Genomic DNA, 61760 nt, shown 5'->3' on the forward strand with positions numbered 1-61760 from the left:
CTGCATTGGAAGGCAGACTCTTAACCACTGAACCACCAGGGAAGTCCCCTTAGTTTTCTTGAACTCACTCCCCTTTCTCCATCTATTGTCCATGGATAACTACTGCTATGGAAAGATCTCTGCCGGCTCCCTGGTGTTGTGTAGACTCAGACCCACACCACCCTCCTCTGCAGTTGCCCCGTATATCACTGTACATGATGCTGGATCAAAGGGCTGCTCAGGACCTAAAAATGTCCTCCATTTCAACTCAACACACACATACACTCTCCTGGACATTGGTTCTTAGCTGTGTCAGCCCCAGAACAGATGGCCACCTCCCCTACATGTTGTTATTTGCAGGAGGAAACTGCTACACCAGCCAAGATACCTGAGCTTCCAACTTTAGATATGATTTCTTTGGGCTTAAAGACGTTTTACAAAATAGACCTCTCTATGTAAGAGGTAAATCTTATGTCTCACTAGGCAGGTGGTTGAACTTCAGGTCAGCTTCTGGGGAGGAAGTAGAAGAAGAATCAGTGTCTCTAAGACATTCATCTCATACATATCTAGTGAGCATCCACTGTGTGCTAGGCACAGGGGCATGGCCATGGACAAGGTGCAGTCACTGCCCTCAAGGCTCATGGTCTAAGGAGGGACACAGGCTGGGAAACAGGTAATTACAAATCCCATCTGATAGACGCTAATACAGGAAGGAAGTAGAGGCAGATGGAGGCACATAAGAGGGACAGAATCCAGACTCAGAGAATCAGTAAAGATTTCCTGGAAGAAGTGAAATCTAGTCTGAAACTAAAAGGATGAAAAGGAAATAGCCAAGTGAAAAAGGTGGGGAACATTCCAGGTAGAGAAAGCAGGAGCACAAAGGATAAGATCCAGTGATGGAAAAGCAGAGTGGGAATTGTGTGTGTGCTCAGTCATGTCTGACTCCTTGGCGACCCCATGGACTATAGCCCGCCAAGCTCCTCTGTCCATGGGATTTCCAAGGCAAAGAAGAATGGAGTGGATTGCTATTTTCTTATCCAAGGGATCTTCCTGACCCAGGGATTGAATCTGTGCCTCTTGCGTCTCCTGCACTGGCAGGCAGATTGATTCTTTACCACTGAGCTACCTGGGAAGCTCCACAGTGAGAATTAGTTGCCTCCAATTGTGCAAAGAGTTGTGCTTGTTTATGACCTGTTATTGACTCTTTTTGAGAAATCCTGGACTCCCACCACACGAAGAGTCTTTGCTGATGTGGGGTGTGTGTGTGTAAGGAAATCTACATACCGTGACAGTAGGAGCCCCATGTTGACGTTCCCTATCTTGCCACACCTGGATACCACCTTCTGAAGACACTCATGATCCCAGGCTGGCATCCTACCTTGATGGCAAGCCTGGTTTGAATCTTGATTCTCATGTGTCCTAGCTATGGACATGCTCTGGATTCTGGCAGCCCTGATGAGAAGTTTCAGCCCTAGCCAGGGCTTGTATTTATTCACCCTTCAGCTTCCAGAGGCAATGGGTCAGAAGTGAGGGGACTAAGCTAAGTGGCACTGAACCCATTCTGAGCTTGAGAGGCCTGGAGAGATCTCACTGCTCTATCAGAAGCGTAAACAGTGGGAAAGGTGGCAAAGGTGATATTTACAAAGGTGGCTGAGGGCTGGACACCAGCTTTCCGACCACAGCTGAGGAGAGGGTTTGGCTTATTCTCTTTAAACCTTTGGAGTTTCCAGGTTGTTCAAGACAGAAGGTTGGGGTGGGTGTTGTCAGCACAGCCAACCTCAACATGCTTGCTGTCTCACTTCCACGTGGCCACTTCTGGGCATGATGTCCCAGCCTAGTCATGATGCCCACCTCCTACCCTGGGACTCCCAGTACCCAAAACACACATCCCCACTTTGGTAAAGTACCATCTTATATATATATATATATATATATATATATATGCAACACCAGTCATGATATATAATATCCCCAAGGAGACAGTGCTTCTGAGAAGCCACTCAAGGCATCCCTGACTGCTCAGCTCTTGACCTGTTTGTAACCAGGGCATGACCTCTGCCTTTCTCAGCTTTTGGAAAGACTCAGTCACTCTGAATCTCCCTGCCTAATCCAACTTTGGTGACCTCATGAGTGCAGGCAGAGGCTTAGGGAGACCTTTCACCTCCTTCCTGCCTTCGCAGTCCCCTGCTGCAGCCAGATCCCTGCAGAGTGCAGACAGACAGCTGCCGCAGGCAGCCTGACTCCTCTGATGTGTGTGTGTGTGTTGGGGGGGGGGGGCTGGGAGGGATGGGGGCGGAGGGAGGGTGCTATGCTGGACACAGGACAGAAGTCTGCCACCCTAAGGGAGGTTTATGATTCTGGCCCGCCCAGGTTTGGGGCGCTTCCCATGACATAGCTTGCTCTGTGGTCATCCTCAGGAAGGTGGAGCAGCTGCCTTATGGAGTTCTGGGACCACTGCCTGCTGGAGGCCCCACCACATGAGGGAAAGTCTGAGACAGGACCCCAAGGCCCTCACAGACAAACCCCTCTACTAAGACCTGGAAGAGGGTAGCCTCTGAGGTTCCCTGGAGTCCCTGCAGACCTGGTGCCCCCAAATCACCTCCAAACTCCCTCACCAAGCCCCGCCCAGTGAGCAGGAATACTGGTTCCTGTGGTCGGTTGGTTGGCTTGGCCGTGGGCCTCTCCTTCGTCCAGGGTAAAGGTGAAGGTGTCCCAGAGCAGTTTCCAGCTGAGTCAGCTTTGCAGGGAGAGCGGCTCCAGCCCCTCAAGACTTGGCTCGGCTGGCCAGCAGGTACTTGCCCACTCCCTTCCTCTGGCATTGGACAGCCCTTAGTGGTGCGCCCCTTGGCCCCTGGTCGGTGGACAGGCAGATGGACAGACAGCCTTGGGAAAGCTCCAGCACCAGCCTGCTGGAGGGGAGCCAGGAGCAGGCCTGGCGAGCGTGCGGTCCTGGGCCCCTCGGATTGTCAGAAGCTGGCACTGTCCGGCCAGAGAAGGGACTCTTTGACCCCAGCAAATCGGAGACTCTACTTAGATTTCCCTTCTCTCCTGGGACAAAGTTGGTATCCTTCACGCATACCATGTGCTGAAAAGTGCTATTTCCCTCATCAGGACTTTGCTAGTAAAGTCATTGCTGCCCCTGAGGGCCCCTTTCACTCTCAAGAAGCAGTAGGAAAGGCTATCTACACAAGAAGTGTAAGTAATAGTTAAGAGTATGGATTCTAGGAACTTCCTTGGAGGTCCAGTGGTAAGGTTATATGCTTGCAAAGCAGGGAGCCTGGGTTTCATCCCTGGTCTGGGAACTGATCTCAGGGGGAACTAGATCACACATGCCACATCTAAAAAGATTCTGCATAACGCAAATGAGTATGGGTTCTAGCATCCTGACCCAGATTTGAGTCCTGACTTTGCCATTTTTTTGAGCCCACCAAGGTGAATGTCTGTTATTTCTCAGAGGCCAGTTGTTTTCATCTGCAAAATGTGTAATAATTCTCATTCTTGTGATTGCTATAAGGATTAAATGAGACAAACGTGGAAACACACTTAACATGGTGCCTGGCACATTGTACCAACTCAAGGGTTGTGTTGTTTAGTTGCTAAGTCGTGTCTGATTCTTGCAAAACTCCATGGACTATAGCCCGCCAGGCTCCTCTGTCCATGGGATTTCTCAGGTAAGGATACTGGAGTGGGTTGCCATTCTCTTCTCCAGGGGATCTTCCTGACCCAGGGATTGAGCCCACACCTCCTGCATTGCAGACGAACTCTTTACCATCTGAACCACCAGGGAAGCCCCAAAGTGTAGAGGTTTCACACAAAAGAAAGACATATTTGGGCAGGCAGGTTTTGTATGGCCGCCACATCCCGTTAAGTCGACTACAGCATGCTTCCCACCAGCCACTTCAGTTTCTTTCTCAGATGAAATGTAACTGAGCAGGGCCCTATGGGGCCTTCCTAGAGCAGGAACTGCCCCCCTTAATCCCACCATGCCCCCCACCATGTCTTGCACCTACCTTTCATCTGTAGAAAAACTTTAATCCAAGAATAAGTTTAATCAGAGAAGCAAGAAAATGCAGAAAGGAAAACAGTCAAGCACAACAAAGTCAAGGTCCTTTAAGTTCCTTCTCAAGGACAATAGATAACATTCTGAGCTGTTTTGCAGACACGGAAACCTCCACCAGGGAGAAGTTCTCCATATGCCCCTCGCAAGCACATAGACCCCAGACCGGTTGGAATCAGAAGGCCGATATATTGACTCCTGATTACCTCACCACCAACCAATCAGAAGAATGTTCATGAGCTGATCACATATCCCACAATCCATCTCCCTCATGCTGTCTTTAAAAACCTTTCCCTGAAGCCTTGGGGGAGTCTGTTAAGCACTGGCTGCCCTGAATTCTTTGCTTAGTGCCCTGTGATAAATGCTGCACTTTCCTGTACCACAACTGGTGTCAGTAGGTTAGCTTTACTGCAGACAGACAAGGGAGCCTAAGTTATGAAAAGAGCCCTTCCTAAAACTCTTAAAACAACCAATCTTCCCATCTGCCACCCCCACCCCCCACCCTACCCCCCACACACACACACAAGTTCTCAGCCCAGTCTCCCAGATCTACAGGCCAAGAGGCAACATAGATGTCTCCATGTTGGCGGCATAATAATCAGCCTATAATCAGGTAATAATAATCAGTCAATTTTGATATTTTTAGAAAACTTCTTGGCCATGTTGCACTGCATGTGGGGTCTTCCCCGACCAGGTATCGAACCTGTGCCCCCTGCAATGGAAGCTTGGAATCTTAACCACTGGACCACCAAGGAAGTCCCAGTATTTGGCTTTTTAATCATAGACTATAGATTCTTTCCCTCCCATTTGTCCTTGTTACCATTGTCTAATCTTGAGTCAGTTTCTGGAGGCACCAAAAATCTAAGCTGAGTCTGGAGAGATGAATGAGTTCACCAGATAAAGAGAGAATAGGTCATTCCAAGCATTTACACGAGCACAGGCAGGGTTCTGAGGCTTCCCAGGACATGTTTTGTGGAATAATATGCTCTCTCTGTGATAGAATGTAGGTTCCCACTGAAGCGCTATGGCATAAGAGTTTAGCACAGGAATTTATGGGCTATGCTGTGGGGTTTAAATTCCAGCTCTCTTACTTATTATGAGTTACTTAAGTTCTTTGCGCTTCAGCCCTCATCTATAAAATAGAATTATGGTAATACCCAGCTCTTAGTGTTGTTGGGATGATTACATAAATTCATATGTTGGGAGGACTTAGAATAGTGATGGTACATAGTAGATGTTTCATAATTATCAGATTTACCATTCATAATTCATAGGTAAGCTTTGGAGCAGCTCACCTTTTTCTTTCACCGTTCAACCCAAGTACACCCTGTACAAGAAACTCTCTTTGACTAATCTGAAATGACAATCTGTTGCCTACCGCCCCAGTGTACTTCATTTCTGGATATCAACATTCTAACAGATTCATTCTCTAACGCTAGCCTGGATAATTTGTCACCTCAATAGACAGGGAAGTTTACTGATGAAGATCGAGGCGCTGTCTTGTGACACAGTGACTCAGCTATACATTCAGCGTTCCGTCAGCAAGTGTTTATTGAGCACGTGTATGACAGACATCATGTTTCACACATCTTCCCCTAAAGCCCCATGTCAGAGAATTAGGTAGAGGGTGATTGATTTAAGGGTCTCAGAAAAGCTTTTGTCTCCAGCCTCTCTCCTCCTGACTGCTCCAAAGATTCAGCACTGATTCCATGTCTTCAACCCCTTCTTAAGGGTGATGCATTCTAGTGGGTCAAAGCTCTAGGTTACCCAGAAAGGTCAATTCGATATCTATTAGCAGTAAGGAATCCATTATCTGATTAACTAATCTTCTGGAGCAAATAGATCCATAAAAGGCTTTGGTGTGCTGGAAATCACATGGTTTGTCAATTTGTGCACTTTTCTCCCTTGAAGTTCTATGTCAGGCATGGTAACAGCTAGATAATGGGACAATCTTCCCAAAACAAGACACCTAAAACATAGCAAGCATTCTTTTACATGCATAGCACAGCTTGAAGAAAAAGAAAAAATAAAGAAAGGGAAATCTACAGGGGCAAAAGACAAACAAACATACAAAGCAAAGAACAAAGAGAAGCCAGAAAACCAGTGTTGTTGTTTAAGTGTTTGTCCCTACAGCCACGGCTGTCCTGAGGGTGCTGACCCGTCTTGATAATCAAAACCTGGCATAGAGCAGGACCCTCGAGGCTATGCTCTCGGGGAAGGCAGGCCTCGAGAAATCAGCAAAGGGAGGGGTCAGTGATATATGTTTGTCTCTACCTGCTTTCTCGACTTGAGCAGTTTCCAGTGAGAATTTATGATTCTGTGAATTTGAGAGTGGAATGTATACTATGTGTGATCTGGGAAAATGCAAGAGGGAACATTAACAAAAATTAGGAACGGATTGTTGGTTCTTTGAAGGAGCTTTTTACAAAGCTTCTCTGGAGGAGTTCCCCCTCACCCCAGGCTATATAGGATTCCCACACAGAAAGTTTGAACAAGTAAGGCTCAAATTAAAAAAAAAAAAATCTAGGGAATTCCCTGGTAGTCCAGTGGCTAGGACTCTGAGCTCTCACTGCTGAGGGCCCAGGCTCCATCCCTGATCAGAGAACTAAGATCCCACATTAAGTGCAGCACAACCAGTAAATAAAAGAACTCGTATTCAACTTATGAGTTGAATATATTCAATAGGTAAAGGAGTTCCATGGACATTTTTCAGAAGATATACAAATAGCCAATATACATATGAAAAGACGCTCAACATCATTAGTCACTGCTGCTGCTGCTGCTGCTGCTGCTGGGGAAGTCAAAACCATGATGTGATACCACTTCAGACCGTAGGACAACAGAAATAAGAAAGACAAAAAATAGTTTCGCCAAAAATGCGGAGAAACTAGAGTCTTTATACATTGCTAGTGGGGCTGTAAAATGATGCAGTCACTTTGGAAAACATTTTGGCCGTTCCAACTGACTATTAAACAGAGTTACCGCTCTTAGTTATACACTGAAGAGAACTGAAAGCACATGTCCATATAAAAACTTGTACACAAATATTCATATCGGCATCATTCACAACAGCCAAAGAATAGAAACAACCCAAATGTCCATCAACTGACGAATGAATGAGCAAAACGTGCTATATCTGTACAATGGAAATTGTTTGGACATAAAAAGAAATGAAATCCCAATCTTTTAAAATTGTGAATAACTATATTGTACATCTGTAACATATAATATTATATGTATATCAATTATATTTCAGTTAAAAAACATGAAATTCTGTTACATGCTATAGCATGGATGAACCTTGAAGACATTATGCTAAATAAAAGGCAAACACAGAAGATCACCTATTGCATGATTCATTTATATATGAAATATCCAGAATAATATTCCCTTATATAGAATCTTTAAATTATACCCCTGCAAATCTGTGTATCTGTACATCTATAGATATCTAGGTCTTTGGGGAAGAATGCATAAGAGGCTGTTGAAAGTGGTTTCCTTTGGAGATGGTAGATGCATGGATAGAGCCCAGAGACGGGCTGGAAACCTTTTTTGTTGTTGTTATTATTGAGGTACAACTACATACAATTAAACTCACCTCTTTAAGTGTACTAATGCTGGATCATATAGTAGCTCTGTTTTGTCTTGTTTTTATTACAGTATAGTTAACAATACTGTATTAGTTTCAGGTATACAGCAACTACATTTAGTTTCTTGAGGAACAGGCAAATTTTTTCCAGAGAAGCAACATCATTTACATTCCCACCAGCAGTTTATGAAGGTTCCTATTTATCCAAATCCTTGTCAACAATTGTTATCCTCCTTTTTTGTTTTAGTTTTATTACCTGGGGATCTGAAGGTCTATGAGAAATGGCACCAATCTTGCTTTTATTTTTTTGTATTATAGGGTCTGTGATCTCTGTGTAGGGGTCACAAGGTTAGGGGGGAATATTGCTCTCTCTTCACCTTTTGGAATTAAGAGATCAGCTTTATCCACACTAAAAAGGGCCCCAGGGATATTTTTAATATTTTAAAACTTCTGATATAACCCATACCCTCCCTCTTATTAGGGATCCTATGCTAACTGTAATGTCAAGTGATTTAATTTTGACTAGAGTTATTTAAGTTTAGGCTGCTTAAGAATAGAGAATGCATTTCACCTAGTAGCGCAAACCTGGCATACAGTAAATGTTGAAGTGAATGAATAAATAATTATCAGTTCTCGCTTGTTAATCAGAATCTCTGATTGGCAAATTTTCAGGGGGGCACAAAATCAAAATGTGAATTCGTAGATGAAAGACAGTTGCAGGAATCCTTGGTGTGAGAAAGCTGGGAAACTGCCTTTGGGGAATCCAGAAGTGCGACCTGTTCCCAGTTACTCCTTGGGTAATAATGATGGGAAACTTCGCTCAGCTCAGCTCTGGTCTCACCTCAGATATCCTCAACCCCTACAAGCCTTGCATCCCACAGCACCATCCACCTCCCTTCACCCCCATTGTCTTCTTCCCATCCCCTTCCCCAGGATCCAGCATAGCTTTCTGGTGTCCTAAAATGAGTTAATCTGCCAAATTACTGCAGCTTTGTAAATGATGTCAATTCTTGTTAGAATCCTTTTCATTCCCTGTATACACACCACTCCACCCTGGGATGCTTAGCAAAGCACCGCAAACTGGATGACTCAAAACAACAGAAATTTAATCTCTCACATTTCTGGAGGCCAGAAGTCTGTAAATGTCAGCAGGGCCAGGCTGACTCTGAAGACTCTGAGACCTCTGTGCCTGTTCCAGCTCTGGTAGCCCCATGCTTCCCTTGACTTGTAGTAGCATCACTCTAATCTCTGCCTCCATCTTCATATGATCATCTTCCCTCAGTCTGTCTGCATACAAATTTTCCTTGGGTTATAAAGGACACAGTCATGTTGGAGTAGGGCCTACCCTACTTCAGTACAACCTCATCTTAATTTGGTTACATCTTCAAAGAGCCTATTTCCAAATAAGGTTACAGTCATATGTCCCAGTGGTTATGACTTCAACATATATTTTATTTTATTTTTTTCAGCACATATTTTGGAGTGACACAGTTTAACCCACAATACCAAACTAATTTACTTTCTAGAGTTACTAGAATTAACATTGCCCAGTATCTCTGGAGGAATGACAATGACTTCCTAGAGGTGTTTTTTGTGTTTTTTTTTCTTGGCCACACCACATGGCTCATGGTATCTTAGTTCCCAACCAGGGACTGAACTCAGGTCCTGGCAATGAAAGTGCCAAGCCCTAACCACAACCCTTCATACAGGTTCTGACTCACTGGCTCAGTTTCTGCCCTGGGTGTTTCCCCGTCACACACACATATGATCACCAGCAAAGGTCATGCACCCAGGAAACGGCAGAAGATTGTACAACTCAGCTTCACCCCTGACCCACTGAGGATCATGTTCTTTAATCTGAGTCACCTCAGTCCTCTGTTGAGATACCAGCCCTACCTGTCTCAGAAGGGATTCTGGTTCCCCACTCTCATTTCCTCATTTGCAAATGGATATAATACCATTTGGATTGTGTGTGCATGGAATATTAGAACACAGACACTTTCATGAAGTGTGGATGGGAGGGCTGTTGAACAGTATGTAACAAGAACCTGAAAGAGGTATGATCTCTTGTTTTCGCTCTTAGGATTTACTCTCAAGGAAATAATTGGGCAAGTGTACAAAGTCATAAAGATATTCACTGCAACTTTGTTTATCATATTAAAAAGTATAAATGTCCTGTGAAAGTGAAAGTGTTAGTCACTCGGTTGTGTTGGATTCCTCAGCCCCATAGAATATAGCTCACCAGGCTCCTTTGTCCATGGAATTCTCCACGAGAACGTTGAAGTGGGCTGCCGTTTCCTTCTCCAGGGGATCTTCCCAATCCGGGGATCGAACCTGCATCTCCTGCACTGCAGGTGGATTCTTTACCACCTGAGCCACCAGGGAAGCCAGTGCTGGACACATGGAGGCTCTTCAGTTCAGTTCAGATCAGTCACTCAGTCATGTCCAGCTCTTTGCGACCTCATGGGCTGCAGCATGTCAGGCTTCCCTGTCCATCACCAACTCCCAGAGCCTATTCAAACTCATGTCTATCGCATCAGTGATGCCATCCAACCATCTCATCCTCTGTCTTCCCCTTCTCCTCTTGCCCTCAATCTTTCCCAGCATCAGGGTTGCTTGTAATGAGTCGGTTCATCGCATCAGGTAGCCAAAGTATTGGAGTTTCAGCTTCAGCATGAGTCCTTCCAATGAATGTTCAGGACTGATTTCCTTCAGGATTGACTGGTTGGGTCTCCTTGCAGTCCAAGGGACTCTCAAGAGTCTTCTCCAACACCACAGTTCAAAAGCATTACTTCTTTGGTGCTCAGCTTTCTTTATAGTCCAACTCTCACATTCATACATGACTACTGGAAAAACCATAGCTTTAACTAGACAGACCTTTATTGACTACTGGAAAAACCATAGCTTTGACTAGACAGACCTTTGTTGACTAGACGGACTTTTGTGTATGATCGAAATTTTCCATAACAAAAAGTTAAACAAAGAGATTTCTAATTGAACTCTGGTTTATAGGCTTTTCTAGGCACTGCGACTTCTAAGATTATTTTGTTGAAATAATTTGAAATTATTCTACCATGAAATTGTTCCCATCCCTTACCCCATGACCCAATATACCTTGAAATTTTTTCTAATGTCATCTGTTTCTCTAACTCACCCAGTTATTGTCCAGAATGAAATAAGCATGAGAGTGCTTTCACAACTAACAGTCCTCTGCATATGTAGGGGATGATTACAATTCATTTTTTCCAAACATGTATTGTTGTGCTGTTTAGTGGAATAAGTAGGTTAAATTTTTGCCCTCAAAGAATGTATAATCCAAGATTTTACTTGATTTAAAGTTACTTTTCTCAACAAGGCAGTGCAGGAAGGGATGAAGGCCATGTGTATAACTGAGGTTGAATTTGGTGCTGGAAAACTCAAGTCTCACTTGATCAAGTGTGGCAGTGGGAATTGAAAATCAGGGTATTAGGTCCCTGGGAGTGGTGAGGGGCAGGGATCTTGTAGGTTTTTAAAATTTTTTTTATTTTTATTTTTTTTGGCTGCACTGAGTGGCATCTTAGTTTCCTGACCAGAGATCAAACCTGTGCCCTTGCAATGGAAGTGCAGAGTCTTAACCCCTGGATTGTGGAGGTGAGGGGGTGGGGGTGGGGAGGTGTCCCAGGGACCCTGTCTTGTTCATTTCTGCGTCCCCAGCACACAATACCACCTTAGGCACACAACATAAGGACAAAATAACAAAACATAAAAATGTCAGTTGAGCCAAACACTGTAGAAAATGCTTTGCCTACATAATTACATTTAATCTGTCAACAGTCCTATGGTGGTAGGTATCATTATTCCCATTGAGAAAACTGAGCCTTAGAAAGATTAACGAGCTTGTCCACGGTCATCCAGTCCCTCAGTCATGAAGCTGAGCTGACATCAAGTCCAGTTGTCTTGGAGGCCACTGGTCTTAACCCTGAAACATCCACATGAGAAATCTGCTCCTGCTGTGTATCTTCATGGAGGGACAGTGAGGATAACAGACTGACAGAGCTTGGAGACGGTCATCCCCAAGATGCGCCCCCAGATCTCCCAGCTCTGATTCTACTGTCCTGAGCTACCAGCTGTCATGATTTTAGTCCCTAAGTGGACTTTTGTAGAGAGGAAAGAAAGCACTCCTCGCTGTGATTTTTTAAATGGAAGTCAATTAATATGCATTTATATGTCAATTTCACATGAGTTTTTCTAATATTGGGTACATAATACATATTTATATTTTAAGTTAATTTGAAATTTTTATTACTAATATATTTTATTATATTACTAATATATTAATATATTAGTAATTACTATATTACTAATATATTTTATTACTAATTAACTCTATATTACTATAGAGCTAAAATTTTTGTTACTGATATAAGTGAGCTATTTATATTACTGATATAGTGAGCTATATATATATATATAGCTAATATATATAAGTGAGTTTATATAGAGAGCTATATATAAGTGAGCTATATGTATATAGGTTTAAGTGATAAACCTTAAAGAAAATCAGAATCTTATCAACTAAAAGTATAGCTATTCTATCAAACTTCTAGATCTGTGATTTGACTAGTTGGGAGTAGGAAGGAGGAAAAGTCCTAAGTTGTCTCCCAAATGCTTCACCTGATGCTAATTTCTAGTGACATTTAATAAACAGTTCTGAATAAATGGGTATAAAAAGGAGAAAAATAATCATAAAAAAATTAAAAGTGAGCAGATAGGGAAATAGTTCATAAATTCAATAAGAAAGGGCTCAATAGATCAAGGAGGGCTCAGTATATTCTTAATATGTCAATAATTTGGAAAACTGATACCAAAAATATGAAATCTTTAATAGAAAAATGACAACACTGAATGAATGAATAGTTGGCTTGGAGCTACCGGAACGATGCCTCTCCTGGAACTTAGCACCTTTAATTTTATAAAAGACCGCTGGGGGCCATATAAGGACAGTGACCCTCAGGAAGGTGAGGAGAGGGAATTGATCAGAAAATGCAAAACGTTTAGCAGAGGGGCTGAGTGAGACCTCTTTCAGACAAGCGAGAGGGCAGGAGAGGAAGTGCTCTGAGGCCTGACAGGGTGATCGGATGTCCCAAGTTGGTGAAGGAAGCTAGAAAAATCAGAAGTATTTGGAAGCAGGAATGTGGCTTTCTACTGGAAAGGAGTTGGAGGGTGAGCTTACCCTCTGGGGAGGAAATTCAACTCTAGCAGGTGGACAGCAGTCCTGGGGAGAGTGCTCGAGGGGAGCAGGGCCAGATCTGTTCTGCCCCGACAGGTCACAGGACACCAGCTTTGGGAGCTATTGAGACTTGGGCTCTGATGATAGCAGTAACATGTCTGGCATGTGAAAATGCCTTTTCCTTGTGAGAAACCAGGTGAGGTTATATGACTCCGGGGCTTAGCAGCTACAGGGTTGGTTACTGAGCTTGCTTCCAGGCCCAGATCCTGGAATGACTTTCATTTTATGCCCTTCCCATTAGGGATCGCATAACTGAGAACTCAACCTCAGGAGATAAGGATGATTTTCACAGTACATCCCCTTTGTAGGAAGGGGCTGTTCAGGTGTGCTGACCCCTGGAGCTTGGGGGGATTTCCCTCCTTTCCTGGCTTGGAAGAAGTAATGGAGCTTCAGGCTGTGTCCACTATTATTAGGTGATCCACTAATCCAGCTAAAGAACCTCAACTTCCTGCAGTGATGAGCCCAGCACACAGTTTCAGGTGGATAGAAACACCAACAGTCACATGCTCCTTGATTAAGTGACCAGCACAAGGACGCTGTGAAAGCTAGCCCAAGCACTCTGGGCACCAGAAGTCACACCAACAGTAATATCCATAGGCTTGTAACCCCTGACAGTGCAAAGGTTCCTAGTGTGCACACGCTTGCCCTGATATACACACACCCATTTGGTGTGCACACTCAGAGCACCCTGGACTCTACATCCTGCCACCCACCAAGTTTATTCTTTTGCGTAGCCCCCATTTTGAGCAAGTCCCAAAGCTGCTTGGTTCCTTTACTGTGAAAGGAGTTTGTCCACATCCCTCTCCTCTTCTTTCTCCTTGACTTCTTCTGTTTAGCAGAGAGAGAGGAGGCAGGGGACAGCTATGAATTCATTCCAGAAGCCTGGGAACAGGAGGTGCCAGGACCTCTTAAAAACACTCCATTACAGAATGCAATCAGCTGAAAGGAACATTACAGAGCTCAGTCCATTTGTTTTATTGGTGAAGACCCTGAGGCTGGAAGAAGAAAGGGATTGCTCTGGCTGAGCGGGGCTGAGCCTGAGTTTGGTGATGTGGGTGGGATGGGCAGAGAGAGTACAGGTTCAGTTTAGCTAAAGGGTTTGGTGAGCTCAGGAGACTTACTGACCTTTAGTGCTTCCACATGATAGGAGATCGATCAACAGATAACCCCTGAGTATCTGGTTTATACAAGGCACAGACAAAGGAGATGATATATCCTCTTTAAGTCTTAAAGTAACTCTTTCCCTCAAAGTGGTTACAACCTAACAGCAGAAATAAATGAATAAGAAAAATATTTGTGATAATTTTTAGGAACAGTACAAGAAATTTTTAGACAGAACATGCTTATGCTTATCAATTAAGAAGCATAAACACTGGATGCTATGACATCAGTAAGCAATACTTGAATATGCAAAAAAAAACCAAAAACAAAACAGGTGTCGGGGTCTGGTGAGCTTTCCAGAGCCAAAGAGAGAGCTGGGAGCCTGAGACAGTGAGTAGTTTTAGTTGCTTTTCAGGATCCATCAGGCCGGGGGTCAGTGGGGGGCAGGCTCAGGAGGGACTGGGCCGTAATGTTGAGGGGAAGAGATGGGCGCGGATTCTGGCTGAACACTATTCTCCAGCTTAGCTGGGATAAGAGGCAGCAGGGCAGCTCCCACCCTCTTCAATAGCCGACTTGGAGCAGAGCCGAGGAATTAGTCGGCTGGCAGCCGAAATAGCTGTGTCTAGGGGAAAGGTGCCAGCCAACCAGGAAGGGGAGAATATGCCCACATGTGCACATATATGTCAATATGGGGCATGTGCGTATAGGTCACCCAGAAGAGGGGGAAGTGGTATTGCAACTATGAATGAAAACAGTACAGAAACCAGGAGAACCCCACTGCCTCCCAAGCTCTCTGTACCAACTGCCACCTCCGTGGTAAGATGGCAGGATACCTGCCCCCTCCTGTGGCTCCCGCAGCCACTTGTCAGGTGGCAGGAAGCTCACTCCATGTCTGGCTCGGTCACAGCTGGCCTGGGCTTCCCTGCTCTCAAGGAGCCCACTCTGCTCATGAACCAAGAGGACAGAAGGGGAAAAGACTTCATCCAAGTTTTCACATTTAATCATTTTAGGATTCTATGAAGGAAGGAAAGAGCCGAGTCAATACTCAGATTTATCCCAGACTCTTGGATGGACATAATTTGGTAGAGAGCCCAGAAAGAGCAAATGTTCTTAAATACATGTTTTGAATGTTTCCCCTTTGATTCTTATTACCTACAGAAAAAAGGACTAGGCCATCCACAAGCTTTTATTGAGATGAGGAAACACAGGTTCTTCATCCTAAACTTTTTCATTAACATGCTTTTTCAAAACATTCACTGAATTATTATTATTATTACAATATATGCTTATAGTAGAAAATTGGAAACTGTAGGGGATTATGAAATGAATCCATCATCTATCTTCCACTCACAGATCTTCCACAGACTCTCAACATGCCTTCCACACAATGCTCCCATCACTTAAAATGCACCCATAGCCCACATCAACAGTTATCAAGTTGAGATGAAATTGTCTAGCTGAGATAATATTATATTTCGGAGACTTTTGATTAAATGTTTAGTCATCTTAATCTTGCCTTTAAAATTTTTTGAAGCCAATATATTGTGTTTTCCATATCTGAGTGTTTTTTTTCAATAGAGCTCTTAGATGTGTTGGGAAGATAGCTCCTCACCACTTCCCTAAACTTATCTGAAGATTTATTTTCAAGGTTATAAACTCGAGAAGGACGCTGTTTTCAAGAAGCATATAAGTTTTGCTCTTCAATGGCCAGCCACTAAAAGCCTAACAGTAAAACGCTTGCATTGCTAAGGTCATTTCAGTTGTGCCCGACTCTTTGTGACTCCGTGGACTGTAACCCATCAGGCTCTTCCGTCCATGGAGTCTCCAGGCAAGAAGACTGGAGTGAATAGCCATTCCCTTCTCCAGGGGATCTTCCTAATCCAGAGATCAAACCCTGGTCTCCTGCATTGCAAGCAGATTGCTTACTGTCTGAGCCACCAGGGAAGAAGGGAATGGCTACCCACTCCAGTACTCTCGCCTGGAGAATTTTACGGGCAGAGGAGCCTGGTGGGCTATAGTCCATGGTGTAGCAAAGAGTCGGACACAACTGAGTGACTAACACTTTTAAAATACCTGGGCCGGAAATAAATTGTCAATACACTTCTGTACGATGTTATAATCTCCTGGAGATCCACAGAACACTTCCTGAGGAGATGCTTAACCGTAACAGACTCCATAGCAAGTTTTAGTGAGTTTCAGGTCGCATTAAGGGGATAACATCCTCACAGAAAGAGGTTTAAACTATTCTCTCATAGGCTGAAAGGGTGAGAGCTTTCATTAAAGAGTGTGAGCACATTTCTTTCCTTTTTGTTCAGTGTGAGTCCAGTCCAAGGACACCTACCTCCCAGGCTGGCTTTGTTTTTTCCACAGAGCTGAAACCCACAGCTGGTCACAGGTCAAGCACAGCCAGCAAACCACCCATCTGAAATATTTTGAGTTTTTATATAGTCTATAGGTCCCAGGCACTGTGCCTGTTGTGACTAATGGATAAAAGGGTCTGCCTAGTGAAAAATAATGTTACTGTTAGCATTTAAGAGTATATCCTACCAAGACCTCAATATATATAAATTTTTCACAGTTAACTTACATCGCCCATATATGTTTTGTGTATTTTTTTTTTCTCCCGGCAGTGCAGCATGTCTGACCAGGGATCAAACCTGTGCCTCTTACAGTGGAAACTTGGATTCTTAACCACTGGACAGCCAGGGAGGTCTCTGGCCCATACAGTTTTAAATACTGTTTTTACTCTGCATGATTCATCCAGCATTTCCCAAGTGGAGACTGGAGACAGAGGACTATTGTGACTTTAAGACTCTCTCTCTCATACACACAGACACACGCAGACACACACACACACACACACTGTCTAGGCTGTAGCCTCTAAGTGCAGGTTCTGGAACTACAAACCTCTGAGGTAGCAAAGCATAGAGATGGTTCATGTCTATCAGCCCTGCATTTCACAAAATGGGAAACTGAGGCCTGGAGAAGTGCCTTGCCCCAGATCAGTGGGTAGTTAGTACCAGAAGCAGACTCAGAGTAAGATCCCAGGCCCAGACAGGGATGAAGAAGCTCTGCCTTGGCATGGCCTTCCCACCCCCGACAGTTGCCAGGGCTCTTTACCCGATTTCCCCATCCAAACTCACTTGGCTGTTTTCCCCATATTGTGTCATTGTCACAATGTTGCACAAGCAATTAATTTATAAATTAATAAAGCTCATAACCATATCACGCAGAAATGATTGTTGTTAAAATGCTGCTGCACAATAAATACAAATATATAGAACCAATAGCTGAGCAGCTGTTCTTTAAAAAAAAAAATGAAACAGCTCAGGCACAAAAATTATTATTCATTCATTCAATAAATTCATTTGTTGAGCACCTACTATATGCCGGGCGCTGTTCTGGGTTTAGGGATAAAGTTATTGACAAAGTAGTCCAAGGTCTTGTCCTCAAGGAGTTACCTTCCAGTAAAGGAAGATAGATGATTCATTTTATAAATATAAATATAAAATAGGTTTGATGGTGTTGATTACTATGAAAATGAAATGAAGCAGAGTAAGGGAAATGGAGAGGGTGGGAGGGATGTTGTTTTGTGTAGGGGAATTAGAAGGCCTCCCTGAAAAATGACATTCATTCATGCATCCATACACTCAACGGTTACTCAACATCGAGGAAACAGTAGAAAATGAGACATTCCAGGCTGGGCCACTTCACTGCAGACACCCGCTCTGTTCTATCCAAGGGCTTGAAGACTGAATTATTCAGGAAAAGGAGGTTGAGGAAGAGTCACATTACTAACATTTTGATAAAGACTTCAAAGGTCTAAAATTAAACAATATCTACCTTCCTCCCTCTCTGCTCACTGTTCCTGTCTTAAACCTTCACCATTTTTTAAAAAATTCATCTTGTTTTCTTAACTTTGCCAAGGCAATCATTATTATTAAAAATGGTTTCAAGTAGTCAATGTATTTAGATCTATTCATACGTTTTCTAAATGTTTACTCACTTTTTCTTGCATCTTACTATTTCCTTCTAAGTTCAGTTTTCTTCTTAGGTTCATGCTTCCTTAATAAGGGTCTATAGGGAATTGCCTGGTGATCAAATGGTTAGGACTCCACACTTTCACTGCCAAGGGCTCTGGTGAAGCCAAAATAAATAAATAAGTTTAAAAAAAATTTAAAGGCTCTATAATGGTTAGTTCTGTTTTTGTTTGTCATCTGAAGATGAAAATGTCTTTTTTATATTAAAAAAATTTATATTTAAATTATAACTTTTAAAAATATTTAAAAGTTACTTTCTACCTTCATTTATTACAAAATATTGGCTGTATTCCCCATGCTGTACACGACATACTTGAGCTTGTCTTACACCCAATAGTTTGTGCCTCCCACTTCCCACCCCTTATATTGCTCCCTTCACTGGTAACTATTAGTTTGTTCTCTATATCTGAGTCTATGGAGGTATCTTTGTTCTTTTTAAAGAATAAAATCTACTATTCAGATATAACTCACATACCCAAATTCACCACTTAAAGTGTGTAATTCTGTGGTTTACAGAGTTGTGCAACAACACCACTGTCTAATTTTAGAACATTTTCATCATCCCCCAAAAGCTGTCACTCCTCTTTCCCTTCTCCCTCCAGTCCCCGGCAACCACCAACCTACTTTCTGTCTCTACGGATTTGTCTACCCTGGACATTGCTTGTAAGTGGAATCATACAATATGTGTTCTTTTGCGTCTGACTTCTTCACATGGCATAACATTTTCAAGGTTCATCCATCTTGTAGCCCATATTAATGCTTCATTTTATGATGAAATAATATTCCATTGTACCACATTTTGTTTACCTGTTCATCAGCTGATGTACATTTGGATTGGTCCCATTGTTTAGCTATTACAAATAATGCTGCCTGTGTACAAGTTTTTGTGTGAACCCATGTCTTCAATTCTCCTGGGTAGTGGAATTAATGGGCCACATGATAACTCTATGTTTAACTTTTGGGGGAACTCTCAAACTTTTTAACAGCAGCTACACCATTTTACATTCCTAAGAGCAATATATAAGTGTTCCACTTTCTTCACATCCTCGTCAACACTTTTAATTTTATTTTCCTTAATACATTTAAATATATGTGTGTGTGTGTGTGTGTGTGTTTCATTGAATTTTCATTGGAAGGACTGATCCTGAAGCTGAAGCTCCAATACTTTGGCCATCTGATGCAAAGAACTGACTCACTGGAAAAGATCCTGATGCTGGGAAAGATTGAAGGCAGGAGGAGAAGGGGATGACAGAGGATGAGATGGTTGGAGGGCATCACTGACTCGATGGACATGAGTTTGAGCAAGCTCTGGGAGTTGGTGATGGACAGGGAAGCCTGGCATGCTGGAGTCCATGGGGATGCAAAGAGTCGGACACGACTGAGCTACTGAACTGAACTGAACTGATATGCATGTGTGTGTGTGTATGGCTATCCTAGTGGGTAGAAGGTAGTATCTCTTTTTGTACATCCTATCTTGTGAGTTTAACACAAATTGTAGCATACTATACACACACTACACATTTGCTTTTCCCATTTAATTTTGTGGAGATCATATCAGGATGTGCAAAACTTCTTATTCTTTTTTGCTGGCTTTATGGTATCCGATTGTATGGATGTGCAATCTTCCTAGTTGTCATCGACTTAGCCAGTCCCTTGCTGATAAGCTGCTGTTCTATTTTTACCCCCAATCTTTTGTGCAAACAGTGCTGAAATGGTTGCCTCTTATATTCTATTGTTCCCGTGCAGAAGTTTGTCTGTAATGATCATTCTGAGAAGTGGAATTCTAGATTAAAAGGCATGTGCATTCTTTTATTTTTATAGGTGTTGTCAAATTGGTTTCCACAGAAAGTGTACCAATTTATACTCACCAGCAGTGTGGTACCTGTTTTTTAAACGGACCCAGAATCATAAGATCAGATTTGTGAGGCTAATGTAGTCTTAGTGTGTACTCCTGTGTGGATCAAGTATGGAATCACTTCTTTTGAGGGCACTGGGGATAACGACCCACCTCATCAGGAGGTTTCCTTGGTTGGCAGTTATCAAGGAGAAGGTAGAACCTGAAATGGGTTCATTTTAGAACTCTGTCTACCCTTCCTTGGAATAGTGGGGACTAATTAAAGATGCTGGGTAAGCTAATTATTTGTTCATTTATTCCTTCAGTCAACAAATATTTATTGAAAGCCTACAATGTGGAGCTAGATGCTAGGGTGGAATGAAAAAAATCAGACAAGATAGACCTTTTGTTAATGTTTTCAGGCTCTTGAGGACTATAAGATTTTAATACAAGAGTAAGGTAACAACAAACAGTGAGGGCAATGTATGTCAAACTACCAGAGTCTGTAGCAAGTATCTGAGGGTCAGCAAAGGGTTCCCAGAGGAAACATGTTTGAATTGAGATATGAAATATGAGTAAAAGACTAGCTAAAGGGGGACTTCGCTGGCAGTCCAGTGACTAAGACTCCTAGCTTCTAATGCAGTGAGCTCAGGTTCGATGCTGCCTGGGGAACTAAGATCCCGCATGCTGTGCTGTGCACCAAAAATAAATAAGCTAATCAATTAAAATAGTTGCTAAGCCTTTGAAAAAAGACTGGCTAAAGGGAAGTCTCTTTTTCTTCTAGTGGAAAAAGCATAGTTAACACAAAAAGAAGAGAGGTAAAAATACCTCACTGAGTTCCAACAACACAAGAGAAGACTTTACACATGAACATCACCAGATGGTCAACACCAAAATCAGATTATATTCTTTGCAGCCAAAGATGGAGAAGCTCTATACAGTCAACAAACACAAGACCAGGAGCTGACTGTGGCTCAGATCATGAACTCCTTATTGCCAAATTCAGACTCAAATTGAAGAACGTAGGGAAAACTGCTAGACCATTCAGGTATGACCTAAATCAAATCCCTTATGATTATACAGTGGAAGTGAGAAATAGATTTAAGGGCCTAGATCTGATAGATAGAGTGCCTGATGAACTATGGAATGACGTTTGTGACATTGTACAGGAGACAGGGATCAAGACCATCCCCAGGGAAAAGAAATGCAAAAAAGCAAAATGGCTGTCTGGGGAGGCCTTACAAATAGCTGTGAAAAGAAGAGAGGTGAAAAGCAAAGGAGGAAAGGAAAGATATAAGCATCTGAATGCAGAGTTCCAAAGAATAGCAAGAAGAGATAAGAAAGCCTTCCTCAGTGATCAATGCAAAGAAATAGAGGAAAACAACAGAATGGGAAAGACTAGAGATCTCTTCAAGAAAATTAGAGATACCAAGGGAACATTTCATGCAAAGATGGGCTCGATAAAGGACAGAAATGGTATGGACCTAACAGAAGCAGACGATATTAAGAAGAGGTGGCAAGAATACACGGAAAAACTGTACAAAAAAGATCTTCATGACCCAGATAATCATGATGATGTGATCACTAATCTAGAGCCAGTCATCTTGGAATATGAAGTCAAGTGGGCCTTAGCATCACTACGAACAAAGCTAGTGGAGGTGATGGAATTCCAGTTGAGCTGTTTCAAATCCTGAAAGATGATGCTGTGAAAGTGCTGCACTCAATATACCAGCAACTTTGGAAAACTCAGCAGTGGCCACAGGACTGGAAAAGGTCAGTTTTCATTCCAATTCCAAAGAAAGGCAATGCCAAAGAATGCTCAAACTACTGCACAATTGCACTCATCTCACATGCTAGTAAAGTAATGCTCAAAATTCTCCAAGCCAGGCTTCAGCAATACGTGAACCGTGAACTCTCTGATGTTCAAGCTGGTTTTAGAAAAAGCAGAGGAACCAGAGATCAAATTGCCAACATCTGCTGGATCATGGATAAAGCAAGAGAGTTCCCGAAAAACATCTATTTCTGCTTTATTGACTATGCCAAAGCCTTTGACTGTGTGGATCACAATAAGCTGTGGAAAATTCTTCAAGAGATGGGAATACCAAACCACCTGACCCGCCTCTTGAGAAATCTGTATGCAGGTCAGGAAGCAACAGTTAGAACTGGACATGGAACAACAGACTGGTTCCAAATAGGAAAAGGAGTACGTCAAGTTTGTATATTGTCACCCTGCTTATTTAACTTCTAAGCAGAGTACATCATGAGAAACACTGTACTGGAAGAAACACAAGCTGGAATCAAGATTGCTGGGAGAAATATCAATAATCTCAGATATGCAGATAACACCACCCTTATGGAAGAAAGTGAAGAGGAGCTAAAAAGCCTCTTGATGAAAGTGAAAGAGGAGAGTGAAAAAGTTGGCCTAAAGCTCAACATTCAGAAAATGAAGATCATGGCAACCGGTCCCATCACTTCATGGGAAATAGATGGGGAAACAGTGGAAACAGTGTCAGACTTTATTTTTGGGGGGGCTCCAAAATCACTGCAGATGGTGACTGCAGCCATGAAATTAAAAGACGCTTACTTCTTGGAAGAAAAGTTATGACCAACCTAGACAGCATATTCAAAAGCAGAGACATTACTTTGCCGACTAAGGTCCGTCTAGTCAAGGCTATGGTTTTTCTTATGGTCATGTATGGATGTGAGAGTTGGACTGTGAAGAAAGCTGAGCGCTGAAGAATTGATGCTTTTGAACTGTGGTGTTGGAGAAGACTCTTGAGAGTCCCTTGGACTGCAAGGGGATCCAACCAGTCCATTCTAAAGGAGATCAGCCCTGGGATTTCTTTGGAAGGAATGATGCTAAAGCTGAAACTCCAGTACTTTGGCCACTTCATGTGAAGAGCTGACTCATTGGAAAAGACTCTGATGCTGGGAGGGATTCGGAGCAGGAGGAGAAGGGGACGACTGAGGATGAGATGGCTGGATGGCATCACTGACTCATTGGATGTGAGTCTGAGTGAACTCCGGGAGATGGTGATGGACAGGGAGGCCTGGCGTGCTGCGATTCATGGGGTCACAAAGAGTCAGACACGACTGAGCGACTGAACTGAACTGAACTGAGTTCTTATAAGAACTAATAAATAATTTCTGTGCTATATTTAACAAAATTCTTGGCAAGTCGGTTACTTGCAGAATGCTTATTTTGTTTCCACTGTTTCATTCAGTCATGGGGAATATTAAAATTCTAGATCCCGAAGCAAAACATTGCCACGCTAGTTATGGTCTTATTTCAACTTCTCTACCACCCAGTTCTCTCTCTTCCTCTATTTTTGGACTCCCACCCACTGCAGGACATCTATAATGTCCACCTTAGAAGCTAATTTCTGAGGCAGCTTTACAAATAGCTGAGAAAAGAAGAGAAGCAAAAGGCAAGGGAGAAAGGCAATGAATGCAGAATTTCAGGGAATAGCAAGGAGAGATAAGAAACCCTTATTAAGTGAACAATGCAAAGAAACAGAGGAAAACAATAGAATGAGAAAGACTAGAGATCTCTTGAAGAAAACGAGATATCAAGGGAACATTTCAAGCAACAATAAAGGACAGAAAAGGTAAGGACCTAACAGAAGCAGAAGAGATCAAGAAGAGGTGGCAAGAATACACAAAAGAACTGTACAAAAAAGGTCTTAATGACCCAGATAAGCACAATGGTGTGGTCTCACCTAGAGCCAGACAACCTGGAGTGTAAAGTCAAGTGGGCCTTAGGAAGCATTACTATGAACAAAGCTAGTGGAGGTGATGGAATTCCAGCTGAGCTATTTCAAATCCTAAAAGACGATGCTGTTAAAAGTGCTGCACTCAATATGTCAGCAAATTTGGAAAACTCAGTAATGGTCACAATTTTCAATTCCAATCCCAAAGAATGGCAATGGCAAAGAGTGTTCAAACTACTGTACAACTGCTCTCATTTCACATTCTAATAAGGTAATGATTAAAATCCTTCAAGCTAGGCCTTAGCAGTATGTGAACCATGAACATCCAGATGTACAAGCTGGGTTTAGAAAAGGTAGAGGAATCAGAGATCAAATTGCCAACATTCGGTGGATCATAGAGAAAGCTAGGAAATTCCAAAAAAAACCATCTACTTTTGCTTCATTGACTGCACTAGAGCCTTTGACTGTGTGGATCACAATAAACTGGAAAAGTTTTAGAGATGGGAATACTATCTTAACCTGCCTCCTGAGAAGTCTGTATGCAGGTCAAGAAGCAACAATCAGAACCAGACATGGAACAAATGACTGGTTCCAAATTGGGAAAGGAGTACGTCAAGCCTGTATATTGTCACCCTGCTTATTTAACTTCTACTCAGAGTACATCATGTGAAATGCCAGGCTGGATGAATCACAAACTGGAATCAAGATTGCTAGGAAATATTAACATCCTTAGATATGCAGATGAAACCACTCTAATGGTTGGAAATGAAGAAGAACAAAAGAGCCTCCTGAGGAAGGTGAAAGAGGAGAGTGAAAAAGCTGGCTTAAAACTCAACATTCAGAAAACTAAGATAATGGCATCTGGTCCCATCACTTTGTGGCAAATAGAAGGAGAAAAAGTGGAAACAGCGGCAGAGTTTATTTTCTTAGGCTCCAAAATCACTGCAGATGGTGACTGCAGCCGTGAAAATAAAAGACACTTGATGGAGAAGGAAATGGCAACCCTCTCCAGTATTCTTGCCTGGAAAATCCCATGGACAGAGGAACCTGGCGGGCTACAGTCCATGGGGTCTTCCGACACAACTCAGTGACTGAGCATGCACACATATAACGGAATCACTCTTCTGTATACCAGAACCTAACACAACATGGTAGAGTAGCTACACTGTAATAAATATAACAAGCAAATTTTAAAAAATGAATAAGGATGCTTGCTCCTTGGAAGGAAAGCTATGACAAACCTAGAGAGCATAGCAGAAAGCAGAGACATCACTTTGCTGATAAAGGTTGATATAGTCAAATCTATGGTTTTTCTAGTAGTCATGCTTGGATATGAGAGTTGGACCATGAAGAAAGCTCAGAGCCAAAGAACTGATGCTTCTGAACTGTGGTGCTGGAGAAGACTCTTGAGAGTTCCTTGGACTGCAAGATCAAACCAGTCAATCTTAAAAGAAATCAACCCTGAATATTCATTGGAAGGACTGATGATGAAGCTGAAACTCTAATACTTTGGCCACCTGATGTGAAGAGCCAACTCGTTGGAAAAGACCCTGACGTTGGAAGATTGAAGGCAGGAGGAGAAGGGGGCAACAGAGGATGAGATGGTTGGACTGCACCACTGGCTCAATGGACATGAGTTTGAGCAAACTCTGGGTGATGGTGAAGGACAGGGAAGCCTGGCGTGCTGCAGTCATGGGTCGTAAAGAGTTGGACATGATTTATTGAACAAAAACAACAACAGAAGCTAATTAGATTAATAAATACCATACATTTTGCCCTAATCTATACCACAGGACTGGAAAAGATCAGTTTTCATTCCAATTCCAAAGAAAGGCAATGCCAAAGAATGCTCAAACTACCGCACCCATTGCGCTCATCTCACATGCTAGTAAAGTAATGCTCAAAATTCTCCAAGCCAGGCTTCAGCAATACGTGAACCGTGAACTCTCTGATGTTCATGCTGGTTTTAGAAAAGGCAGAGGAACCAGAGATCAAATTGCCAACATCTGCTGGATCATGGATAAAGCAAGAGAGTTCCCGAAAAACATCTATTTCTGCTTTATTGACTATGCCAAAGCCTTTGACTGTGTGGATCACAATAAGCTGTGGAAAATTCTTCAAGAGATGGGAATACCAAACCACCTGACCCGCCTCTTGAGAAATCTGTATGCAGGTCAGGAAGCAACAGTTAGAACTGGACATGGAACAACAGACTGGTTCCAAATAGGAAAAGGAGTACGTCAAGTTTGTATATTGTCACCCTGCTTATTTAACTTCTATGCAGAGTACATCATGAGAAACGCTGGACTGGAAGAAACACAAGCTGGAATCAAGACTGCCGGGAGAAATATCAATAATCTCAGATATGCAGATAACACCACCCTTATGGCAGAAAGTGAAGAGGAACTAAAAAGCCTCTTGATGAAAGTGAAAGAGGAGAGTGAAAAAGTTGGCCTAAAGCTCAACATTCAGAAAACGAAGATCATGGCAACCAGTCCCACCACATCATGGGAAATAGATGGGGAAACAGTGGAAACAGTGTCAGACTTTATTTTTGGGGGGGCTCCAAAATCACTGCAGATGGTGACTGCAGCCATGAAATTAAAAGACGCTTACTCCTTGGAAGAAAAGTTATGACTAACCTAGATAGCATATTCAAAAGCAGAGACATTACTTTGCCGACCAAGGTCCGTCTAGTCAAGGCTATGGTTTTTCCTGTGGTCATGTTTGGATGTGAGAGTTGGACTGTGAAGAAGGCTGAGCACTGAAGAATTGATGCTTTTGAAGTGTGGTGTTGGAGAAGACTCTTGAGAGTCCCTTGGACTGCAAGGGGATCCAACCATTCCATTCTAAAGGAGATCAGCCCTGGGATTTCTTTGGAAGGAATGATGCTAAAGCTGAAACTTTTTGGCCACTTCATGCGAAGAGTTGACTCATTGGAAAAGACTCTGATGCTGGGAGGGATTCGGGGCAGGAGGAGAAGGGGATGACCGAGGATGAGATGGCTGGATGGCATCACGGACTCTATGGATGTGAGTCTGAGTGAACTCCAGGAGATGGTGATGGACAGGGAGGCCTGGCGTGCTGCGATTCATGAGGTCACAAAGAGTCAGACACGATTGAGTGACTGAACTGAACTGAACTGAGTTCTTATAAGAACTAATAAATAATTTCTGTGCTATATTTAACAAAATTCTTGGCAAGTCGGTTACTTGCAGAATGCTTATTTTGTTTCCACTGTTTCATTCAGTCATGGGGAATATTAAAATTCTAGATCCCGAAGCAAAGCATTGCCACGCTAGTTATGGTCTTATTTCAACTTCTCTACCACCCAGTTCTCTCTCTTCCTCTATTTTTGGACTCCCACCCACTGCAGGACATCTATAATGTCCACCTTAGAAGCTAATTTCTGAGGCAGCTTTACAAATAGCTGAGAAAAGAAGAGAAGCAAAAGGCAAGGGAGAAAGGCAATGAATGCAGAATTTCAGGGAATAGCAAGGAGAGATAAGAAACCCTTATTAAGTGAACAATGCAAAGAAACAGAGGAAAACAATAGAATGAGAAAGACTAGAGATCTCTTGAAGAAAACGAGATATCAAGGGAACATTTCAAGCAACAATAAAGGACAGAAAAGGTAAGGACCTAACAGAAGCAGAAGAGATCAAGAAGAGGTGGCAAGAATACACAAAAGAACTGTACAAAAAAGGTCTTAATGACCCAGATAAGCACAATGGTGTGGTCTCACCTAGAGCCAGACAACCTGGAGTGTAAAGTCAAGTGGGCCTTAGGAAGCATTACTATGAACAAAGCTAGTGGAGGTGATGGAATTCCAGCTGAGCTATTTCAAATCCTAAAAGACGATGCTGTTAAAAGTGCTGCACTCAATATGTCAGCAAATTTGGAAAACTCAGTAATGGTCACAATTTTCAATTCCAATCCCAAAGAATGGCAATGGCAAAGAGTGTTCAAACTACTGTACAACTGCTCTCATTTCACATTCTAATAAGGTAATGATTAAAATCCTTCAAGCTAGGCCTTAGCAGTATGTGAACCATGAACATCCAGATGTACAAGCTGGGTTTAGAAAAGGTAGAGGAATCAGAGATCAAATTGCCAACATTCGGTGGATCATAGAGAAAGCTAGGAAATTCCAAAAAAAACCATCTACTTTTGCTTCATTGACTGCACTAGAGCCTTTGACTGTGTGGATCACAATAAACTGGAAAAGTTTTAGAGATGGGAATACTATCTTAACCTGCCTCCTGAGAAGTCTGTATGCAGGTCAAGAAGCAACAATCAGAACCAGACATGGAACAAATGACTGGTTCCAAATTGGGAAAGGAGTACGTCAAGCCTGTATATTGTCACCCTGCTTATTTAACTTCTACTCAGAGTACATCATGTGAAATGCCAGGCTGGATGAATCACAAACTGGAATCAAGATTGCTAGGAAATATTAACATCCTTAGATATGCAGATGAAACCACTCTAATGGTTGGAAATGAAGAAGAACAAAAGAGCCTCCTGAGGAAGGTGAAAGAGGAGAGTGAAAAAGCTGGCTTAAAACTCAACATTCAGAAAACTAAGATAATGGCATCTGGTCCCATCACTTTGTGGCAAATAGAAGGAGAAAAAGTGGAAACAGCGGCAGAGTTTATTTTCTTAGGCTCCAAAATCACTGCAGATGGTGACTGCAGCCGTGAAAATAAAAGACACTTGATGGAGAAGGAAATGGCAACCCTCTCCAGTATTCTTGCCTGGAAAATCCCATGGACAGAGGAACCTGGTGGGCTACAGTCCATGGGGTCTTCCGACACAACTCAGTGACTGAGCATGCACACATATAACGGAATCACTCTTCTGTATACCAGAACCTAACACAACATGGTAGAGTAGCTACACTGTAATAAATATAACAAGCAAATTTTAAAAAATGAATAAGGATGCTTGCTCCTTGGAAGGAAAGCTATGACAAACCTAGAGAGCATAGCAGAAAGCAGAGACATCACTTTGCTGATAAAGGTTGATATAGTCAAATCTATGGTTTTTCTAGTAGTCATGCTTGGATATGAGAGTTGGACCATGAAGAAAGCTCAGAGCCAAAGAACTGATGCTTCTGAACTGTGGTGCTGGAGAAGACTCTTGAGAGTTCCTTGGACTGCAAGATCAAACCAGTCAATCTTAAAAGAAATCAACCCTGAATATTCATTGGAAGGACTGATGATGAAGCTGAAACTCTAATACTTTGGCCACCTGATGTGAAGAGCCAACTCGTTGGAAAAGACCCTGACGTTGGAAGATTGAAGGCAGGAGGAGAAGGGGGCAACAGAGGATGAGATGGTTGGACTGCACCACTGGCTCAATGGACATGAGTTTGAGCAAACTCTGGGTGATGGTGAAGGACAGGGAAGCCTGGCGTGCTGCAGTCATGGGTCGTAAAGAGTTGGACATGATTTATTGAACAAAAACAACAACAGAAGCTAATTAGATTAATAAATACCATACATTTTGCCCTAATCTATACCACAGGACTGGAAAAGATCAGTTTTCATTCCAATTCCAAAGAAAGGCAATGCCAAAGAATGCTCAAACTACCGCACCCATTGCGCTCATCTCACATGCTAGTAAAGTAATGCTCAAAATTCTCCAAGCCAGGCTTCAGCAATACGTGAACCGTGAACTCTCTGATGTTCATGCTGGTTTTAGAAAAGGCAGAGGAACCAGAGATCAAATTGCCAACATCTGCTGGATCATGGATAAAGCAAGAGAGTTCCCGAAAAACATCTATTTCTGCTTTATTGACTATGCCAAAGCCTTTGACTGTGTGGATCACAATAAGCTGTGGAAAATTCTTCAAGAGATGGGAATACCAAACCACCTGACCCGCCTCTTGAGAAATCTGTATGCAGGTCAGGAAGCAACAGTTAGAACTGGACATGGAACAACAGACTGGTTCCAAATAGGAAAAGGAGTACGTCAAGTTTGTATATTGTCACCCTGCTTATTTAACTTCTATGCAGAGTACATCATGAGAAACGCTGGACTGGAAGAAACACAAGCTGGAATCAAGACTGCCGGGAGAAATATCAATAATCTCAGATATGCAGATAACACCACCCTTATGGCAGAAAGTGAAGAGGAACTAAAAAGCCTCTTGATGAAAGTGAAAGAGGAGAGTGAAAAAGTTGGCCTAAAGCTCAACATTCAGAAAACGAAGATCATGGCAACCAGTCCCACCACATCATGGGAAATAGATGGGGAAACAGTGGAAACAGTGTCAGACTTTATTTTTGGGGGGGCTCCAAAATCACTGCAGATGGTGACTGCAGCCATGAAATTAAAAGACGCTTACTCCTTGGAAGAAAAGTTATGACTAACCTAGATAGCATATTCAAAAGCAGAGACATTACTTTGCCGACCAAGGTCCGTCTAGTCAAGGCTATGGTTTTTCCTGTGGTCATGTTTGGATGTGAGAGTTGGACTGTGAAGAAGGCTGAGCACTGAAGAATTGATGCTTTTGAAGTGTGGTGTTGGAGAAGACTCTTGAGAGTCCCTTGGACTGCAAGGGGATCCAACCATTCCATTCTAAAGGAGATCAGCCCTGGGATTTCTTTGGAAGGAATGATGCTAAAGCTGAAACTTTTTGGCCACTTCATGCGAAGAGTTGACTCATTGGAAAAGACTCTGATGCTGGGAGGGATTCGGGGCAGGAGGAGAAGGGGATGACCGAGGATGAGATGGCTGGATGGCATCACGGACTCTATGGATGTGAGTCTGAGTGAACTCCAGGAGATGGTGATGGACAGGGAGGCCTGGCGTGCTGCGATTCATGAGGTCACAAAGAGTCAGACACGATTGAGTGACTGAACTGAACTGAACTGAGTTCTTATAAGAACTAATAAATAATTTCTGTGCTATATTTAACAAAATTCTTGGCAAGTCGGTTACTTGCAGAATGCTTATTTTGTTTCCACTGTTTCATTCAGTCATGGGGAATATTAAAATTCTAGATCCCGAAGCAAAACATTGCCACGCTAGTTATGGTCTTATTTCAACTTCTCTACCACCCAGTTCTCTCTCTTCCTCTATTTTTGGACTCCCACCCACTGCAGGACATCTATAATGTCCACCTTAGAAGCTAATTTCTGAGGCAGCTTTACAAATAGCTGAGAAAAGAAGAGAAGCAAAAGGCAAGGGAGAAAGGCAATGAATGCAGAATTTCAGGGAATAGCAAGGAGAGATAAGAAACCCTTATTAAGTGAACAATGCAAAGAAACAGAGGAAAACAATAGAATGAGAAAGACTAGAGATCTCTTGAAGAAAACGAGATATCAAGGGAACATTTCAAGCAACAATAAAGGACAGAAAAGGTAAGGACCTAACAGAAGCAGAAGAGATCAAGAAGAGGTGGCAAGAATACACAAAAGAACTGTACAAAAAAGGTCTTAATGACCCAGATAAGCACAATGGTGTGGTCTCACCTAGAGCCAGACAACCTGGAGTGTAAAGTCAAGTGGGCCTTAGGAAGCATTACTATGAACAAAGCTAGTGGAGGTGATGGAATTCCAGCTGAGCTATTTCAAATCCTAAAAGACGATGCTGTTAAAAGTGCTGCACTCAATATGTCAGCAAATTTGGAAAACTCAGTAATGGTCACAATTTTCAATTCCAATCCCAAAGAATGGCAATGGCAAAGAGTGTTCAAACTACTGTACAACTGCTCTCATTTCACATTCTAATAAGGTAATGATTAAAATCCTTCAAGCTAGGCCTTAGCAGTATGTGAACCATGAACATCCAGATGTACAAGCTGGGTTTAGAAAAGGTAGAGGAATCAGAGATCAAATTGCCAACATTCGGTGGATCATAGAGAAAGCTAGGAAATTCCAAAAAAAACCATCTACTTTTGCTTCATTGACTGCACTAGAGCCTTTGACTGTGTGGATCACAATAAACTGGAAAAGTTTTAGAGATGGGAATACTATCTTAACCTGCCTCCTGAGAAGTCTGTATGCAGGTCAAGAAGCAACAATCAGAACCAGACATGGAACAAATGACTGGTTCCAAATTGGGAAAGGAGTACGTCAAGCCTGTATATTGTCACCCTGCTTATTTAACTTCTACTCAGAGTACATCATGTGAAATGCCAGGCTGGATGAATCACAAACTGGAATCAAGATTGCTAGGAAATATTAACATCCTTAGATATGCAGATGAAACCACTCTAATGGTTGGAAATGAAGAAGAACAAAAGAGCCTCCTGAGGAAGGTGAAAGAGGAGAGTGAAAAAGCTGGCTTAAAACTCAACATTCAGAAAACTAAGATAATGGCATCTGGTCCCATCACTTTGTGGCAAATAGAAGGAGAAAAAGTGGAAACAGCGGCAGAGTTTATTTTCTTAGGCTCCAAAATCACTGCAGATGGTGACTGCAGCCGTGAAAATAAAAGACACTTGATGGAGAAGGAAATGGCAACCCTCTCCAGTATTCTTGCCTGGAAAATCCCATGGACAGAGGAACCTGGCGGGCTACAGTCCATGGGGTCTTCCGACACAACTCAGTGACTGAGCATGCACACATATAACGGAATCACTCTTCTGTATACCAGAACCTAACACAACATGGTAGAGTAGCTACACTGTAATAAATATAACAAGCAAATTTTAAAAAATGAATAAGGATGCTTGCTCCTTGGAAGGAAAGCTATGACAAACCTAGAGAGCATAGCAGAAAGCAGAGACATCACTTTGCTGATAAAGGTTGATATAGTCAAATCTATGGTTTTTCTAGTAGTCATGCTTGGATATGAGAGTTGGACCATGAAGAAAGCTCAGAGCCAAAGAACTGATGCTTCTGAACTGTGGTGCTGGAGAAGACTCTTGAGAGTTCCTTGGACTGCAAGATCAAACCAGTCAATCTTAAAAGAAATCAACCCTGAATATTCATTGGAAGGACTGATGATGAAGCTGAAACTCTAATACTTTGGCCACCTGATGTGAAGAGCCAACTCGTTGGAAAAGACCCTGACGTTGGAAGATTGAAGGCAGGAGGAGAAGAGGGCAACAGAGGATGAGATGGTTGGACTGCACCACTGGCTCAATGGACATGAGTTTGAGCAAACTCTGGGTGATGGTGAAGGACAGGGAAGCCTGGCGTGCTGCAGTCATGGGTCGCAAAGAGTTGGACATGATTTATTGAACAAAAACAACAACAGAAGCTAATTAGATTAATAAATACCATACATTTTGCCCTAATCTATACCACAGGACTGGAAAAGATCAGTTTTCATTCCAATTCCAAAGAAAGGCAATGCCAAAGAATGCTCAAACTACCACTCAATTGCACTCATCTCACATGCTAGTAAAGTAATGCTCAAAATTCTCCAAGCCAGGCTTCAGCAATACGTGAACCGTGAACTCTCTGATGTTCAAGCTGGTTTTAGAAAAAGCAGAGGAACCAGAGATCAAATTGCCAACATCCGCTGGATCATGGATAAAGCAAGAGAGTTCCCGAAAAACATCTATTTCTGCTTTATTGACTATGCCAAAGCCTTTGACTGTGTGGATCACAATAAGCTGTGGAAAATTCTTCAAGAGATGGGAATACTAGACCACCTGACCTGCCTCTTGAGAAATCTGTATGCAGGTCAGGAAGCAGCACTTAGAACTGGACATGGAACAACAGACTGGTTCCAAATAGGAAAAGGAGTACGTCAAGTTTGTATATTGTCACCCTGCTTATTTAACTTCTATGCAGAGTACATCATGAGAAACGCTGGACTGGAAGAAACACAAGCTGGAATCAAGATTGCCGGGAGAAATATCAATAACCTCAGATATGCAGATAACACCACCCTTATGGCAGAAAGTGAAGAGGAGCTAAAAAGCCTCTTGATGAAAGTGAAAGAGGAGAGTGAAAAGTTGGCCTAAAGCTCAACATTCAGAAAACGAAGATCACGGCATCCGGTCCTATCACTTTATGGGAAATAGACGGGGAAACAGTGGAAACAGTGTCAGACTTTTTGGGGGCTCCAAAATCACTGCAGATGGTGACTGCAGCCATGAAATTAAAAGACGCTTACTCCTTGGAAGAAAAGTTATGACCAAGCTAGATAGTATATTCAAAAGCAGAGACATTACTTTGCTGACTAAGGTCCGTCTAGTCAAGGCTATGGTTTTTCCTGTGGTCATGTATGGATGTGAGAATTGGACTGTGAAGAAGGCTGAGCACCGAAGAATTGATGCTTTTGAAGTGTGGTGTTGGAGAAGACTCTTGAAAGTCCCTTGGACTGCAAGGAGATCCAACCATTCCATTCTGAAGGAGATCAGCCTGGGATTTCTTTGGAAGGAATGATGCTAAAGCTGAAACTCCAGTACTCTGGCCACCTCATGCGAAGAGTTGACTCATTGGAAAAGACTCTGATGCTGGGAGGGATTGGGGGCAGGAGGAGAAGGGGACGACCGAGGATGAGATGGCTGGATGGCATCACAGACTCTATGGACGTGAGTCTGAGTGAACTCCGGGAGTTGGTGATGGACAGGGAGCCTGGCGTGCTGCGATTCATGGGGTTGCAAAGAGTTGGACACGACTGAGCGACTGAACTGAACTGAACTGATACCTAGTACTTTACGCCCATTATTTAATCTTCATAATAATCTTAGTCAGTACAAACTATTATTATTTCCATTGTACAAATGAAGAGACTGAAGTAAGCAAAGCCCAAGGACAATAGCTAGCAAATCACAGAGCAGTATTCAAATTCAAGTTGGACTGATTGCTAACCACAACCCTACCCAGGCTGTGGGTTGCTACTTATCTTAAGTCTTATTTACCCAACCAGGTGACAAGCTTATTTTAGGACAAGAACTTGCCTTTCTCGTCTTAATAAAAAGAGCTAAGATTTATTAATCATCTACTACATGACACATACTTTACATGTATTAGTTCAAATCCTCATAACTCTGTTTTGTATATTATTTCCCTCATGTTACAGATTAGGAGATTGGGGCTCAAAAGGATTAGCTAACTTGGCCTGCAGATACAACAGGCAAGAATCTTGATATAGGTAGGCCCAGTACCTACCCAGAGATGAGGAGATGATGTAGAAGAATATTTGTAATTGATAAATGGGAAAGCCCAGGACTATATTCACCCAAACTCTGGTTTTCTGCATCTAGCATGATGTTTGCACAGTGGCAGTAAATAGGGGAGAGGGAATTGTCAGAGAGCTGCCTATCTCTTCCTTCGAGCTCTATGAGAATAAACTTTTAGACTTGACAATAAGCAGAGCCCAACGGGTTATTGCGGAATTCCTATGTTGCCTCACTGAACACAGGCAACTGTGACCAAAGTCTCTCACTGGGAGTTTTGTGGTAGAGAATACAGATAATTTTAACACTTACAGCATGTTTTCCATGTACCAGGCAGCTTTCTCTGTGCTTCATGTGGTTTAACTCATTTAATTTCCAGGTAAGCACTGTTCACCTCCCATATCACAGGTGAGAAACTGAAGTGCCTAAAGGTTACAGGATTTGCCCGAAGCCCCTAACTAGCAAGGGTGGGGGACATTCTGTAGCATAGTTTCAGAGCTGGAAAGAGAAAGAGAAGTTGCTCAGTCGTGTCCGACACTTTGCGACCCAATGGACTGTAGCCTATCAAGCTACTCTGTCCGTGGGATTTTCCTTGCAAGAATACTGGAGTGGATTGCCATTTCCTTCTCTAGCAGATCTTCCCAACTCAGGGAGCGAACCGGAGACACCGCACTGCAGGCAGACGCTTTACCATCTGAGCTACCAGGGAACTCAGTTGATAAAGAATCCGCCTGCAATGCAGGAGACTCGGTTTCGATTCCTGGGTCAGGAAGATCTGCTGGAAAAGGGATAGGCTACCCAGTCCAGTATTCTTGGGCTTCCCTTGAGGCTCAGCTGGTAAAGAATCTGCCCGCAAAGCGGGAGACCAGGGTTCGATTCCTGGGTTGGGAAGATCCCTGGAGCAGGAAGAGGCTACCCACTCCAGTATTCTGGCCTGGAGAATTCCGTGGACTGTATAGTCCATGGAGTCCCCAAAGAGTTGGACATGACCAGAAACGGTATATATACCAAAATATCTGAGGGCTTCCCTCATAGCTTAGAGCTGGAGCCCCTCCTAAATAACAGTGCAAGAGAAGAGTCACTTGAGTCCAGCGAAAATAGAGACGAAATTCTAGTTTAATGAAGAACCAAAAATTCCTGCAAGCTAAGTAGAAAAGTTAATTTCACAGTGCTTGCCTGCCTGCCAGCACGTCTCCCATCTCCAACTTTTCCCCTTCTCGGCGGCCTTTCCCGCCCTTCCTCCTCTGACAGCAGATGGAACGGGAATAGTAGGTGAAAGGTCGCAGCCGGGGTTTGGCAACTCCCGGTTGGTTCTGCCTCTTTTCCGCAGAGCCCGCGGAGCCGAGGGAGCGCCTGGATTGTCGCTAGTCCAGTCCAGGCAAGCGAAGCCGAGAGTCCTAAAGCTCCGGGGACCTGCTAGAGTCACCAACTTGGAGCTTTGCCCCCCTCCCCTCCCCACGAGGAAGGCAGCGAAACCACTCACGGCCTTCCTTCCACGGCGTGGACATTCCCTCCCCAGGGGCCTCCCCACTCCCAGCATGTCCCCAGCAATTTATTTCCCGAGATCTGCCATTGGGTGCCCTCACGACACCCAGGGACTTGGGGGCGGGGGGCGGGTGGGCAGGGATGAGGTTCGGGAGCACCCCGGGAGGGTGGTGCTTAGTGAGGCTTCTCAGCCCCTAATCTGGGAGCTAGACGTGGGAGCTTCCTCAGTAGGTAAAGAATCTGCCTGCAATGCATAGGATCCAGGTTCGATTCCTGGGTCGGGAAGATGCCCTGGAGAAGGAAATGGCAACCCTCTCCAGTATTCTTGCCTGGTGAGTTCCATGGACAGAGGAGCCTGGCAGGCTACAGTCCATGGGGTCGCAAGAGTCAGACACTACTTAGGGACTAAACCACCACCTAGACTGTGACCTAGGACTTTCGTTCATCCTCAGATTTCGTTCCGTGGCCACACTGTACACGAGGAAACTGACATCCAGTGCCTGCCAAGGGACTCGGTCACATGCTCAGACACCAGAGCCAGGTGTGTATTCCACATTTTGGTACTGTGACAAACTCTCATGGAAGGCAGGGTTTATGATGTAAAATGATGCCATTCCAGAGATACCAATGGCAAAGAAAACTCGGAATAGGGACTGGGTCGGGGGTGGGGGGCGTTTGGAATCCTATTACTTCTAGGAAGTGAAGCAATGTCAACTTATCAGTTCCTGAATAAAGGAAACGGGCAGTAGGGTGGGGGATGGGTGGAGCGAAGGCCTGAGGCCTCTGACAATCTGTGCTTTGTTAAAATCTGCAGCGAAGAATTCATCCCCAGCCGCCCGCCGGACCTCATCCCACGCAGTCTGCGAGCCCTTGGATTGCACCATTTTAGATGTTTTCCATCTATTTGGTATGCGGGAATAATGACTTTCTAATTCCCTCAAACGTTTCCTGCAGCTAGAAAAGGCAGTTGTAGTTAATACACACGCCTGGTGCCATGTCCACCTCAGTGACTCAGAGTCGCACAGCGCGTATTTCAAGAAGCAGGCCTGACCGAAGCTGCTGAGAACTGCCTGAGACCCGAGCCCGCCCTCGCCTAGGGGCGGGGCCGTGGGCTTGCGTCAGGGCTCCAGTGCGCGCGCGCGGGCTCCCAGCCGCACCGCGGGTATAAATGGGCCGTGTGGCCCTAGCTCAGAGTTTCGCTGCAAGCTGCGCTTTTAGCTGTAGAGGGACGTCTGGGTTGACATCTCGTGGGTCGACTTTCCTTCCGACTCCGCGCGACCCGTTATTACAGCAAGTGGGCCGCTCCTGGCCCGTCCTCCTGGAGGTGAGCGGCTTTATAGGGTTCCCGGCTCCCCGCCCCCATCCCCTGGGCTGCGTGCCCCGCGGGCCTCCTGGCGTTACCCCGCCTGGGGCTGCGCTGTGGGGAGCGTCCCTTCTCGTCCCCACCTGGGGCCCCACTCAGCGACCCCGCCCAGCTTTCTCCAGGGGTGGCCCTAACTAGGATCCGTGTGCTCACCCCACGCCGTGCCCATCCAGAGCACACCTAGCATCTCCTTCCTGTTGTTTGTAGGAACTGCCCGTTTTCTTGCCTGTCCCCCCCTGGACTGGAAGGCGCATGAGGGCCGAGTTCGTGTCTGCAGGGCCTCGAGTGGCCTTAGTGCCATCCGGGGTGCCTAACACGTTGTGGGTGTTCAGGGCGTACTTGTTAAATAAGTGCACTTGATATATTTTACTCCGTTAGGATTATTTAGACTTCTAAAAAGTTTATGATTAATTCACACCTGACTGAGACGTGAAGGAGATTTCCAGGCAGGTTGCTTTTGCTTTCTCAAGGACATGTTCTTATATTCCCGCAATCGACGCCCCCCCCCCCCGCCCCCTGCACCCTTCCTCCCCACAAAAAGAACTGGGTTTTTTCATCCAGGAAGGTTTGTGGTCCCTGGACTGTGGAACAGGGATTCTCTATATCTGAAAGCAGAAGTAAAAGTTTTAAGGAATGCTCTTGGATTAGTCCAAGAAGCTGAGTCGTTCCACAGCTGGTGGGAGCCATGCATTTACAGTGTAAATTTACTTGGAGATTCTGCCCTGGCCCCTGCCTCCCTGACTGGCTGGCCACCTGCTTAGCTCCAGGGTCAAGGTCAGAGGCACGCATATCCCAGAAGGCTGGAGATTAACCTCTCCTCTCTCTTCTCAGGATTCAGAGGCCTTTCAGAAGCAGAAGGCAACTCTATTCTACAGAGGAGTGGAATCCTTGAAGCCATGAAGCATATGTTGAACCTCTATCTCTTAGGTTGGGTGCTGACCCTGCTCTCCATCTTCATTAGACTGATGGAGTCCCTGGAGGGCTTACTGGAGAGCCCGTCTCCTGGGAGCTCCTGGGCCACCAGAGGTCAGCTTGCCAACACAGAGCCCCCAAGGGCCTTCCAGACCATCCATCCAGAGGGGTGTGATAAGACCTCCCTCCACCGGTTATAACCTTGGAACAGTGTCCAAAATACCGCCAGTTCTACCAGTTCCTGGGCAGGCAAGCTCCACATCAGTGTTATCAGAGAACTAACTGTTACTAGGCCCTTGAAGGACCTCATCTGGATACTCCTTGTTCTGGAAACAGCCTGTTTAATCACAGATCTTAGTGGGTGGCCTGTGGCTGTCGAATGGAGTGATCTCACTCCCCTCCCGGCTCTGCTGTATGCTTGGCTGTCCTGAGCAGCCTGGCTTAGTCTTCTCTTAGATGAGGACTTGTGCTGCAACTTCAGCTGTTGGAAGATGGTCTTAGTTTCAACCCTACTTTCTAAGCATCTGCCAACAATTCTTTTGGACTTGGGTGTCTTATGGTCAGTTTACTTGGTATTCAGCTTTTTTCCCATGAGAGCTCTTCTGTGTGCAGATAACAGTTAAGAGTTGTGTGGGTTGGCTGTAGAAAGGGGGAAGGTGGAGTCTTCTGTGTCCTGTTCTCATTTTTACATTTTTTAAAGTTGTTCCTCCAACTTAGCGAGTATGTGTGTGTGTGTATTGGTCTGAAGTGGGCAGGGGAATGACAGCGCCTGCTTGGGACAAGGGTATTTGGCCACCATGTGGCCTAAATAAGTTTTTCTAATGAAATAAAGTTGAATGTATATTTCCACTCTGTGTCTTGTTGACTCCTGCGCTTGAAATTAGTGATGGGGAAGGGTTTTAATGCGTACATCTGAGGTTTCAGATCTTAAAGTATAGGAGCAGAAAAGTATGTAAAACGCTTTGTTTAAAACATAAGGGAAATAAACCTTTGAACGTGGAGGCAGGTACACTTGCGGCTGCCCTGTATCAACAAGTTGTCCCAGCCTAGGCCAAGGCTATTAGAGTTTTCTCTTGACTCCATCTCTAAAGAAAAAGAAAAGTGATCCTTTCTGACAGCCCTTCAGCTTCAGTCCCTGGAGAAGACTTGAGTCCAGTAGGTGTTTTTTCTCTGTGTTCTTATCTACTCAATTCTGATTGTTATCCGGGCTAGCTGGTGAAATGTCTGTGCTTCACTGATGATTGTTTCTGCTCTCCCAGACCTAACAGCTTGGACTTTCCAGAAAAAAGGAGATTTTTTTTTTCCTTGAATTCCCTCCTTCATCCCCACTCAGTATTGAAACATATTCATTCCTCTGCGTGTGGAAATTAACACACTCATCTTGGGGCACACATCCTTTTGTATATGGTGAATTTGATTTACTTTTGCTAAAGGGTAAGAATGGTGCATGGTGTCCTCTGCTGAACTAGCTCTACTTTCTGAGTGTTCTTTATTTTTGGCTGTGCTGGGTCTTTGCAGCTGTGTGGGCTCCCTGACGAGAGTGGGGGCGGCTCTCTAGTTGCAGTGCTTGGACACTTGCAGTGGCTTCTCTTTTTGGGGAGCACAGGTTTTAGGGCACATGGGCTTCAGTAGTTGCGGCTCCTGGGCTCTAGATCACACGCTCAATAGTTCTGTGGGCTTAGTTGCTCCTCAGCCTGTGGGGTCTTCCTGGATCAGATATCAAACCCATGTCTCCAGCATTGGTAGGCGGGCAGATTCTTTACCACTGAGCCACCAGGGAAGCCCTCTTCCTGAGTGTTCTTAAGTGCCACTACCCCAGACTTCCCTGGTGGCTCAGATGGTAAAGAATCTTGAGTTCAATCCCTGGGTTGGGATGATCCCCTGGAGAAGGGAATGGCAACCCACTCCAGTATGCTTGCCTAGAGAATAACGTGGACAGAGGAGCCTGGCTACAGTCCATGGAGTCACAAAGAGTTGAACACAACTGGGTGACTTAACACACAGCCCAGAAACCAGTGGTTTGGGCATCACTTTTATTTATTGTGCTGTGATAATTCTTAGTGCTGTTGGCAAGTATTTCCAGCTTCTCACCTTCTGGGCACGTGATAAAAGATTGCACTCTTTGGTCTTTTGTGATTGGCTGGACTTATGTGACTTGTCTTGGTAGCAGAGTACTCTCAGAAATATATAATGTCTTCCCAAGAAGCAGAAATATAGTTGGCTTTTTATCTCTGATTTCAGGCAGTTTCATGCCATAGCTGCCCTTTTCTAGACATTTTTCTCAGATTTGGTGCCTTTTATCATTTTTATGCCTCTTCAACTACTTTGGGGCATTTTGATCTTTTGGTTGGAGACCCGCACCTGAAGTTTCTTTCCCAAGCAGTTTCGCTTAATGGAAATAGTTTACTGAGTGCCGCAAATTAAACAAGGTCTTGGCTCTAAAACAATTTAAACTACTAACAGAGATGTGAAGAGTAGGGTAAACAACTGTCCCTGTGCCTGGCAGAGGGGTTTCCTTGGTTACTGGATTTTCAGTGTTAAGAACTGGAATGGTTGTGGTCAAACCAGGACTGTTGGTTACCATACCAACAAAGCTGAGTTTGAATTTTCTTTTCAGTGATTTTTGTCACTCCAAGCATCTCCATTTTATCTCTTACCAAAGGGATGCCCTGGAGGAGGAAATGGCAACTCACAATACCCAAGGTATTCTTGCCTGGGAAATCCCATGGACAGGAGCCTGGTAGGGCTGCAGTCCATAGTGTCGCAGTCAGACATGACTGGGCAACTGAGCATGCCCTTGGGGATAATAAGCAGTTGCCTCTGTGAACCCCTGTGACATCCATAGTCTCTCTTGATCCCTTGACCTTCTTGCAAGCTGGCCAGTTCTCTTCTGGACTCATCCTGGGGTGCTTTGTCAGTGACAGCCAACTGTATCCAATTTTAAAATTCTATTCTCTTGACTCTCCTAGCTTATTAGGTAGGTTATTAAATAACTAAGTTACTGCAGGCCACAATTTTACCAAATGCTTTGCTACTGTATAACATGGATTGCTGACCTTCCAGCCTCCAATAAGATCTTTGCTGCCCTCCACATTAGTTATTCATACATATTAAGTGTTTCTTTTTAAATAATATGTAATACCCCCCTCTAGATTCTGATTTATCAGTCAGGACAAATTAGGTTATACTGCAGCAACCACCCTGAAAACTTTGCAGCTTAAAACAGAGAACAGTGGCCGAAGAATGTCTTCCCAAGAAGCAGAATTGAGAGCTAATCAAGAACTATTCCCTTTGCTCCAGGTAAGGGGCTGTCATCACATCCACACAGTGGAACATCACAGGCACTAGGCTGTTGTGTCTTCCATTTGTCCCCACTCCCCTGACTGCATTTATCCTGTCCCTGTTCCACCAGAGTACATTAGATGTGCGGCACATGGCTTGTTTCAGTTTATCGTTCTCTAGCTCAGCCACGTCTGAAACTGTCAATAGCAACTATTGTGCATCATGCAGATTCTTGAATTTGAACTTGACGTGACTGAAGGGAATTCTTGGGTTGTTTCCTTTGTGGCGGAACATATAGTGGATGTGTTCTACCTGCAGGAGAAATAGCTGAAAGGTTATTGACTAGAAGGGTTATTAGTAGTCACTTGTTCAGTCACTAAGTCATGTACAATTCTTTGTGACCCCATGGACTGCAGCACGCCAGCCTTCCCTGTCCTTCGCCATCTCCTGGAGTTTGCTCAGACTCATGTCCGTCGAGTTGGTAATGCCATCCAACCATCTCATCCTCTGTTGCCCCCTTCTCCTCCTAGCCTCAGTCTTTTACAGCATCAGAGTCTTTTCCAATGAATTGGCTCTTCAAATCAGGTGGCCAAAGTACTGGAGCTTCAGCTTCAGCATCAGTCCGTCCAATGTGTATTAAGGTTGATTTCCTTTAGGATTGACTGGTTCGATGTCCTTGCTGTCCCAGGGACTCTCAAGAGTCTTCTCCAGCACTGCAGTTTGAAAGCATCAATTTTTGGGCGCTCAGCCTTCTTTATAGTCCAACTCACACATACGTACATGGCTACTGGAAATATCATCATTAACATTCCTCAAATATTTCTGCCCTTGCCTTCCAAGCACATGATAGAATCGCAGTTTCTGATATCCTTGCGTTGAATTGGGCCATATAATTAGTTCTGGCCAGTAACTTGTGAGTAGAAATGATTTGTGTCAATTCTAGGTTGGTGCATTTAAGCACAGGTCCAGAGACCTCCAAAGCATAGGCACAGAGCCCTCTTTGCTTCTGCCACAGTCACCAGCAAAGCTCTAGATGGATTTGTTCCATTAACGTAGGTCCTGGAGTACGGGTCATGGAGCAGAGCCTTCAGCTGATCCCTGATGAACATGTACCCAAGAAAAATACTTTGTCTTTTTTTTTTTTTTTAATACATTGTATTTTATTTATTTATTTGGCTGTGCCAGGTCTTAGCTGTGGTATGTAGGATCTTTAGTTGCAGCATGTGAACTCTTAGTTCTTGCATGTAGGATCTACTTACCGACTAGGGATTGGTCCGAGAGCTCAGAGTCTAAACCACTGAACCACCAGGGAAGTGCCCCTCTGTTGTCTTATGCTACTGCGATGTGGACTTCTTGCTAACTTGGCCTATCCTGATAACATTGCTTATAGTACCTACTGTGTGCCGGATGCTAGGCATCAACTAAAATCTCATCACTACCTATCTCAGATAACATGCAAGATAGAAGGGGGGATGCATGTAAACAATATTTCATGGATTTACTATAGAATAATATGGCTACATAAATAATAGGGACAGTGGCTACATAAAGTTATTTATGGACAGGAGATGGATGTTAAGGATCTGAGTTTTATTTTTAATTTCTTTATATTGGTTGTGACACGTGGCTTGTGGGATCTTAGTTTCCCAACCAGAGATTGAATCCAGGCCCTTGGCAGGGAAAGCTCAGAATCCTAACCACTGGACCACAGGGATGTCCCAGAGGATCTGAATTTTTTAAAAATGAATAGGCTATCTAGTTAGGAAAGAGTTTCCCAGTAGAGAAAATAATGTGAGTAAGGGCGTGGAGCTGAAACTAAGCACGTGTTTAGAGAACTGCAACTATTTTAAACTATGTTGTTAGCTTGAAGCTGTAACTCTAGTGCCATCTAGTGGAATGGAATGAAGAGAATGAACTGTTTTAAATGTATGCTTTCTGGATTTGAAGCGCTGCACTCCTGAAGCTTAGGATAAGTATCAGAATATTAAAGACTAGAAGATACGATTTAGTTCAGCACTGTCCAATAAAGGTATAATGCAAGCCATATATATGATTTAAAATTGTCTAGTGGTCACATGAAAAAGAAAAAAGAAACAGGAAAAGGTATTTTAAACAAATTTTAGCTAACCTAATACATTAAGAATATTTCAATATGTAATCAACTTAAGTTATTAATGAGATGTTTTACATTTTTTTTTGTTCTAAGTGTGTATTTGTGTTGGTGAGTCTTTTACATTTACAACACGCCTGCATTTGGATTAGCCACGTTTCAAGCGCTTAGTAATCACGTGTGGCTGGTGGCTAGTGTATTGGGTGATGTCTTATCATTTCACCACAGGGGAAAAAGAAGGAAACTAAGTAACTTAGATAATGTCATTGAATTAATTGGTGGTCTCTTCCAGTATGCAGCTCTTTTGTCTACATCACGGGTTTCTTTTTGTTTTTTGTTTTTCCTTTTTCAAGGACACTTCAAAATGCAGTAAAGAAAAATAAGTCAATAATGAGTTTTAGCACCCTCGAGGTAATTCTTATCTGGGCACATGTGAGATTTTTTTTCCTAAGCAAACTTATTGTAACAAAATTTAAAATTATAAGATGGCTATAACTTACAGTGCTTGTTTTATGTGCTGCTTTGCACACACAGTATTAATAATGCCAACAAACTTGATTTGCTTTATATGGCAAACCTATGCCGACTTGATGACTCAGCATTCATCACTTGAGGGAGTTCCCTGGTGGTCCAGTGTTTAAGAATCCACCTTCCACTGCAGGGGACCTGGGTTCAATCCCTGGTCAGGGAATGGAGGTCCCAGATGCCACAGGGCAACCAAGGCCGTGTGGCACAGCTATTGATCCTGTGCTCTTGAGCCTATGTTCTGCAATAAGAGAAACCCACATGCCCCAACAGAGAGCCCACATGTGGCAATGAAGACCCAGCACAGCCAAAATGAAAAAAAAAAAAAATTAAAATAGTTTTAAAAAATAAATCACCACTGAGCATTAACTGTCTTTATTGCTGTTTTCTTTCTTCTTTTGGATTAACTGAAAATTCTTCAGTGTTGTATTTTACCTCCACTATGGATTTATTAGCGATACCTCTTTCGTTTAATTTTTTTAATGGTTTCTCTCTTCTAGGATTTACAATAGACATCTTCAGCTTACTACAGTCTACCTTCAAATGGTATTATACCACTCATGTATAATGTCAGAGCCATGCAACAGTACATTTTTATCTCCACGCTCTTATTCAATGTGCCATTCTTGTCATCTATTTTACTTCTGCTTGTGTTCTAAATTTGATGTTACATATTATATTGTAATTTTTAAAACAACTTATTTAAAGAACTCTTAAAGTTATATGCAATATATATTTTAATATGTATATTTAAAAATTTGCTCATATATTTACAGTTTCTAGGCTTCTCTGTCCATGCTGAAGTGGGTAGCCGTTTCCTTTTCCAGGGAATCTTCCCAACCCAGGGATTAAACCCGGGTGTCCTGAGTTGCAGGTAGATTCTTCAATGTGTGGGCCACCAGGGAAGCCCTATAATATATATTTTAATATGTATGTTTTTAAAGTTTAGTTACATATTTGCAGTTTCTAGTGCCCTTATTCTTTGTATAGATGTAGGTTTACAGTTTCTATTACATTTGGAAAGTTTCCCACCCTTATTTCTTCAAATATGTTTTTGGTTTTTTTTTAACCTCAACAAGTAGAGAGTTATGTCTGAAACAGCCCTAACCACGTCCACAACCCTGATCAGACTACTTGTGGAGCTAGTAATGGTTCTTCCAATATGTGGCATACTTTGGCAAACATAGTTGCTTCTCAGCAAATATTTGTAGGGCCATACATAGGATAATTCTCTAACGCTTTTTATTTTAAAATTTATTTATTTAAAAAGGAAATACATGCTCAAGGTAGATAATTCAAGCATATATATATATTTACTGTATATATATACTATATACTATATATAATAATATACATATATTATTATACATATATAATATTTAAATATAATACATGCTCAAGGTAAATAATTCACATCTATATACATACTTACTGTATATATATAGTATATACTGTATACAGTATATATGCTGTATATTTATATACTATACATATATACTGTATATATGTGTGTGGTATATACTATATATAGTATATATACTATATGTATATATACTTATATATGTGTATATAGTATATACTGTATATAGTATATATACTATATGTATATAGTATATACTGTATATACTATATATTATATAATATATATGCATAATGATATATATACTATATACAGTATATACTGTATATGTTATATATTTTATATATGCTATATATAGTATATAATATAGTATATATTTTATATATACTGTGAAAAATAAGTCCTTTCTTTTCACCACAGTTGCCAGTGCCCTACCCCTCCTAACACAACCACATTTTTATCCTCCCAGAAGTTTCTGGGCATGTTCAAACATGTTCATATGGGTATATATTCTTTTAAATTCATTTTACCCAAGTGATGGCATATTATATATATTGTTCTGCATCTTGTTTTAACTTAATGTCTTCGTAATCATTCCTTTACTCCTTGGAAGGAAAGTTATGACCAACCTAGTAGCATATTCAAAAGCAGAGACATTACTTTGCCAACAAAGGTCTGTCTAGTCAAGGCTATGGTTCTTCCAGTGGTCATGTATGGATGTGAGAGTTGGACTGTGAAGAAGGCTGAGCATCGAAGAATTGATGCTTTTGAAGTGTGGTGTTGGAGAAGACTCTTGAGAGTCCCTTGGACTGCAAGGAGATCCAACCAGTCCATTCTGAAGGAGATCAACCCTGGGATTTCTTTGGAAGGAACAATGCTAAAGCTGAAACTCCAGTACTTTGGCCACCTCATGTGAAGAGTTGACTCATTGGAAAAGACTCTGATGCTGGGAGGGATTGGGGGCAGGAGGAGCAGGGGACGACAGAGGATGAGATGGCTGGATGGCATCACTGACTCATTGGATGTGAGTCTGAGTGAACTCCGGGAGTTGGTGATGGACAGGGAGGCCTGGCGTGCTGCGATTCATGGGGTTGCAAAGAGTCAGACACGACTGAGCAACTGAACTGAACTGAACTGAATCATTTCTTATCAGTATATATAAAGCTACCTATTTTTTCATGGGCTGCAAACCATTACATTATAGATTATGGTTAGGGTTAAGGTTAGGGTTTGTATCATAATTTAACTGCTGCCCTGTTGATGGACATTTAAGTTGTCTCCAGTCTTTTGTTACTGCAAACAGTGTTTCAGGGAACATTCTTCCACTTATTTAACACTAGAACTTCCTATGCAAGTGAGTGAGGTACTCTAGCATAAGTGGTCATGCTGATGTTCTCTACATTGTTTAAATTTTTGGTTTATGCTACAAACATTGTAAGAGAAATTTCCTGTTTGTTTTTTTTTTTCTTTTTACAAGGAAAGGAGAAATAATGTTACAGAGTGCACTGAGATAAGAAAAGTAATAGTCTTGAAGTGTTTGAAGTTTAAATCCCTGGTCTTACAGACTTTGCATCAATAAAAGAGAAGAATTTTTTCTTCTAATGAGTGAGTCTTAAGAAGAAATAAGCTAATCCTGCTTCTGATGTCACAGCTTTGGGAAAACAATGAGAAGCAGGTTTCCCTCATGATAGGAGAGGCAGCAGAAGATTCAAGCGCAGTCATGGGTGGACTGCAGCAGTGTGTGTCTTGAGAGTTTAAAAGATGAGAGAACTCACCCCTTGGCCTGTTGAAGCAGCAAGTGAGAGAGCCTGTAGCTGTACAGCCAATGTCTGAGAGAGGTAACTAATGGCTCATCCCTCCTCAACTTCATGCAACCTGAAGATGCCTTTAAGGGAAAGTTTCATGTCCTAGAACCAGGGAAAGAATTGCAGTGGGAGAGAAGTTGGTACCACCACAGTGGTGAGCTGTTAAATGTCTAACCACCAGCTTTCCAAGGGGGCGGTGGAAAGGGGAAATACATATAAGTATACATTTTTTTTCTTTAAAAAGAATCTTACTTTATAACATTTTACTTAATAAAAATTTACTTTAAAGCACACAATTTACAACAATAGACTATACAATATTCTACTGTAACTTTCAGATGCCAGATGATTCTCATAGAAAGCTTTCATGGATTTTTGTTGAATTTTTGTGTTCCCAGTCAACCTGTGTAACTAACAAGCCAGAGTAGTTCTGACATGAATGCTGGCTAATTTTTCCACTTACATTCATGAATAAGGGGAATGTGAAATAACAAAGTTGCCTTTGGGAACTCTGTTAAGGATAATGACCAGCACCTTCTTTGCTAATTTAGATAATACGTTTCAAATCCTGGAAGATCATTTCTTCAGATTTTTCTTTGTGTCCACAGTGTAACAGCTATAGACACTCTTTTAATTGGCATCACTGACATTTTCTTTATCCCTTTAGACAATCACAATGGCAATAAATTAAGGCCAGATTTTGGCCCTGGCTGATTTCCACCATGTAAACACCTCCCAGCACGGCTGGTTTCAAGACACCAACCACTGTGAACTTTCTGTGCACCCTGAGAAGAGAGACACAATGGTAGCACATTATATATCATTTCTACCAATAGAAACCAATAACCCCAAGGGAATAAAGAGACATAAAAGAGTAGAACGATTAAGCAGTGATGAGTTTGGGCATCTATGACCTTGCTTTTTATATAACTTATTTACTATTATCAGTTTATATTATTAGTTTTTAAATAATGGCTGTGTTTAACTGGCTCGTTCAAATTCCTGAAAAGATAACAGTTGGTTTTCATGATCTTTTCACTGATGCTCCAGCATACACTTCCTCGTTCGCTCACAGCTTCCAAATAAACAAACCTCTTTGCTTTTAAACATCAATAACCTGATGTTAAAAAAAATTTTTTTTTTCATCTCATGAGGTGGGGAGGAAAGATTGGGCTGCATTGGGGCCCCCATCCTGACCTCCCCTGGCCTGGTGAAGGCCTGGCATTTGGGCGAGCAGGTCACACAGAGAGAGAAAGTTTTTGTGAGAGGCTTGAGAGACTCCCTTGCTACTCTGGCAGCTCACAATCAGGCCACAGCCTTGGGAGACTCGTTTTCCTTGTGTGTGTGTGAGGAGGCTGAGTGAAGAATGGAGGAGGCTGCTGGTCTGTAGGGAGTAGGAAAGGGGAGAGACACGCCCTGCTCACTGCCAACCCTTCCTTGCCTCTTGTCTGCCTTCCTTTCCTGTTGTTACCCGTCACATTCCTTGATGTCATTTCTGCCATTGTGAGCCCGCAGCATCCCCCACCCCCCAGCCTGGGGGACAGCCCTACATCGGGAGGGTTGGTGCTGTGGAGGTGGGGGAAAAAGAGGTCACAACATCACCTTGGAGTTGGGCTGGGTCTGCGTGGAGCCCCAGAGATGTTCCCCAGCCCATTCTTCCCAAGAACCAATGAGTAAAATTCGGGGCCTCCCACCTGAGGTCAGGGAACCAGGCCCTGGAGTGGAACTTGGGGTGGAAGATGGCCTCCTCTGTCAACTGATTCATTCTCCAGAATTCAACTTGTTCTCTGACTCAGTGGTGTTTGAAAGCATCTTTGTCCAGGTACCCTTGTGCACTCAGGGACCCTCTCCTCACCTCCCCCCCACCCCTGTACCCCAAAGCCTATTCCCAGGGTTTGGCCCCCAAGTGCCATGGCCTTTGAGAGCCGTGGGGAGGAGGAAGAAGCAGGGAAGCAGGTAGAGCCAGAGAAAACAGGAGTGTCTAGATCCCAAGTTCACCTCGGTTTGTGCCTACAGGATCACAGGCCTCCCTGCAGTTCAGATGCTTTGGGGAAATAGAGTTATACCTGCAGAAGGAAATAGCAGGACCCGTTTTCCAGGGGTGAGGTGGGAGTCCACAGTTCTGGGGCCACCAGTGCATACCGACTGGTAAAACGGGGTGAAGGCGGCTGTCAGAATCTCTGCTCTGAAACCCAAACTCCTTCTTTCTAGGATGTCTTACAAACACCCTTGCATGAGAGCAAGGTTCTGGACAAATTAGCCTTGCCCAGATTCTACTGATTCCCAGAAGAGTAGTAATATGACCCACTCAAGTGAGTGAGTGTGGCCTCAGGAGCATGGAGCCACCAAGAGCATGGCATGGTCATTTCAATCCATGTGACATTTTACCAGGGTGCTTCCCCACCTCCCTCCAGTGGTCTGGCTGGTGACCCCCTGTGCTACGTGGCAGGTATAGATCACCAGTTTGTCAACAAGCTGTGTGAGGGGCAGGAGATGCAAAGAGAGATGAGATAGTGCCCCTGGCCAAGAAGCTTGTGACTTTAGAGGTTCAACGGACATAATGTGAAATGGCAGTTGTTAAGAAAGCTCTATGTCAGAGGGTTTGGACCTGCTGAGCCCTATAGCATGAGAAGAGCAAACCCTCAACATGGGCGGTTGTGGAAGCTTTCCCCATATTCTGGGAAAGCGCGTCTTTGAGGTGTTCCTAAGACTTTGGTAAGCGGAAGAGTTGGCAGTGAAAACCTTTCAGGCAGAGGGAAAGGTTTTCAAGCTCTTGGGTGAAGCCAGGAGGCTGGAATGCACAGGGAGGGTCTGCAGTCAGGAATCTATTTGGCGGAGTTGAAAAGTGATGAGAACCCCGGGAGAGAGGCTGGAAATAATCGGAGGTGGGTGTTGAACTTAATTTGGAGACCGTTTCACAGAGTAGTGAGGTTCTTTCTGATGAGGTCCCCCAGGTCTCAGAGAGCTGGTTCATAGCTCCAGGTCTTCCCCAACCCTGAGCTGCCCCAGGAGACTCAGACGTGCCAGGGAGGGGAAAAGCCTGCCTGCTGAAGCTAGCTCGTCAGAGATAAAAGCTGCTTTGAAATGATCCAGCCCAGAGTTATGCTGTTCCCTCCCTCCCCTCTCCTCAGCGTCACCAGCTACCATCACTGCCAAGAAACATCACCTGCAAACATTGATGTATTACTCTGTGTGTGGCCCTCTGTGTTTTGTAGCACATATGAATTTCATTCCACAACATGGGCTTCAAGAAATGTTACTCTTATTTCTTCTCAAAATCAAAATTCACTTTTCTCAGAGTACCATCTACTAGGCTTGTGGAAACCTACATTTCAGGCATTGCTGGGGCTCTCCCCTGTTGCCCAGATCCATCGCAGGCTGTGAATGGCCTTGATGATCTTGCAGAGTCTGGGACACTGGGAGAAGGCCCTCTGGTCTTAGGGCTCACCCCTTAGATCCTGATCCCTGTGTTTTCTTGGATGCTACAGTGCTGGTGCTTATCTGCCTGTCCTGGACAGTGAGGCGTGGGGGTGTCTCAGCTGAGACTGCGCCCAAGTGCCAGGCTGCCATCTTCCTGTCCTGCCACAGCCCTGAGCGCTGCAAGAGAACAGGTATTCCTCTCAGGACCCAGCAGCAAGCCAGACTGACCATCATTCGTCTTGAGGGAAGCTCCCCAAAACTCTCTCAAGTTGGGCTGCCTGGATCTTCCCCATTCAACAGCTTTTTCCTCATTCTCCTCCCCTTCTGGAACTTTCTTTGCATAATCCCCCTTCCAGATCATTAGAAACCTGTGCTGCCTTCTTCTGCCCAAGGACGGAGGAATGAAGTGGTGATCAGCTTTGTCTTACCAGTACGTCCTTTTAAAGTTAGTCATGCAAAGGACACAGAGGAGGGTGACCAACTTCCTGTTGCCAATAACCTAAAGTCTCTTTGGGGAAAACCCACGGGAAGGATGGACGGCAGGTCTTGGCCCAGCCCGGTGCGCAAGAACACAGGTGCTCCAAGCCTGTTGCCAAGTTGAAGTGCCGTTTTCTAGCACCTGTAATCTTCCACCCCTGTCTTCTGTTTCTGTCTGACTCCATGTGCCTGGGGCTAACTTCTAGGTCACTAAGCCGGGGAACTGGATGGATGACTGTGAAGGGCCAACCACTGTGATCCTTGGGGTGACCTCATCCATACCCTCCTTGCCACTACCCAACATCCTCCTGATGGCCAACGTCACCTGGCCCCAGGGTCAGTTTTCCACCTGGAGCATACCTGGGAGTGCCCCAGTCATCACCCTCAGCAGGTAAAGGAAGATTTGAGGGAGGTGCTGGAAGGGGCTGAGTGAACAACTGAATTGTTTTGCCACTGGTCTCTAGACAAGAAGAAAGGACAGTGTTCTTTAGCATAAACTGTGTAGACTTCCTTCGATCATTTAACAAATATTTATTTAGTGTCTGTATGTACCAAGTGCTGTACTTGGTGCTAGGGTAGAGCACCAGACCCTGTCTCTTCCTAGTTTTCGAGAATCTTGGCTTCCTTTTGCTTATTTTTGTTTTGTCAATATAGACTTGGAAGTTTTCAAAAAGAAAGGTGAGCGATATGAAAGTCAAATAGGATTATGATGTATTGAAATTGAAAAAAAATACTGGATGTAAAACACCAGACCTCCATCCTTCTCGCTACTCTTTCAGCACAGTGACTCAGGATCTAGGGAGAAGGAGACCTGGAGATGGAGTCAGAAAATCTTAGTTCCCGTTCCTACCTAAGAAGATCTAAGCTTGGACAAATCACCTAGCTTCTCTGAGCCACAGTTTCAAATTCTGTAACAGGGAATTAATACTACTTATTGTTCCTTCATCAAGGGGTTGTTGTGAGGGTTAAATGAGATTGCACACATCAACCATCAGCCATTGTTATTGGTTTGAGCAGACTCTTTAATAACCAAGGCTCTAGAAATCAGAGAAGAATAGGTTTTAGTGATCTTTTCCACCCTCAGACCACAAGCTTTCGCTCTCCGGCATCCCCCAGAGGCAGGAGTCTAATGGGTTTCATTAAAACCACTGGGGCCTCTGTCATGGGAATTTCCTGATTGTGCCCAGGATTCTGCCCCTGAAGTACGTGGAACTGCGAATCTATGACCGGCTCCAGCGCATCCTAAGGGTTAGGACAGTGACTGAAAAGATCTACTACCTGAGGCTCCACAAAAAACACCCCGAGACCGTGTTTCAGTTCTGGATCCGTTTGGTGAACATTCTGCAGAGAGGTCTGTCCATCACCACCAAAGATCCAAGAATCCGAATCTCTCACTGCCTGGTGCCCAAGTTGCCCTGCCGCTCAGCAGAAACAGTAAGTTTCACCAAGATCTTGCCAAGATCCATAGGGTCAGCTGGGAACTGGAGATGTACCGTCTCTGGAGAATGGATGGATGTTAGAGTCTAGCACTGCGTGGGGATCAGCAGCCTTCTTTTTCAAATCACTGATATGCACACACCACACTGAGATCTACAGACATTAAAAAGTAATTTTGTTTTCCTAAAAAGAGATAAAGTACTGAACTCACTAAAAAATTGTTTTCTGGGTTTGTTTTTTTTTCTCAGTGTTATAAAGGAATAATGTTCACTGAAGAAAAATCAGAAAATTACAGAAAAATCACCCCCACTCCTCTCTAGTGCTAAGCAATCATTTGGAACATTTTGGCCTATATTCTTCTAGTCTTTCATCTTAATTTTTAATTTATATCTTTGAGAACATTACATATATAAATATATTTCTCAATGTTGCTTTTTTCCAGTTTAGATTATATCATGTATCATAAACATTTCCCATTTCTTTCAAAAGCCCTTTGTACACATCATTTTGATAATTTCATGCTATTCAATTGTATGAGTGAGTTAAAATTTACTTCACCATTCCTCTAATATCGGACATTCAGAGTAATTCCTAACTTTTCATTATTGTAACTGATGCTAAAACAAGCATTTATGTATTGTCCACATTTCTGATGGTTTTCCCAGAATAGATTTAGAAGCAGAATTCAAAGAGTGTGAACATTTTTAAGGCTCTCAGTACATATTGTCAGATTATTTCCAGGAAATTCATACCAAATTCTACTCTCTCTAATAATATGAGTGACTGTGTAACTGTATCCTTATCACAATTGAGAAGCGTGAATTTTCCTTGTCTAATATGACAGGTTAAAAAAAAAAGTAGCAGCTCTTTGATTGTCAATGAATTTGAACGCTGACTTTTTTTTTTTTTTTTTTGCACTATCTTTTGCTTTCTTTGGCCATTTTCCTGTTGGCAACTTTGCATTTTTCTAAGTTGATTTATAAAACAGAGCTTTTTATATGTTAGGAACTTTAAGCCTTTAATCATGAGTTTTTGCAAATATTTGTTCTAAGGATTTGGTTTTCCCTTTTAGTTTATTTAAGGTTTTCTTTTCCTTCTTCTTTTGACATACAGAAGGCTTTCCCAGTACCTGCTTAGGGTAGAAGCATAAGAAGGAAAAGCATGATAGATTAGATAGCCTTAAACCTCCAGATTTCAAGATTTAAACACTTGCTTCATTGCATTTAAGTGATATGCCTTAGGTACTTGGTCACTGACTTCGAAGTCAGCCTTACAGCTCTGCTGCTCTTGTTCCTAAGGATCAGACCTTGGCTCCAGGCAGAGTAGCCAAAGCAGTCCATCAGGGAGAGGAGATCCTGCTAGGGGCCCTGGTTTTGGTCTGATGATTCCAGGGCTTAACATTTAAGGAACAGTTCCCGGGACTAGGCTGGAAGACATAAGTGAATTTCTTCAAGGTTCTGGCCTGAGAAGGCCAAGAGCTATTGGAGATCAGACCCGGTCATCTGACTGTCAATTTCTCCATCCAGTCTGAAAGCAGCCTGCCATCATCCTCCCAGCCCAGTGAGAGCTCCATGCTGTTGGCTGCCGAGCAGAACAGTGACCGTTTCTTGAACCTCTCAGGAACTTCCCAGCTCACAGTACACAGGTGGGTCCCCCGTGCAGGCTGCCCTGGCATCCCTTTCCCACAGCCTAGAGTCATGGTGGGGTGGAGAATCAGTGACACCCTCTGCCTACCCACCTCAGTTCCTTCTTTTCACTTTAGGCTTTTACATGTAATGTTTCCCCTTCATTTTATTATAAGCCTGTTCTTGGAAACAGGATCTGTGGCTGCTTGATCTAAATATTCCCTAGGCAAACCCCAGTGTTTTCATATGGAAGATGTTCAGTAAAAGGAGTGAGGATGAATAGGTTAATTCAAAGAAGGGTGATAATAGCAGACTTATGGAGTTAGATGTTGACAGTCCCAGCTCTCAAGGGTCCCTTGGGTAAGACAATCCTGAGGCCTCTTTGCCTCATTTATTTATTCTGTAAAATGGACAGAATAGACATTAACCCATAGAGGAGACTACAGCTGGCTCCAAAGCTTTACTATCTACTAAGTCACTGTGTTAGATTCTTTCTGTAACAAGTGATAGAAAAACCAACACAAGATCATGCAGTCAATACATTGAACAAGTACAAGTTGGAGGGCATCATCAAAATGCAAAAATTTGTTCTTCCTTATAATTTTTTTTCAGTGGGAAAAGTCTTCCTCTTGCTCCTGAGTAAAAGCTGGTCTCTGGGCAGGCCCCCTAAGCATATATGGGCTCCTTCTTAGAATATAAAAGGGCTCTTTGGTCCCTTTAAACTGCAAAAGCAGCCTCAATTCTGAAATAAAACATCCAGTGCCTGAAAATTATCAAAATTCTGAAGTGGTCACATCACCCCCCTTCAGTCAGCATGCCCTTATATTATGATGGCCCTTCTTTGTGGGGACTGGGTTGTCACTCCTCTCCTTCAGGTTTCTGATTTGATTTTGTTGTTGAAGATTTTTTTTAATATAATTTTTATTTATTATTTATTTCTGATTGTGCTGAGTCTTTGTTGTTGCACAGTGGTTTGTTCTAGTTGTCATGCTCAGGCTTCTCATTGTGCTGGCTTCTCTTGTTGCAAAGCATGGCCTCTAGGTGCCCGGGCTTCAGTAGTTGCAGTTCGTGGGCTTAGTTGCTCCACGGTATGTGGAATCTTCGCGGACCAGGAATCAAACCTGTATACTTTTATCCACTGTACCACCAGGGAACTGTACCACCAGGGAAGCCCCTACGATTTTTTTTTTTTTAATGTGGACTATTTTTAAGGTCTCTATTGAACTTGTTACAGCATTGCATCTGTTGTTTATGCTCTGGCTTTTCGGCCTTGAGGCATCCTGACCAGGGATCAAAACCGAATCCCCTACATTAGAAGGTGAAGTCTTAATCACTGGACCACAGGGGAAGCCCCCTGTTTCTTGATTTTGAAACTGACTTTTTCTCTTAGGAGCTTTCTTGGGTTATTTGAAGTCCCCTCCTTACCACCCCTCGGGCTTCCCCGGTGGCTCAGAGGTAAAGAGTCCACCTATGATGCAGGAGACACAGGTTCTATCTTCGGGTTGGGAAGATCCCCTGGAGGAGGGCATGGCAACCCACTCCAGTATTCTTGCCTGGAGAATCCCCATAGACAGAGGAGCCTGGCAGTCTACAGTCCATAGGATCGCAAAGAGTCAGACAGACTGAAGCAACTTAGCATGCACCATGCACTTAACACCCCTCACCCCAAGGCAAGCCCCCACCCCCCTCCCCCGCCAGGCCCTGGGTCTGCAGGCATCTGTGCCCGCCGGGCACTAGCTGTCAGTGTCCCCTCCCCTTTAAGGGAGTCAGGCAGGGTTCACAGTGGCTCCAGGCTGGCTCTCTCCCTGGTACAGTTCACATCTGGTCCTCAGGAAACGACCGGCTACTGGATGCGGGACTGTGCCTCCTGGACACAGACGCACACAGATCTTCATCACTCCATCCATCATCAAAGAAACCCGCTCTCCCATTTCTCCCCCCCTCCATGCTCCCTGGGCAGGAGTTGTGCCCCCAACTACTGAGTTTCCCAGACCCTGGGGACTACTGCTCAAGGGCTCTGGGTGGTCGCAGAAAGCCTCTCTCCTTCAGCTGGGGTGGGACAAGGCAGCAGCTCTGTACAAAGGACTCGCCACACATCCTGTCTCTCAGTGCTTCCATAGCCTCGCTCTGGGGTCGCAGTGGTGGTCATGCCAGGTCAGTTCTCCCGGGCCATTTGTTGTTGTTTAGCCGCTCAGTGGTGTCCCCCTCTCTGTGACCCCGTGGGCTGCAGCATGCCAGGCCTCCCTGTCCTTCACCACCTCCCAGGCCATGGTTCACCTTTACATATACTTGGCAGTCTTTTTTTTTTTTTTCTGACTTCAAGATTGTTTTCTTGAATTATAATATTAAAATTTCTTCTTACGGTATGCTCACTATATGTGGGTTGGATCATCTTTGCTATCTAATTGCCTGCCACTTTCTTATTTCTGAAACTCAAGGAGAGGACTTTTGCTCTCCTCTTTCTCTTAAGGCATTAGCTGCTTTGTTCATTTTCGTGTTCCTTCATTTTGGAAGTAATTTTTGTTTCTTTAGAGATGGCTGATGCTTTTCTCAATTTTGTCACCGCATTTATAAGTCTTTAGGTTCTGACTGACTTGGCTCTTTCCTATATGCTCTGTCATTGTCTTAACTGAGTTCATTCTGAAATGCTGTGTTGCGGTTTTTGTTTGTTTTGCAGGCATGTCTTTTTAGCGTGCATTCGTTGTCTGTAAGGAGTTAAGATGCTTCATAGCCTCTTTCTTCCTTGGATTATGATCCTTTTCTGATGCTTGTGTTTATGGAAAACGGTTTTCCTAAACCTTTGGGAGTGAGGGCTTGGTCAAGGTAGCTGTCTGGTTTGGGCTCAGAGCTCCCTCTTGTGTTGTTTTTGTAAAGTGTTTATGGACTTCCCTGGTGGCTCAGATGGTAAAGCGTCTGCCTACAATGTGGGAGACCGGGGTTCAATCCCTGGATCAGGAAGATCTCCTGGAGAAGGAAATGGCAACCCACTCCAGTATTCTTGCCTGGAAAATCCCATGGATGGAAGAGCCTGGTAGGCTGCAGTCCACGGGGTTGCAAAGAGTCCGGACACAACTGAGCGACTTCACTTTCTTTCACTTAAGGACTTAAGCATTTTAGGATTCCCATGCTGTGTTCCTATTTTTAGCTGATTTGTTCTCTTTCCTTTTCTTCTATTGTTCCTGTCCTACTCAATTTGGATTCCATTTCCAGACGCCATGTCCTGCAAGGGAGAGTGTTCTGGTGGTTTTGAGAGTTCTTAAGGCACATACTTCAACAGCCTCTTCAGACTGTGCCACAGACCCCTTGCACTTACTTCCCCAGTTTCCTTCTTTCTAAATTGGCTGGTTGCACTTTCTCCTGAGAAGCTGCAGGCAATGTAGAAGCCCTCCTGTTTACAGGCACATCAGATGCCCTGCTGCTTCTCTCTGCTGTCTCTCACATAGATACTGACCCTCTGGGCCTTGGGGCTATCTGTAGCTGTAATATTTTATCTGAGCTTTTCTCAAACAGGCCTATGTCTGTGGGATTCATGTTGGCCTAAGTTGGAGGGGCAGGGTTTGACCCCACAGAACCATTGTAAGTTTGCTTCTGTTGGATGCCTCAGAGAGATTCATGGCTCAGGAGAAATTTTTTACATTAGTTTCTCAGCTTGGAAGTTATTGGACCCTGTATCATTTTCAGATCTCAAACCAATATTGGGACAGTCCCAAGGATAAGGATTTTCAACAGAGACTTTTGTTTTGACCCAGAATCCAAGTTGGAATCGTTGACCCAGAATCCATGTTGGCTTTGACACTGGATGGATTTCTCTCTGGTATTCCCTGCCCCTTTAAATTAACTCATTAATTTTTTACTGCACAGGGTCTTCACTGCTACACACGCGAGCTTTCTCTAGCTGCAGAGAGCAGGGGCTGCTCTCTAATTGTAGTGCACGGGCTTCTCATTGTGGTGGCTTCTTTTGCCATGGAGCGCAGGCTTAGTAGCATGTGGAATCTTCCCAGACCAGGGATTGAACCTGTGTCCCCTGCATCAGCAGGTGTATTCTTGGATACCAGGTGTATTCCCTGGTATCATTGGATCACCAAGGAAGTCCTTGATATCCCCTTTTGTCAAGAAGGTGGCTTTGAAAGTCCTAGACTTATGCAAATATCTTGACTGGTGTCAGATTCGTGATCTCCGAAGAGAATTTAGCTTCAGAACCAGGGCCAAGGCTTCAGGCACTCAGAGCTTCATGTGGCAGAAGTTTTATTACAGTGGAAAAGAGACAAAGAAAGCTTCTGACATAGACATCAGAAGGGGGACGGAGAGTGCCCCACTCACTAGTCTTATCAAGGCTTTATATACTTCTTCAGTTGGTTAGTAACCAACAGGGAACAGCCCCTGGAGAAGGGCATGGCAACCCACTTCAGTTTTCTTTCCTGGAGAATCCCCATGGATAGAGGAACCTGGGGGGCTAAAGTCCATGGGGTCATAAACAGTCAAACATGGCTGAGTGACTAACAATTTCACTTTTCACTTTGGGCTTCCCTGGTGGCTCAGAGAGTAAAGTGTCTGCCTGCAATGCAGGAGACCCCGGTCCGATCCCTGGGTCAGGAAGATATCCTGGAGAAGGAAATGGCAACCCACTCCAGTACTCTTGCCTGGAAAATTCCATGGACGGAGGAGCCTAGTGGGCTAGTCTATGGGGTCAGACTGAGCGACTTCACTTTCTGTCTTTCACTAAGAGTAGGTCTTACCAGACCCACTCCCACAACATACATTTTTTTTTTAATTTTTATTTTTACTTTATTTTACTTTACAATACTGTATTGGTTTTGCCATACATTGACATGAATCCACCACGGGTGTACACAACATACATTTTAAGATAACAGAATTAGAACTAACAATAGGAAACAATAGGAAAGTTTTACCAGATCCACTCCCACAACATAAGACGACAAGATTAGACAGAGGGTTACTGTTAAGAAGGAGAAACATGTCCTCAAGCAAGAAACATTGTTATTGCATAATCATTAGTATAGAGCTTAAGGAAAAACATACCCTTGAGCAAGATGTGTTGTTTTGTGTAATCATTAGCTCTGGCTTTAAAGAAAGTTAGTCTTACAAGAAATAGATTGTTGCCATTACAACTCACAGTTTTAAAAAAAAGTCTCCTGTGACTAAGATAAAGCAATATAGAAAAAGAAAGTTTGTTCCCTTCTCCTCCTCGAGGGCCTCAGATTCCTTATCAACCTATCTAAGAATTAACTTTCTCAAGTTAATGTCCCAGGAGCTGGGCCCCAATACTTAACCTCCTGGGCCACATGGCCATAAATACCCAAGGCCTAGACTTCCCCTGAGGATCCAGTGGTTAAGAATCCACCTCCAACGCAGGGGACATGAGTTCAATCCCTGCTCCGGGAGGATTCCACGTGCCACAGAGCAACCAAATCCCTGTACACTGGAGCCTATACTCTGCAACAGGAGAGGCCACTGCAGTGAGAAGCCCAGGCACGCACGAGAGAGCAGCCGCCACTCAGCACACCTAGAGAAGCCTGCACAGCAGCCAAGACCCAGCATAGCCCCAGTAAACAAACAAACAAACCCAGGGCCTGGGTCACCAAGACTGGCCAGCCCCTCAGGCACCCCGGCTTTAACTCATACCTCATTGATCTTTAATTTTGGGCCCCGGGGATTTTTACTTTAGTTTTCATAAATGTAATGATACATTTAAAATTGTGTGGATTATATTTCATCTAGCAGTTATGGGTGTTTCATGGCAAAGACATTTTTAGATTATTAGTCCATATTACCTCTCTCTGGCTAAATAACCCTAAAATTATTTTCATTGGAAAAAAAACTCATCGCACTTATCTCTGAATACTAAGTGTGTGTTATTTTTAACTTTCTTTTTGGTGCCTTTTCACTTCAACCCAGATCTGGGTTGAAGGTATCTGTGCTGGAAAAAACATAATTAAACAACAGTTTTAAAATTTGATTCTTACCAATGCTTTCTTTTTCTTCTGTTGCTTTCAATGTTCCTGGGCTACTCCAGAAACACCAGCAGTGCCACTGAAATAGAGAATTTCAACTGCAATGACAACACATCCTTGCCAGCATCATCCCCGGTCATTTCGAATATACCTATGAGAGCCACATTGAGCCACAGTCTCTGGGAACAAGAGAACGCCGATGAGTACAACATGCAGGCTCCTGTAGCCAGTTCCTTAGGAGAGAACTTCTGGGGACCCTAACACCTGGCCCAAACAGGGTGGTCTTCCCTGGCTTCATTCAGTGCACTTATTACAAACTTCTATAGGGCAGTTTTCCTATTGTGGCCCAAATGACCCTGGGAGAGCTAAGATGGTGTTTATAACAAGTTGCTTCTGTACGTCCATCAGTAAACCTCCAGATGAGTCCCTAATTGTTGTAGGTTGTGCTATGGAAGGGAGGACGGGGCCCTAGGCTGGAGAAGGACTAATTAGGAGCAATAGCTCACTCCTTGGGGAAACAAGTGCGGCAATAGTGTTCTGTTTGTGCAATTGAAACCCCAAAGCAGCCAAGCAAAGCCAAAAAAGCCAGTCTCAAGGAAAGGGCCTGGGGAGAAATCCAACTCTCTCCTACAAGGGAGAGGTCGGAGAAACAGAGACAGGGCTGCTACAAGCCCAAAGTGAAAGAAATCCTGAGACTGATGGCGACTGACTGGGAGATATTTTTGTGGTGCCCCACTTACCCCAAGCAAGAATGTGTGTCTTCCTGCTCCCATACCCTATGTTAAGTGTAAAGCTATGAATGTTACAGAAAGGTATGCGTGGCGGGGTCTGGCTCCTTGCTGCTCAAAAGCCAATGAGCAGGCCAGGTTGGTGGAAAGGAAAGTTTGCTTCATTTTAGAGGGCTGCCACTTGTGGGGAGAGTGGAGGACATCTGTCCAAAGGCAGACTCCCTGCCCCTGACAAGTAGAGGTAAGAGCATTTATAGACAGAGTCTGGGGCAGGGGGCCTACATGCAGAAACAGCATAGTCATTTCTAACAGTCATCTTCAAATTGGTCATCGGTGGTCTGAACAGCATCATCTTGGTTGTTTTAGGTACAGTTAATCTTCAGTTCCAGGGTGCACTTGTTCCCAATTCTTTGTGGTCAGTTCTCAGAATTGTGGCAGCTCATGTCCTGGGTACAGTCTGGTCATCGTGCAGTGAACTTTCCCACCCGGGATTTTAGTTTCTATGAGAGCTCACAGGATATGCCTCAGAATATTATCTATAGCCCTTGACAAAGAACTGAAGGCCCGTGGCCGTGCTTAATGACTACA

General features: G+C 43.6%; 2 protein-coding genes across 2 annotated transcripts; both read left to right on the plus strand.

The window, feature by feature from the left end:
- The first annotated feature begins 37352 nt into the window (after positions 1-37352).
- HILPDA (hypoxia inducible lipid droplet associated) lies at positions 37353-39183 on the plus strand. Its single transcript, XM_068973261.1, is given in 3 exon segments — positions 37353-37477; positions 38348-38563; positions 38566-39183. Coding segments are annotated over 2 exon segments (189 nt in total). The 5' UTR covers positions 37353-37477; positions 38348-38412; the 3' UTR covers positions 38604-39183.
- Positions 39184-49179: 9996 nt separating this feature from the next.
- GARIN1A (golgi associated RAB2 interactor 1A) lies at positions 49180-60705 on the plus strand. The gene is made up of 5 exons (XM_068973218.1): positions 49180-49332; positions 51614-51798; positions 52595-52841; positions 54371-54489; positions 60507-60705. Exons 1-5 carry the CDS (start codon positions 49180-49182, stop codon positions 60703-60705), a joined length of 903 nt encoding a protein of 300 aa, XP_068829319.1.
- The last annotated feature ends 1055 nt before the right edge of the window (positions 60706-61760 follow it).

This window comes from Capricornis sumatraensis, chromosome 5 (assembly GCF_032405125.1).
Source record: "Capricornis sumatraensis isolate serow.1 chromosome 5, serow.2, whole genome shotgun sequence".
Classification (NCBI taxonomy): domain Eukaryota; kingdom Metazoa; phylum Chordata; class Mammalia; order Artiodactyla; family Bovidae; genus Capricornis; species Capricornis sumatraensis.

What these genes read in the sequence shown, in the direction of transcription:
- GARIN1A (XM_068973218.1), top strand. Translation starts at nt 49,180, where the DNA reads ATGAGTAAAATTCGGGGCCTCCCACCTGAGGTCAGGGAACCAGGCCCT. An exon ending in CCAGTCATCACCCTCAGCAG is followed by an intron (nt 51,799 to 52,594) that starts GTAAAGGAAGAT and finishes GATTGTGCCCAG; the next exon opens with GATTCTGCCCCTGAAGTACG. An exon ending in CCTGCCGCTCAGCAGAAACA is followed by an intron (nt 52,842 to 54,370) that starts GTAAGTTTCACC and finishes TTCTCCATCCAG; the next exon opens with TCTGAAAGCAGCCTGCCATC.